Raw genomic sequence first — 72089 nt, 5'->3', positions numbered from 1 at the left:
AATAGTAAGAAAATGGAAGACATACAAAATGACTGTCAATCGATATCGATCTGGGGCTCCATGCAAAATCTCATCTCGAGGGGTATCCTTGATCCTGAGGAAGGTGAGAGCTCAGCCGAAAACTACACGGGGGGAACTTGTTAATGATCTCAAGGCAGCTGGGACCACAGTCACCAAGAAAACCATTGGTAACACATTACGCCGTAATGGATTAAAATCCTGCAGTGCCCGCAAGGTCCCCCTGCTCAAGAAGGCACATGTACAGGCCCGTCTGAAGTTTGCAAATGAACATCTGGATGATTCTGAGAGTGATTGGGAGAAGGTGCTGTGGTTAGATGAGACTAAAATTGAGCTCTTTGGCATTAACTCAACTCGCCGTGTTTGGAGGAAGAGAAATGCTGCCTATGACCCAAAGAACACCGTCCCCACTGTCAAGCATGGAGGTGGAAACATTATGTTTTGGGGGTGTTTCTCCGCTAAGGGCACAGGACTACTTCACCGCATCAATGGGAGAATGGATGGAGCCATGTACCGTCAAATCCTGAGTGACAACCTCCTTTCCTCCACCAGGACATTCAAAATGGCTCGTGGCTGGGTCTTCCAGCACGACAATGACCCGAAACATACAGCCAAGGCAACAAAGGAGTGGCTCAAAAAGAAGCACATTAAGGTCATGGAGTGGCGTAGCCAGTCTCCAGACCTTAATCCCATCGAAAACTTATGGAGGGAGCTGAAGATCCGAGTTGCCAAGCGACAGCCTCGAAATCTTAATGATTTACAGATGATCTGCAAAGAGGAGTGGGCCAAAATTCCATCTAACATATGTGCAAACCTCATCATCAACTACAAAAAATGTCTGACTGCTGTGCTTGCCAACAAGGGTTTTGCCACCAAGTATTAAGTCTTGTTTGCCAAAGGGATCAAATACTTATTTCTCTGTGCACAATGCAAATAAATATATATAATTTTGACTATGTGATTTTCAGTTTTTTTTTTATATAATCTATCTCTCACTGGTAAAATTAACCTAGCCTAAAAATTCTAGACTGTTCATGTATTTGACAGTGGGCAAACTTACAAAATCAGCAAGGGATCAAATAATTATTTCCTACACTGTATGCTGTGCAGAGTACATCCGGGTATATGTAATCTGTGCGGAGTACATCAGGGTATATGTAATATGTGCGGAGTACATCAGGGTATACGTACGCTGTGCAGAGTACATTAGGATATATGTAAGTTGTGCGGAGTACATCAGGGTATATGTAAGCTGGGCGGAGTACATCAGGGCAGGGGCGTAGCTAGGGGGGGCAGGCGGGGCACTTGCCCCGGGCGCAGTTCAGAGGGGGGCGCTAGCGCCCCCTCCTCCTGCACTATAATTGTACCTGTGTCGCAAGGACACAGGTACAATTATAAGCAATGAATGACCGGGCACGTTCCGTGCCCGGCCATTCAGCGCCTCTCCACGAATGAAGCGACTTGTACCTTTTGTACCAGTGACGCTTCCGTCGATGAAAGGCGCTGACTGACTGGCAGGGAAAGTCATCCTGCCCAGCCAATCAGCGCCTTTCATAGACGCCGCGTTCAACCCCCTGGAGACCTGCGCAGAAGAGAGCAGGTCTCCATGGCTGCCGGACGGCGTGGGAGCGGGAATAAGGTGAGTTTGAAATGGGTTTTTTTTTTTTTTTAAATTGTAATAGAAGTGTGCGGCTGTATCTGCGGGGGGGGGGTGGGCGACGACTTTGTCTACCTACGGGGGGTGTCTATCTACAGGGCTGGGCTATATACAGGGGGACTATATCTGCTGGGCTATATACAGGGGGCTATATCTACAGGGGGACTATATACAGGGGGACTATATCTGCTGGGCTATATACAGGGGGGCTATATCTACAGGGGGACTATATACAGGGGGACTATATCTGCTGGGCTATATACAGGGGGGCTATATCTACAGGGGAGCTATATACAGGGGGACTATATCTGCTGGGCTATATACAGGGGGGCTATATCTACAGGGGAGCTATATACAGGGGGACTATATCTGCTGGGCTATATACAGGGGGACTATATCTACAGGGGAGCTATATACAGGGGGACTATATCTGCTGGGCTATATACAGGGGGGCTATATCTACAGGGGAGCTATATACAGGGGGACTATATCTGCTGGGCTATATACAGGGGGACTATATCTACAGGGGAGCTATATACAGGGGGACTATATCTACAGGGGAGCTATATACTGGAGTGGGCCGTCTATAGAGCACCATATACAGGGGTGGGCTATGTACAGGGGGACTATATCTACAGGGGGGGCTATATACTGGAGTGGGCTGTCTATAGAGCACCATATACAGGGGTGGGCTATATAGTATATAGCCCCCTGTAGATATAGCCCACCCCTGTATATGGTGCTCCATAGATAGCCCACCCCAGTATATAGCCCCCCCTGTAGATATAGTCGCCCTGTATATAGCCCAGCCCTGTAGATATAGCCCCCTGTAGATATATTCCCCCTGTAGATATATTTCCCCTGTATATAGCCCCCCTATGTATAGCCCACCAGTGTAGATATAGCCCCTCTGTAGATATAGCCCCCCTGTTTATAGCCCACCCCTGTATATAGCCCCCCTATGTATAGCCCACAACTGTAGATATAGCCCACCCCTGTATATAGCCCCCCTCTGTAGATATAGCCCCCCTCTGTAGATATAGCCCCCCTGTGTATAGCCCACCCCTGTATATAGCCCCCTGTGTATATCCCAGCCCTGTGTATAGCTCAACCCTGTATATAGTATCCCACAAATAGCTCACCCTATAGTGCTCCACAGAAAGCCCACACCTGTATATAGCCCCCCCCCCTTGTACATATAGTCCACCCCTGTATATAGCCCCCTTGTACATATAGTCCACCCCTGTATATAGTGCTCCACAGATAGCCCACCCTTGTATATAGTATATACAGGGGTGGGCTATCTGTGGAGCACTATATACAGGGATGGACTATCTAGTGGAGCATTATATACAGGGGTGGACTATATGTACAAGAGGGGGGGCTATATACAGGGGTGGGCTATCTGTGAAACACTATATACAGGGGTGGACTATATGTGGAGCACTATATACAGAGGTGGGCTATATCTACAGGGGGGCTACATACATGGTTGGGCTATCTGTAGAGCTCTATATACAGGGGTGGGCTATATCTACAGGGGGCTATATACAGGGGTGGGCTATCTGTAGAGCACTATAGGGGGAGTTATTTGTGGGGCACTATCTACAGGGGGCTCTATGGCAGGCACTATCTACAGGGGGCACAGTGTGTGTGTGTGGGACACGGTGTATGGTGCTATTATAATTAGAGGTGCAGTGTATGGCGCTATTATATTTAGGGGCGTAGTGTGTGGTATAATGATAACTTTATATTTATTTATAGGTGGAGAAATGTTGGAAAAGTGAGAAGCTGAAGACATGTGAGCGGCAAACTGCAGAAATGGCCTGTGACCGGGAGAATTCATCATAGAGGTCTGGACCAAATGGAGAAAAAGGACTAGAATCTGAGACGTCACCGGTGAGTCACTTAATGTAAATGTTTATTCTGCCTCTAATCAGCACTGTAGTCACTGTATGATCTGCAGCGAGATGATTATGATAGGATTTATTTTTTGCGAAACAGCATCTCCCAGCATATCCTTATCATTGTTCGGGCCATGCTGGGAGCTGTAGTTTTACGCCGTACAAACCTATACGGCAGGGGTTGCACAGCTGTATTTGTTCTGGGGCTGTATATATGTATCGAGCTTGGTTCTGGTGTTGTGTATAGGACCATATTGCTTGTGAAATGTACAAATAATTTTATGCTCGCGTTACATAAAAGGAAATGACACGTCGATTGGTAGAGAAAACAAACACGGCGAGGGGGAAGAAGAGGTGGGGGGGGCGCCAAACTGAATCTTTGCCCCGGGTGCTGGAGAACCTAGCTACGCCTCTGCATCAGGGTATATGTAATATGTGCGGAGTACATCAGGGTATACGTACGCTGTGCAGAGTACATTAGGATATATGTAAGCTGTGCGGAGTACATCAGGGTGTATGTAAGCTGGGCGGAGTACATCAGGGTATATGTAAGCTGCGCGGAGTACATCAGGGTATATGTAATATGTGTGGAGTACATCAGAGTATATGTAATCTGTGCGGAGTACATCAGGGTATATGTAAGCTGTGCGGAGTACATCAGGGTATATGTAAGCTGTGCTGAGTACATCAGGGTATATGTAATATGTGCGGAGTACATCAGGGTATATGTAAGCAGTGCGGAGTACATCAGGGTATATGTAAGCTGTGCGGAGTACATCAGGGTATATGTAATCTGTGCGGAGTACATCAGGGTATATGTAATATGTGAGGAGTACATCAGGGTATATGTAAGCTGTGTGGAGTACATCAGAGTATATGTAAGCTGTGCGGAGTACATCAGGGTATATGTAAGCTGTGCGGAGTACATCAGGGTATATGTAAGCTGTGCGGAGTACATCAGGGTATATGTAAGCTGGGCAGAGTACATCATGGTATATGTAAGCTGGGTGGAGTACATCAGGGTATATCTAATCTGTGCGGAGTACATCAGGGTATATGTAAGCAGTGAGGAGTACATCAGGGTATATGTAATCTGTGCGGAGTACATCAGGGTATATATGAGCTGTGAGGAGTACATCAGGGTATATGTAAGCTGTGCGGAGTACATCAGGGTATATGTAAGCTGGGCGGAGTACATCAGGGTATATATGAGCTGTGAGGAGTACATCAGGGTATATATGTAATATGTGCGGAGTACATCAGAGTATATGTAATATGTGAGGAGTACATCAGGGTATATGTAAGCTGTGCGGAGTACATCAGGGTATATGTAAGCTGTGCGGAGTACATCAGGGTATATGTAAACTGTGCGGAGTACATCAGGGTATATGTAAGCTGTGCGGAGTACATCAGGGTATATGTAATATGTGAGGAGTACATCAGGGTATATGTAAGCTGTGCGGAGTACATCAGGGTATATGTGAGCTGTGCGGAGTACATCAGAGTATATGTAAGCTGTGCGGAGTACATCAGAGTATATGTAATCTGGGCAGAGTACATCAGGGTATATGTGAGGAGTACATCAGGGTATATGTAATATGTGCGGAGTACATCAGGGTATATGTAAGCTGTGAGGAGTACATCAGGGTATATGTAAGCTGTGAGGAGTACATCAGGGTATATGTAAGCTGTGAGGAGTACATCAGGGTATATGTAAGCTGTGCGGAGAATATCAGGGCATAATAAGAGGGTATAATAATGGGGTAAATAAATAATAATTCATAGATATGTGGCCGGTGTCGCACTGATGGTACCAAATCTTATCCGCTTTTGGAACAGTCTGCACGTTTTGCATCGCCATATTTTGAAAGACAGAACTTTTTTACTTTTTCTCTACCGGATCTGTGTGAGGGCTTATTTGTTGCGGGACAATCTGTAGGTTTTATTGGTATCATTTTCGGGTACATGCGATTGTTTTGATCACTCTTTATTCCATGTTTTGGCAAGCAAGGTCACCAAAAAAAGCAATTCTGATAATTATTATTTTTATTTTTTTACAGTGTTCACCGTGCGCTATTAGAGACAATTTTACTTTATAGTGAGGGTTGATACGATTATGGCGATACCAAATGTACATAGTTTTTTTTATGTGTTGCATCGTTTGCTAAATATAATCACTTTTTTTTAAAATAATAAATTTTTTATTTTACCATATTGTGAGAGCCATAACTTTTTTTATTTTTGCGTTGACAATGCTGTGGGAGGGGTGGTGATGAGAAAATAGCGATTCTGGCATTGTTTTTTGTTTTTGCGGTGTTCACAGTGCGGGAAAAATATCATCATAGTTTTATAGTTTGGGTCATTACGAATGTGGTGATACCAAATATGTGTACTTTTTTTAAACATTTTCATTTTTTTCCTATAATAATAGACGTATTATAGGATAAATGGCAGTTTTTTATTTTTTTACTTATAATTTTATTTTAAACTTTTATAAAGCACTGGGACACCAGCAGCACTTACACTACCTATGTAGGGTAATGTTTTACAGCTGTCAGTGTGACGATGACAGAAAGTCTTATCAGGACCTGCCGGAGGCTTCCGTACATGGCAGACCCGGAGGCCATTGTCAGACCTCCGGTTACCATGCCAACCATTGGCACCCCATCGCTATCGATCGCTGCATTTAAGGGTATGTGCACACACACTAATTACGTCCGTAATTGACAGACGTATTTCGGCAGCAAGTAGTGGACCGAACACACTGCAGGGAGCCGGGCTCCTAGCATCATAGTTATGTACGATGCTAGGAGTCACTGCCTCTCTGCAGGATAACTGTCCCGTACTGAAAACATGTTTTCAGTACGGGACAGCAGTTCCACGGAGAGGCAGGGACTCCTAGCATCGTACATAACTATGATGCTAGGAGCCCGGCTCCCTGCACTGTGTTCGGTCCACTACTTGCGGCCGAAATACGTCCGTCAATTACGGACGTAATTAGTGTGTGTGCACATACCCTAAGGGTTTAATTGCCGAAATCACTGGCGTTTCACTGCTGGCTGGCAACAAGGGAGTGTCAGCTGTTGGGAAAAAAAAAGCACCTCCACCTCCCATTGAAATCAAGGCGATTGGGAGGCGGTTCTGCCAGCTTTTTGGCGCTGATTCTGATGCGGTTTCCGCATCAAAATCAGCACAAAAAAAACTCAGTGTGAACTGGGCCTGAGGGTTTAACAACAGGGTGTGCCTCCTCAGAGCTTCGGATACAAGGATGCTCCTATAGGAATATAATTTTGGCTGAAAAAAACTATGAAACATGTTTTAGGATTAGCAGATATTCAAATAATGTTGAACGTTTACAGGTGGCTGTAAATCCCCAAGCCAGAATGTAAAAAAAAAACAACAATTCGGTATTTAACCCCTTAAAGAGGCTCTGTCACCAGATTTTGCAACCCCTATCTGCTATTGCAGCAGATCGGCGCTACAATGTAGATAAGAGTAACATTTTTATTTTTAAAAAACGAGCATTTTTGGCCAAGTTATGACCATTTTTGTATTTATGCAAATGAGGCTTGCAAAAGTCCAACTGGGCGTGTTTAAAGTAAAAGTCCAAATGGGCGTGTATTATGTGCGTACATCGGGGCGTTTTTACTACTTTTACTAGCTGGGCGTTCTGACGAGAAGTATCATCCACTTCTCTTCAGAACGCCCAGCTTCTGGCAGTGCAGACACAGCGTGTTCTCGAGAGATCACGCTGTGTCGTCACTCACAAGTCCTGCATCGTTTCAGACGAGCGAGGACACCGGCACCAGAGGCTACAGTTGATTCTGCAGCAGCATCAGCGTTTGCAGGTAAGTCGATGTAGCTACTTACCTGCAAACGCTGATGCTGCTGCAGAATCAACTGTAGCCTCTGGTGCCGGTGTGGCCGTCACGATGCAGGACCTGTGAGTGACGTCACAGATCTGCACTGCCAGAAGCTGGGCGTTCTGAAGAGAAGTGGATGATACTTCTCGTCAGAACGCCCAGCTAGTAAAAGTAGTAAACACGCCCCGATGTACGCACATAATACACGCCCAGTTGGACTTTTACTTTAAACACGCCCACTTGGACTTTTGCAAGCCTCATTTGCATAAATACAAAAATGGTCATAACTTGGCCAAAAATGCTCGTTTTTAAAAAATAAAAACGTTACTGTAATCTACATTGCAGCGCCTATCTGCTGCAATAGCAGATAGGGGTTGCAAAATCTGGTGACAGAGCCTCTTTAATGACCAGCCTATTTTGGACCTTAATGACCAGGCCATTTTTTAAGTTTTTCCATCGTCGCATTCCAAGAGCTACAACGTTTTTATTTTTGCGTCGACATAGCTGTATAAGGTCTTGTTTTTTGCGGGACAAGTTGTACTTTTCAATAGCACCATTTTGGGGGACATATTATTTATTGATTAACTTTTATTAACTTTTATTTGGGTGGAAATAGAATAAAACCTGAAATGTCGCTACTCTTTTTCGCGTCTTAAATCTACGCCGTTTACCGTGTGATATAAATAACACAATAACTTTATTCAGCGGGTTGTTACGATTGCAATGATACCAAATTTGTATAGATTTTGTATGTTTTACTACTTTTACACAGTAAAAACGCTTTTTTTTCAAAATTATTTGTTTTTGTGTCTCCATATTTGAAGAGCCGTAACGTTTTTATTTTTTCGCCGATGCGGTTGTATAAGGGCTTTTTTTTTGCGGGAAGACTTGTAGTTTTTATTGGTACAATTTTGGAGTAGATGCGACTTTTTGATCACTTTTTATCACATTTTTTTAAAGTCAGTATTCACAGAAAACAGCAATTTTCAAACCATAGTTTTTTATTAAATTTTTTACGGCGTTCACCGTGCGGGTTAAATAATGTAATAGATTTATAGTCGGGGTCGTTGCGGACGCGGCGATACCAAATATGTGTAACTTTTTAACTTTATTTTGTTTTTTTAATAGTAAAGCATTTTGTGAGGGGAAAAGCTGGGTTTTTCATTTTTTTTCACAGTTTTTTTAAAATTAACTTTATTAAACTTTTTTTTCACTTTTTTACTAGTCCCACTAGGGGACTTTAATATGCGATTCTGCGATCGCATTTATAATACACTGCAATACTTTTGTATTGCAGTGTATTACTGCCTGTCCGTTTAACACGGACAGGCATCTGCTAGGTCATGCCTGCGGCATGATCTAGCAGGCATTCACTCCAGGCAGACCTGGGGGCCTTTATTAGACCCCTGGCTGCCATTGGAGACACAGACACTCGGCGATCGTATCGCCGGGTGTCGGTGGGGGAGAGAGGGAGCTCCCTCCCTCTCTCCAAAACCACTAAGATGCGGTGCTCGCTATTGAGCACCGCATCTGAGGGGTTAAACATGTGAGATCGATACTTATATCGATCTCACACGGCAGAGCAGGGACGCTCCCAGCCCTCAGCTACCTCTGGCAGCTGAGAGCAGGGAGATTTGACAGCTCCCTGCTCTGTAAACTTATTCCGATGCCGCGACGTAAAAAGTCTATGGCATCGGAATAAGGCCCGTTATTGACCGACGTAGAAACACGATGGGCCGGTCACTAACGGGTTAACCCCTTAACGACCGCCCACCGTCTTTTGACGTCAGGCGGTGCATGTACTCAGTCTACAACGACGCCTTTTGGCGTCGCTGTAGTAGAGGGGGTTTAGCGGCCCCCTGGTGAAGTCTGCACTAAAAACCGGCTGTAAGTAACAGGTCCGGTTCTTAGTGCAGCCATCAGGACCTGCCGATTTCGTCGTAACAGCATGTGACCGCTGTGACAGCCAATCACAGCGGTCACATGCTGTTACTGCGTACAGAGCCGCCGGGAGTGTCTAAATGACAGCTCCTGCTCTAAGAACAAGCTGTTGCTACCAGCTCTGTTCTTAGAGCAGTGATCAGGTGCCAATAGTATTGGTTCCTGATCTTTTGTGTTCACTATGAGATCCAATCATAGTGATCACTACAGTAAAATAAACGTAAAAACATGTATCTGTTTCTCCTCTCTGTTCTAGCTGTGGAGAGAAACAGATACAAGTGAGTCAGTGTCCCCACACAAAATCACTTGTTCCTCACATAGTTTAAAAAAAAAACAACAATTTTTTCAGTATTTTATAGTATATAGTATATACATATATATATATATATAAATATAAGTATATTTACTGTATATACTAAGAATCGTACTATAAACTACTTCCTTTTTAGGGTACGCTGTTAGACGGCGTGTACGCTGTTAGATGGCGTAGGGTGCTGTTCTGGGCTTGGGTTTACGGTTTGTGTTAGGCGTAGGGTTTAGGTTTAGGTTTGAAAAAAAAAAATACATAAAAAAAAAAGAAAAAAAAAAGAAGACGTTTAATTCCTTTAGTGTGATTAGTTGATAAAAAAAAATTAAACCGCTAGTTCCATTTATTATTTGCGGTTTAGACTGTATTATCATCATGGCTGCCAGAAGATACAGCGTTGAGGAAACCTATCAGATGCTATGCTCCGATACGGATTTGCATCTGAAGTTGAGCTTTTACTTGAAAGCGACAGCGAAAGTGTCGCTTCAAGGGATTCTATGGATATGAGACCCAGCACCAGTGATATGGGAGACGGTGCAGTTGCCACAACGTCCGTTCAAAGTGCAGCCCCTGAAATTGCACAACCCCACCAAACCGATTTAGTGTGGGAACCCACAAGTTTATTTTCTCCCACCATAAATGACTTTATTGCTACTCCTGGCATAAGTCCCAATGTCAGTAATTTTTTACCACTAAATTATTTTAATATTTTTATTACGGACCAAGTTTTGGAACATTTTGTGCAGGAAACAAATTTGTATGCCAGGCAGTACATTGCCAATAAGCCTTCGTCACCTAATGCCAGGTTGTGGAATCCCACAAATGCAACGGAAATAAAAAAAATTCTGGGCCTCACCCTTAACATGGGAATTATAAAAAAACCCTCTATTAGGTCATATTGGGCATCAAGCCCTATACATGCCACCCCCATTTTTTCTGGCATTATGTCACGCAGCAGGTACGAAATACTTATGCGATTTCTCCACTTTAGTGACAATCTACAGGCACCCCCTTCCAGCAACAGAAGTCGTGACCGGCTGTATAAATTAAGGCCTTTGCTAAATTTTCTTAATTCCTCCTTTTTAGGAGCATATACCCCTGATCAAAATTTAGCAGTGGATGAATCGCTAATGAATTTCAAAGGGCGTCTCTCATTCCGCCAATTCATACCCTCAAAAAGTTCAAAATACGGGGTAAAGATCTACAAGTTATGTGAAAGCACTACTGGCTACACATGTGCATTTAAGATCTACGAGGGTAAAGACAGTGAATTCAATCCACCAGCGTGCCCTCCAAATATTGGTACCACTGGTAAGATTGTGTAGGATTTAATTGGCCCTTTCCTACACAAGGGGTATCATGTATACACGGACAGTTTTTATACCAGTGTGCCATTGTTTAGCGCCCTTCATTGTGCCAACACCAGAGCCTGTGGCACAATATGCAAGAATCGCAAAGGTTTCCCACGTCAACTTGTGGATAAAAAACTACCAAAGGGGGAGTCATGCACTTTTCAAATTGAGAAGATGCTGGCTTTAAAATTTCGTGACCGCAAGGACGTCTACATGATCAGCACTGTCCATTCAAGTGCAACAGAAACTGTTAGAGAACGTGGGGCCTCTGCAGATAGACAAAAGCCTGTGTGTGTCATCGGCTATAACAAATTCATGGGTGGGGTAGATTTGTGCGACCAGATGTTACAACCTTATCTGGTTAAAAGGAAAACCAGAACGTGGTATAAGAAAGTGGCAATATACCTCATTCAGGTTGCGATGCACAATGCATTTGTCCTGTACAAAAAATCAGCGGGCAGGGCGACAGTCTTTGAATTTCAGGAGAAAGTGATTGAAGATCTCCTATTTCAATCTGCAGACCAGAGAGTAGTCCATGAGTCAGAGGATGTACAACGACTTGTTGAAAAACATTTTTTACACCCCATCCCTTCAACACCTAACCAAAAATACCCCAAAAAACGGTGTCGGGTCTGCAGCAAACGAGGACAGCGAAGTGAGTCACGATATTATTGTTCCGCTTGTCCTTCCAACCCTGGTCTATGGATAAGTCCCTGTTTTGAAATCTATCATACCGTCGCACATTACTAATTTTCTTTTGTGAGCTATAAAAGTTAAAATGCAGGATTTATTTCGGATTTTATTTTTCTGTACACCTCTTTTTTTTTTTTTTAGGGAAGCAGCTTCGCTTTATATTTAGGAGATGGCAAAATGTAGGGTTCTTTTAGAGATTTCTTTTTTTTATCACTTTTTTTGGGAGGGAGGGAAATATACTTTTCTAGATTGAGTCATTTTGGGATATAACCCAGTTATATAAAGTGGAATAAGGCCCTGAAATTCATTCAAGATAAAATTGTGCCCTGAAAGCTTTTTATTTCCTTTTCTGTTATGACTATGTCCTGCCATAAATAGCTGTTACTGACTGGGGATACGGCATAATTTTTTCTTTTTATTCTGAGGATTTCTAATAAGCGAGCTGTTCCTTATCAATACACTATGGGCTTTATTACAGTTTTGCTCGGGTTTTTGGTGGACCTCTTACACCCGACAATAGTTCTAGAGATAGCGACATTAATTTGGGGAGTAGTGGTCCTTTACTGTATCTATACATACGGTGTGGGACACTGCCCCTTTATATATTCTACAGGTGATTGGTTGTTTTGTGCACATGGCGGTTCCTACCTTGCCGGGCAGGGGCTTGTTATGGTGTACCGCGTCACTTAGCACATTCGTCCCTTATATAGGGATTGATGGAGCTAAAGAGACGTTGTATGACCAGTCACTTTGAATAATAAAGTCATTACAGCCCTACAAATTTTCTTTCATCCTATGAACATGCTCTAGTTTTCCACATAGCTGGATACATTCTTCCTCCTTTTTTTGGGATATATTGCCTTTTTCCGCCAACAGTTTAATACATTTTCCCACTCTAACTTACTATATATCAGATATACATAATGTCTATGGACTGACATGATTTCAGGACAGCTGCTTTCTTAGCATGACATAGTCATAGGGTGTAGAAACTGTTAGGGACATATATTTCTCAATCTAGAAAAGTAGAATCCTCCCATTTTCAAGCACAATGTGTGTCCTGAAAGCCTCCGGGTGCTCCGTTCCTTTTGGGTCCTGCCGTGTGTCCAGGAAACACATTAGGGCCACAATGGGGATATTTTTGAACACAGGAGAAACAGGGTGATACGTTTTCTGGTGCATTTCCTTATTATCATGTCCTCTGTACAAGAAATCTGACCTTAAAATGACACATTTGTGAAAAAAAGTGAAATAAAATTTTCTTTCCACCTGCTTTGCATTACTTCTTGCGAAAACTGTGGGGTCAAAATACTTAGTACACACCTAGATGAATACCTTAAGGGGTCTAGTTTTCAAAATGGGGTTTTATGGGGAGTTTCTATCTTTTTGGCAGCTCAGTGCCTCTATAAATGTGTAATGGGACCTGAAACATTTTCAAGCAAAATGTGTGTCCTGAAAGCCTCCGGGTGCTCCCTCCCTTTCGGGCCCTGCCGTGTGTCCAGGCAACGCATTAGGGTCACAATGGGGGCATTTTTGAAAACAGGAGAAACAGGGTGATATATTTTGGGGTGTGTTTCTTCATTCTCATGGTCGCTTTACAAAGAAATCGGTCTTCAAAGTGATACTTTTATGAAAAAAGTGAAATTATATTTTTTTACGCCTGCTTTGCATGAATTCTTACAAAAAAACTGTGGGGTCAAAATACTTACAACACCCCTTAATAAATACCTTAAGGGGTGTAGTTTTCAAAATGGGGTCACTTGTGGGGGTTTCCACCATTCTGACACCTATGAGCCTCTGAAAACCTGGCTTGGTGCAGGAAAACAAAATGTACTTCAAAATTTATACAATTATTACTAAACTTGTAAGTCTTCTAAATTGCTCCCCAAAATTTTTTTTTTCAAAAGTGCTGCCAAAATAGAGTAAAGAGATGGAAATATATATTTAATTAAAAAAAATTGTACAGTATGTATGTACACATGTGGCATATTGCAGTTAAAAATAGGGAAAAATTATAATTTTTACAAAATTTCTTCAATCTTTCTATTTTTTAATTAATTTCCGCAAATCGTATCAGTCTACTTTTACCACTAAAATAAAGTACAACATGTGACGAAAAAACAATGTCAGAATTACTTGGATATTCAAAACTTTCGCAGAGTTATTCTCTGATAAAGTCAGACATACCAGATTTAACAAATCTGGCTTGGTCATTAAGGTCTTTTCAGGCCCGGTCATTAAGGGGTTAAAATACAAATATGTACTATTCCTACATTTCTAGCAAGCCATGGCTCCTGTAGTATACAATACATTTCATACCCCCATAAATACTAATAATGTAGTAAACACATAAGCATTAGGCTCTCTCACAGATTCCGTCAGATTTCATGGACAAAATGGTGCTGCATCCAATGCTCTTCTTCCCGTTAAAGCGATGGACACCACAACTGAACCCGACGAACTCCATTGTAAGTCAAAAGAGTCCATCGGGGGCGGGTGGTTTCAGCCATAGAATGGATCCGGCACTGTGTCTTGATTTTACACTACGAACAGAAACCATGGCGCAGATGTGATCCTAAGTCTACATGATAATTGATTACTCATCATGACCTTATTACCTACAGCAAATCCATCCTCCCCTTTCCTCTAGAGGTAGAACACAGGTCACCTTTACTCCACTGCCTTGCGCAATCTTCCCTCCTCCTCCACGTGCAGACACCACAATGTCATCGACCTTTCACTTACCTGATGTCTGACAGGACAAACAATGCAGAGTAGTGTCCTATTATAACATAATCAGTAATTCATGACATTTTCTTTGATGGTGTCGGAATCCACAGCTTAATTACCCTAAAATTCTTTATGGATTATGCACATGGCAGATTCCTGCGTACAGAGCCTGTATGGCAGTGCACAGGGCCCGTATGGCAGTGCATGGAGTCTGTATGGCAGGGAACGCAGCCTGCATGGCAGGTCACAGAGCCTGTTTGGCAGTGACTGGAACCAGTATGGTAGTGCGTATGTAGCCTGTATGGCAGTTCACGGAGCCTGCATTGCAGTTCACGGAACCTGTATGGTAGTGAACTGAGCCTGTATGGTAGTGCACAGAGTCTGCTTGGCAGCACACAAAGCCTGTATGACAGTACACGGAGCCTGCATAGTTGCCAACAGTCCAGAATTTGCTGAGTGTCCCGAATTTACATAGACAGTCCCGGCAAATTACTGTCCCGGACGTGTCCTGGCAACCTTTCCTGTCCCGCTCCTAGAGGTAGCCCCTTACGTCACTGTCCATATACGGACAGTGCGGGGCTCCTCCTGGAACAGAATCCCCTGTAGATAGTGCCACCCCCACTGTAGATAGCGCCCCACACAGCCCACAAGGGGCACAGAGTGTAGCACTATCTACGCTGGTTTTTACACTAACAGTAGTGGTCAGCACTTATTACCTAGCCCTAGTGAAAAAGTGAGACATCACCTGCCTGTAAACAACTGGATAACCAGAGAGATACCGGCCACCATGGTAGTGGTCAGCTACACAAGTTTATTTGTATGCAGAAATTCTGTGAAGAACGCCACGCACCATTAGCCACTCCCACCAGAAAATTCACGGCCGCATAAGACACACCCACTACAAAAGCCACAGCCTAAATGTCCCTGGAAAAAATGCAAACTTTGGCAACTATGAGCCCGTATTGCAGCGCATGGAGCCTGTCTGGCAGTGAATAGTCTGCACATTCATTAGAATTAAGCCATACAGCCTCTGTGCAGTACTATACAAGCTCCCTCAGACTGAATGTGTACTAGATATTCACCCCTACAGGAATTGCTTCCTCATACTTCCACACATACAGAGTCGATGGAGAATGCCCCAGTTTCTTTTCTGTCAATTAGTATGAAATTGGAGGTGCAGAAGAAGGATCATGTACCTCTATGGGTGCCCTATTTCAGCTCTGTATAACATGGAGACCTTCGACTAATAGCGTAATAACAAGTAATAACAATAACCACTGTACAATTTCGATGGGAAAAATATTTTCTTTATGTTCCATGTCTTTGTTACTCTCTTTTGACAGGTATATTATAATGGCAGGTCCGTTGTGTTAGGCCCTATTCACACGACAGGGATTCTCGGCCACGTCACATGTCCGGAATAGGACCAATAGACCCCAAATGGGGCTATTCACATGGCCGTTTTTTGGACCGTGCCCTATTTTGGGCCGTTTTCCTGGCCGCACGCATCCCATAGAAGTCTATGGGGCCGAGTAAAGCACGTCTGCCACTTTTATGTGATCCGAGTGACGGACATGCTTTCTGCAGCTTGCTCGCTCTCTTCTCCTCCTCCTCACAGTGCGAAGTGCATTAGAGGAGCAGGAGATTTTTTTGCTCCCCATCGGAGCGGAATTCCTAATCCCCGACCACAGCATTGCCGAAGCTGTGGCCGGGGATTCCGCTTCAGGAGGAGTCCCTGATGTCACCGTTCATATATGGACAGGGACGTCTCCTGAAGCAGAATCCCCGGCCACAGCGGAGAAGTCCCTGATGTCACTGTCTATATACTAAATGATATAAAAAATATTGTCCTGTTTATTTAATAGCAGCTAAGAATAAATACAGCGGACAAATTATTTCTTCACGCCTCTCCCTGCCCCATCACAAGTGATAGACGTCCCAAATTTATCTGCCTGTATGCACAGCAGTCAGACGTCAAGGTTTGGTCATGGAGGCAGGAAATGGTGGGTAGGGGCGGGAGTGCTCTCCTCATGAACATAACAGACTCATAATTCTTAGGCCGCTGCATTGCTTCTTAGCAGCTATTAAACAAACGTTAGAAATACCTAATTGTAAGTAGGTTCTCTTGACAATAAGCAGATCACAGATTATCTGGCTGCTGGGATCACCCGCGATCACCTGCAATCTGTGGGAAATCTGGCAGTAAAAGTTTAATTTCTCTGCAGCGCCACCACAGGGTAATTTAAGAATTACATAGTCTCCATTCACATAAATGGGTTGTCTGTCTAATGCAAGACAGGACAGGTCTGCCTTAGCTGGGGCATTATTCTTGGTTCCTAGATGAAGGAAAGCCTAGCTACGACTGAAAAAAGGGCTATAGAAGACCTTAGTTATAAGTAAAGCTTGTCCAAAGCTTTGGACAAAAACATCTAAAAAGAGAATACTATAGATAGGATATAGTATGTTCCATATAAGCCGTGCGCTCCAGAAAGGAATAAGTTAAAACAAGATTTAAATGAGGCCAACAAGACCAATAGCCGCTCTACCTGAGTGTGTAGAGAAAGTCGAAGAGAAGAGTAATGTGATAATAACTTTACAACAATACCCTTTCTGCCCCTGCACTTCTAAACTCTGTGCCCTATATTTACAGTGCTGCGATCTTTTGCAACCAACCGTGGGAAGGGGAGACAACATCATTAGCGATTGACAGCTGCTACCCGTAACAAAAACCGGGATCTGAGAAAAACCCGTTCGACTGTTCTTTAATGCTGGTGAACACAATTTTTTATGTACTGAAAAAAAATAAAAAATATATATATATATATATATGTACACTCCTAAATGCAAAAAAAATAAGACCTCTCACAGCAAAGTCAGTGAAAAAAAAAACTGTTCTGGATCTTGGAATGCAGTGAGGTAACATCCGAAAATACTGTTGTGTCCTGAAGTCCAACATTAGCGGTGTCCATAAGGGGCTAATGGCCACAACTTTAGCAAAAATGTATTCTGTCTATTCGGAATTACCTTGTAAAAGAAAATGAAACAGGGATTTAGTTTGAAATGGTGAAAGAATTTCTGTATTCCGCCCTCTAAACAGGCCCCACCCACAAAGAGACAACTAAGAGGCCTAATATATCCATTACTTCTTGGAAGGGCAGTTCTTTTTTTGAGAAAAGGAATAAACCTTTAAGAAGTCAGTGTTGGTTTCAAGAAAGGAAGGGGATCACAGCACCGGGGAGAAAATTTGATGTAATATGATGGGTGCAAGTTTTTAGAGGAACCTGATCCAAGGTTCCACAAATGGAAACAACAATTTTCAAGGAACAAGGCAGCACATCCAAAAATAGGAATTGTATTTACCCACAAAATGTGACGTTTCAGTCCAGCAGGACCGACCTTGCTTGAGAAAGGTCTTGCTGGACTGAAACTACACGTTTGTGAGTAAATAAAATTCCTATTTTTGGATGTGCTGCCCTGTTCCTTGAAAATTAGTGTTGGTTTCAAGTCTTCTGCCCACTTTAGTTCAGCCTTGATATAACATTGTATTGAAAAGATAATTTGAAAGGGTGTCTGCTTTTACGACAGGTTTCCCTTTAAGAATCAAGCTGACTCACTGTTACATAACATCAGCTCTGGATGTCACATTACCCCTGTCCTACTGTTTGTCTGAAACTCAGAAAGTTAATGTTTTGCTGACACTTCCGGATTTAGAGGGAGGAAAAAAAAAATGCTTTATTTATCTGAACCGGTTATTAGGGATGAGGCTAATCACGACACGAACCAATTACAGATAATACATTCTCTTTATTACTACTACCTGCAACCAATGTATTTATTGCCATTACCATATGGCTAGTTGTTAGCGGCTGTCACTGTTGACTTTGATTAACTTATAAAACATGTTTTTGACTATCCAGGGATAAGCGTTTAATTCTAGGCAACAAAAATATTTACTGTATTTGTTGTAAAATAATATATAATTGATCGGGTAGTCCATTTTGGTCTATGGGCTGGGTCTGGTATCGCATCTCATCCCCATTCAAGTGAATAGAAGGGAGTTGCCGTAGCAAACAAAACCCATGGGCAAGAGAGGCGCCGTTTCTTGACAAAAAAAATGGACCCTTTTTTCTAATGCTGGATAACTGTTTCTATATGCCCTAATAGGACAAAGAGACAACCTTCTATTAGCTGGAGCGGCGAGGTTTGATGGGCCTCCTGAGATGATGATGTATTGACCTGTTGCAGCCAATGCACATCTGATAAAACGACGTCATCTGAGAAGGTTGCCAGGGACGCGTCACAACAGCGGTCACATGGGACAAAACACCATCATCTCTGGAGACCGGCAGGGACGCGTCGCTTTAGGAGACCAAGGGAGATAGTATGGTATTTTTTTTATTTTAGGGGTGGAACCAAAAGTGCCCCGATTTGCCCTTTTTGACTGTCTGATCTTCTAGGACTGTATCCAACTTGTATTCAGTCCTAGAAGACATCAGAGAGACAGGCAGGACAATCTGGAACTTGCGACTTGTAACTAATTTATTTGGATCAAATCAAATTGGACAGCTGATTCGATAGAATCAGCCCAGAAATAATTTTAGGAATATTATCTTTAATTATAACAATGTATTGAAAAATCAATGTCCGTGAAACATATTAGAAATATTCTTCAACCACTTAAAGGGTAGGTCTAGCATAGCGACTAATTTTTAGAGCACTTACGCAAAATAAAACATTAAATCTATGGTTGTGTATGCAGCTCCTATGCGGACTTATGAGTCTCAATGGCTACAGAGTACAAACAAACCCCCAAATCATGAAAACAGTTTTCTTATACAAACATTTGCAAAAATGTTTTTATGTATTATGCATTAATACAACGAAAAAAACGTAGGTTGCAAAATGGGACAATTTTTAAAGTGTTGTATTTCCCAGAAAAGTACAAAGTATTCTTAATAGTTATTTCAGCCTTTTCAGAAATTGCAGTTTTATTTTGTTTTTAATTAATTTTACATTTTTTCACAATAGTGCAAAGTGGTTTACAATCATATAGAAGATACCAACAAAGGTCAATATGGCCAGATAGAAACGAATGTGAATAACTGAAATCCCCATATGCACAATGACAGCATGGGAAGGTTGATGATGTCATATATTATTTGTAATACTTTTATTCACACTTGCATGTGTTATCAAGGAACCGGCTCATATGTTTTTTTTTGCCTTCCTCTGGATCCACACTGTAGGATTATAGGTTACACTTGATGGAGCTGTGTCTTTTGTTAACCTCATCAATTATGTCAATATGTTGATGAAATAGACTAAGATGTTAGTGGCATGCCAAGCTCTGCCAATAGGGGGCAGTGACCCAGGGATATTTTAGTGCTGACACCCATGGGTGCCATGCAACAGCAATTGGAGTTCTGCTACTTTTACAAAGTAAGGATAGATATCTTATGGAGATCTCTCTATCGTACATTAAACTTAGATGCAGCTACGAATTGCCCAAAACTCGCTGGAGGTAAATAGCTGTTGTGTGTGTGTATGTGGGGAGAGAGGGGGGGGGGGGTTCATTTAACTTGGTGGTGATTATGTCTTATCTGCGAGGGATTGCACACATTTCATAAGGTGATGGGGCATTAATGAACCCTGCGGTAGGATTGAGGTCCAGCTCTGCACCAGGTGGGGCTTGGAACGTGAAGTTCTGTAGTAGGGTTGTGAAGAACAGGAACATTTCCATTTTTGCCAAGTTTTCTCCGGCACAACTTCTTTTACCTGGATAAAATATAAAAAGGCAATGATAAAATTAGCAGATACATAAAATCATTCCTACCACTCTGTAATCTTGCCCAAGTGTTCTTCTAGGCACGGGGATTTAAAGTATAAAGAGAAAACTACTGTGTCGTGCACCACCCCCGAAAGCTCGGCACCAGGCAAAAACATAGTGCTTCAGTCCTATCCCGGGATATTCATTTTTCATTATATAATTTTTTGTTCTTACCCTTCGGCCATTTAAACTGTATAACAACTCGCTGCTGGCAAATGCAAACAAAAATTATAGATAAAACCCCCCCAAAAAAACAAACGGTGTCAGCTGGAAAACTGGCGCTTGCTATTTCTGCTATATTTATTATGACCTATCATAAAGATGACAACTGGGAAACTGGCGCCAGCTATATCTGAAATATCAATCATGATATAGTATAAAAATATCAACTGTAAACCTGGAGCCAAATGTATCTGCCTGATCTATCATGATATGATCATGACGACATGAGCTAGAAAACTGGCGCCAGCTGTTACTGCTATATCATAATGTATTATGAAGAAATCAGCTGAAAAACTGGCGCCATTTGTATCTGTACATTGATAATGTATAAACATACATATATTTAGGGAGCAGTTTCATAGAGTAGCATTTTAGCATGTTAATTGAAAACAAATTCTTCAGATACAGTATATACTAGTATATATGATTTCCCCTATTGTTTAATGGACATAATTGTTACCTAATGAGAATGGTATAAAGGCTTCATTCTTCTTAAACTTTCCATCTGAGTCAAGAAAGTGTTCTGGATAAAACTCTTCAGGCTTCAAAAAGTAAGCTTTATCTTTCAGTACAGAGTGCAGTAATGGGATGACAGTTGTACCCTAAGGAAAGAATATAGGTTAGATAGATGAAGAAACATCACAAATTCCACCAGCCATGCTTTTTCAGAAGGCCCACATGATATCCTCTACATCAGCGGTCCCCAACCTTTTTAGTACCAAAGTCCAGATTCAAGCAAGAAATATTTTCCAGGGACCAGTGGCGGTGAGGGGAGTGGAGGTTGAGAGGAGTTAGGGTCAGTTCACACGTTGCGCAACTACCGCAGAAAATTTGCAGCATAATACAGTAGCAGCAAAGTCGATGAGATAAAACAAAAAACAGTCCTTCGGTGCAGAATTTTATTCCGCAGCATGTCAATTGTATTTGCTTAAAGGCTGCTTATTGGTTGCGGGTTTTCCCCATTGGTTTCAATGGGGAGGTAAAACCCACAACAAATAGCAGTTGTTGCGTATATTGCGACGGAATCGCAGCTATTCCACCACAAAAACGTATACTTACACACAAGTTTGTGTTCTTCCTCCAGGCCAGCCTCCTGGTATGACATTTCAGCTCATGTGACCCCAACAGCAGCGGTCACATGGGATGAAACATCATCCCAGGAGGCCGGCCTGGATGACGTCAGAGGGCCGGCCTCCTGGGATGATGTTTCATCCCATGTGAACGTAGCAGCAGCCAATCACAGGATGCAGCAGTCTCCTGGGATGAAACGTCATCCCAGGAGGCCGGCCTGCTAGCAGGCTGGCTAAAATGCTCAGCAGTGTTCCACACCAGACATTCTAGGTGAAAAACTGCACCACAGTTTGGAGCAGTTTTTCACCTGGAATTTCCTGCGGCCACCGGGATGGATACCAGATACTGCGGTCCGGTACCAAATGTTCCGCGGCCCGGTGGTTGGTCCGCGGCCCGGTGGTTGGTGATCACTGCTCTACATGCCACGGAGTGGGAGTTTAGTTCTGTTAGTCCTTGCCAAGACAAGTTACGATATTCATTGGAAAAACTATTAGGCTTCATGCACACAAGTGCAAATAATTTGGTGGGGGCCCCGTCCTCCCTTTAGAACCCGGACCACCTGACACCCCATCATAGCCACATATAGGAGAGGTAGCCACACATGTGTGGCCCTCTCCACTGAATTCTATTGGAGGTATGGAGACAGATGTGCCAGCGACTCTCTTAGACTTCAAAGATTGCCACACGCATACATCCCCTCCTCTTTTGGATGGATGAAATCACTGTACAACCATCAAGGGATCCCTGTTTTTTTGATAGTTGGGAACCCAGAGGTGCATACACTACCCATATAAATAGTGACTATCAAGGATGGAAATATAAAATAATATATAGACAGAGGACGTTGTCACGGATAATTGTTGTGCTTTCAGCTTTATGTGATTACTTTCTCAGGATACCTAACTTTTTCTTTGCGCTGACTCTTTTATTTAAATTTGAGATTACTATATCATGATTTAAATAAAGATAGTATTTTATCTCCTTACTCATTGGTCTGGCCCACTTTATATGCTTATAAGAGTTCTGTACCATAGAGCCATACACACACTCCATGTGCTGCCGTACACTGCTTCAGTTCAGCACACTACCTTGGCGTTATCCTGCAATTATTCTAGGAGAAAATACCTTGATAATATGGCATCTGATAGAGCTTGTAGCAATTTTTGTTTTTATCTGTGGTATTCATACAGAAAAGCCAAGTCTTTGATCAGAATGGAAAAATAACCTGGATGATTAAATTTAGGGTTATATCTTCCGCTGGGAAATATAGAATTGCTAGATCTAATTAGAATTTATGATATATTTCCAAAGAAGTGTACTCTAAGAATAATACTAATTTCAACATTTATATTTCCTTATATGATAATCTGATTTTGGTTGATATTAAAATAGATTAAGGCTATAAAAGATTAAATGCTTTCGCCATTGGAGCTCCGCGGAGTTAGGTCTTTCAACGCCTCCTCAACTTGTTTTGAGGTTTTTTTTCTCCGTAAACTTCAGAGGAACTGCCTTTGGGCATACAGTGTTTTTTGGTTTTTGTATTTTCTTTGCGGTTCTTTTGTTTTGTGTTTTTTATTTTTTTTCTCTCTAAATAGGTTAATCCTTGGGAATCCAGTCTTCAACCATGCAGACAGACCTAATGGTAGGATTACTTAATGTAGAGGGTCTTCATAGCCCGGAGAAACGGTCAATCCTAATGAATATGCTGAAGGAAAAAAGATTAAAAATTACAGGTGGTTTTTCTACAAGAAACCCACTGGTGTGAGCAAAAACAATTTAACCTAACAAACCGATGGTTCCCCAAGGCCTACCACAGTTATACACCAGATACAAAATCCAGAGGAACTAGTATTCTGATATCTCACTCCCTACAATGGGTATTTCTTGACTCACGGATTGATGGTGATTGTAGAATGCTTCTTCTAAAGGGTGCCATTGCTTCCCAGCTCTTTACCTTTGCCACTATCTATTTACCAAACGTTGGACAGGGGAAGGTAGTGGCATCTTGTTTGGAGACACTGGAGGAGTTTGGAGAGGGAACTATAGTTATGGGTGGGGATTTTAATGTAGAACTAGAACCAAATTTGGATGTGTCGACAAGTTTGTCAGCTATGTCATTCTTCCAACGTCAGCATATTAGACAATTATAGCATGATCACCAATTGGTGGACACATGGCGTCTATTACATCCTGCAGAACGGGATTACTCATTTTATTCCACAGCACATAATTTATATTCCAAACTGGATCTATTCCTTATCAAAACACCAAAATTTGCCATCCCTGCCAGATACTACAATAGACACAATAACTTTTTCAGATCATGCTCTAATTACAATGACCATCTTACTAAAATTGCCGATATCTTTCCAGTGGCAATGGAAGCTTAACCTCTTATTACTAGAGGATGAGTTGCAAACTTGGAAGAAAAAATTGCTCTTCTGAATGGGCGCTCAGTTGTGAATTGAACTAGTATTTTCACAAAATCGTCGGAGTTTGATGCAACAATTTTATTCAATATGCTATTAAAACAAATAAAAATTCAGTTGTTGCAACGCGTTTCAACCACGCACTGTGGTCTTCATCAGGCATATAAATGTTACTAAAATACATCATCTTATATACTCTTATCATGTCATTCACTTCCAGGTTAAACTGTCAAGGTGAAGGTTCATTATGGGCGTTTCAACACAGGTGCGTGTGTTTTTTTAACTCTCCTCACTCCAATTTGCTCTTAATTGCCGTTTCTATAATTTTCTATTTTGAACGATCTACCTTCTATCAGATCATAGATATTTTTTAGGTTTATTGTGAGAAAAGATTGATTTTTTATATGTATATATGTTTATTTACAGAGAACTGTATGCTTCAAGAGTCAACGTCCATGCCCTCTCGCCGCTCACAGACAATGTGAGTAATATTTGTCTATTCAATAGTTCATATTTATTCTAATTATTTTAATGCTGTTCTTTTTTTAAAAAAAAGAGATAACCATATTCCTATAAAACTATAAAAAATGCTTCTAAATTTATTGCTGTTCATATGAATCTTTTAATTTTTCAAATGTCTGGAGCCGGCCACTCTTGTTTTTTGTATTTAATTCAAAAGGAGATATTCCCATTGTGAAACAGTGGTTATTATTTGTTCTTTGTAGATATATTAGATTCAGTTCAATCCTATTATTTTGGATACAAATTTAATCGTTTTGTAATAGGTCGTTCTTCCAGCTATATTATTATGCATTCTTGTTCGCTAATTCTTTATCATTATTATTCCAGCTATATTATCACAAATAAAGAATTGGCGAACAAGAATGCATAATAATATAGCTGGAAGAACGACCTATTACAAAACGATTAAATTTGTATCCAAAATAATAGGATTGAACTGAATCTAATATATCTACAAAGAACAAATAATAACCACTGTTTCACAATGGGAATATCTCCTTTTGAATTAAATACAAAAAACAAGAGTGGTCGGCTCCAGACAATTGAAAAATTAAAAGATTCATATGAACAGCAATAAATTTAGAAGCATTTTTTATAGTTTTATAGGAATATGGTTATCTCTTTTTTTTAAAAAAGGACAGCATTAAAATAATTAGAAAGAATAAATATGAACTATTGAATAGACAAATATTACTCACATTGTCTGTGAGCGGCGAGAGCGCATGGACGTGGACTCTTGAAGCATACAGTTCTCTGCACATAAACATATATACATATAAAAAATCAATCTTTTCTCACAATAAACCTAAAAAATATCTATGATCTGATAGAAGGTAGATCGTTCAAAATAGAAAATTATAGAAACGGCAATTAAGAGCAAATTGGAGTGAGGAGAGTTAAAAAAACACACGCACCTGTGTTGAAATGCCCATAATGAACCTTCACCTTGACAGTTTAACCTGGAAGTGAATGACATGATAAGAGTATATAAGATGATGTATTTTAGTAACATTTATATGCCTGATGAAGACCACAGTGCGTGGTTGAAACGCGTTGCAGCAACTGAATTTTTATTTGTTTTAATAGCATATTGAATAAAATCGTTGTATCAAACTCCGACGATTTTGTGAAAATACTAGTTCAATTCACACCTGAGCGCCCATTCAGAAGAGCAATTTTTTCTTCCAAGTTTGCATTACTTCAGAACCACGAGGAAACGAATTCCTGATACAAATTTATCCCATGCGGTTATGGCTCCAGAGGCAAGCACAGTGTGACCGAGTGTATACAAGCTACAAAATCAAGTTGTGCTGGCGACACTGCACAACTAACCAAGAGGAGCGCCGTTTTCTCTTCTTTTTTATCTTTTTCTCAAGAATACTAGAGGATGAGATAATAGCTGAAGATATTGACCAATCATGGAATTCTTCCTGCTCAACGATAAAGGGGTGTAGATCCAGGTATACTTTGGGAAATTCATAAATGTTTGATCAGAGGGCTCTTTATTAAACAAAGTACAAAGTTAAAAAAAAGAACGCTCTTTAGCTACTAATACTCTACTGGCACAAATCAAAGAATTAGAACTTTCTCATAGACAGTCATATGATAATGAGATTACGATATCATTACTTAGGAAACGCGAGGAATTAAGTACTTTGCTTTTGTCCAAAGGAAGACCTACCCTCTCCAAATGTAGAAGAAATGTTTACAAATATAGTAACAAAAACAGTAAGTCAATGGCCAAAGCATTGCACCTACAACAAGCAAGTACATATGTATCACAAATAGCTACCCCAAATAAGCCTAGATCCAACCTCCCATCAGAGATAGCATCTGATTTCCGAGATTTTTATTTAGCTCTATACTCAAACGAAAAAAATTCTGCTACAGAATCAATAGAATTTCAATCTTGGGTCCGGAAATACATCCTGGAGTCGGGCCTCCCATGTCTAAAATCTGAAGTAACAGATGCGTTGGAAAACTTAATTACGGAGCAGGAATTACTATGCGCAATAGAAGATACCCACAAGACAAAGGCGCCAGGTCCCGACGGATTTACTGTCCCTTACTATAGAAAATTTCTATCTTCCCTAAGCCCATACCTAATCAGAGCTTTTAATTCCATACTACTAACAGATACATTCCCAAACGACTCGCTCAGGGCGTATATTACGGTAATCCCAAAGTCAGGGAAGGACCTTACCCAATGTGGTAATTATCTTCCAATTTCGTTATTAAACGTTGATATTAAATTATTTGCCCAAATTCTATCTAATAGACTGATACCACTATTAAAGAGGCTCTGTCACCAGATTTTGCAGCCCCTATCTGCTATTGCAGCAGATCGGCGCTGCAATGTACATTACAGTAACGTTTTTATTTTTAAAAAACGAGCATTTTTGGCCAAGTTATGACCATTTTCGTATTTATGCAAATGAGGCTTGCAAAAGTACAACTGGGCGTGTAGAAAAGTAAAAGTACAACTGGGCGTGTATTATGTGCGTACATCGGGGCGTGTTTACTACTTTTACTAGCTGGCTGTTCTGATGAGAAGTATCATCCACTTCTCTTCACAACGCCCAGCTTCTGGCAGTGCAGATCTGTGACGTCACTCACAGGTCCTGCATCGTGTCGGCACCAGAGGCTACAGTTGATTCTGCAGCAGCATCAGCATTTGCAGGTAAGTAGCTATATCGACTTACCTGCAAACGCTGATGCTGCTGCAGAATCATCTGTAGCCTCTGGTGCCGACACGATGCAGGACCTGTGAGCGACGTCACAGCGTGATCTCTGGAGAACACGGCTGTGTCTGCACTGCCAGAAGCTGGGCGTTCTGAAGAGAAGTGGATGATACTTCTATACACAACGCCCAGCTAGTAAAAGTAGTAAACACGCCCCGATGTACGCACATAATACACGCCCAGTTGTACTTTTACTTTTCAACACGCCCAGTTGTACTTTTGCAAGCCTCATTTGCATAAATACAAAAATGGTCATAACTTGGCCAAAAATGCTCGTTTTTTAAAAATAAAAACATTACTGTAATCTACATTGCAGCGCCGATCTGCTGCAATAGCAGATAGGGGTTGCAAAATCTGGTGACAGAGCCTCTTTAAATGGATAATGTCCTTATATAGTGGCCCGTCAGCGAGAGTCCGGGATATTTGTCGTTGGAACCTTTCCTGAGACAAATACGGGCACACCCTGACATAACAGGGATACGTACAGGATCACGAGAAGATAAGGTAGCTGCATATGCTGATGATCTTCTATTTTTTGTGACCAATCCAATTATTTCAATTCCGAATCTTATTCAAGAATTTAAATCGGTTTTCCCAATTATCTAACTTTAAGATTAACTTTACCAAATCGGAGGTCATGAATGTTAATCTCCCATCTACAACGGTGAAGAGTATTACATTTACTTTTAAATGGAATAATAAGGCCATGAAATATCTGGGGGTGCTTCTTCCACTAAACACTAAAGACCTTTACAGACTGAATCTTCTTCCCCTCTTGTCTAATATTCAATTGGATAGTAATAGATGGACAAAGGGAGCGTTTACTTGGTTGGGACGTTATATTAATTTTAAAATGTGTACATTACCACATATTTTATATCTATTTCAGACACTCCAAATTAATTCATTTTTTTAAAACAATCAAAGCTATACAGACTACCTTTGTTTGCCAGTGAAGGTTCCACGGATAGGAGATCCACTATTGTGTAGATCAAGGGAGAGAGGAGGACTTACCCTCCCTAAAATAAAATCATACTATTTAGCTACCTATCTATTTCGGGTATTGGATTGGTGTAGACATATGAAAGTAAAACCTTGCATTGGCTTAGAGCAATCTTTTACAAAAATCCCACTTATGGCTTCCCCATGGATTGAACCTAAATACCTAAAAGATTTGCAATCCCATCCAACTATAGGGGCAACACTGGCTTGTTGCTCGAATATGGTGGTGAGGAAATAATTTTTGCCAACATACTCTTCTCTGTATCCTATTTTGGGGAATCCTCGCTTTGTACCTGGTTTAGAAGATCCAATCTGTCGACTATGGATCTCTAATATCAAATTCCGTGCATCTGCAGCCAGGTAAAAAGTGCTGCTGAAGGAAAGTGCTCAGGTGTGTTAAATAATAATAGCCACTCCCACTAGTCTTGAGGGGAGTGGCGTGTGGTGCATGGGATGTGTAATAAAAAGTAAATGAATAGTGTATAATCGTGTATTTTTGACCTGGCTGCGTCCTGTTGGGATTATACCTGCCCAATTTGTGAGTATGGCCATTTTTTGTGTTTTTAATCTTATTATATGTCCGACTTTTTTTCTCTATTGAAGATCATAGTCCAATAGGTCCTTGGAGAGTACACCAACTTCGCTACTTTTATACCTCTCTAACTCAAAGCTTATTATTTAGAGGTACAGAAACACCATTTGAGGCCCTTTGTGTAGGTTCAGGATTATTAAGACAGACTATCCATGATTTACTCGTTGCTTCAAAATCCTCCTGATCAATCGCCTCCACCATATCTTCTTAAATGGGAAACAGATTTGGAACTATCCTTATCTCCGGCACAGCGGACTCTTATTCTTACATAAATAGTCTATTAGTTCTCGATATCAAGAGACGAGTTAGAGAATACTGACCAGATCGTATAGAGTCACATCTCGATTACATACAATCTTTCTATGCGTTACAGATGTAATGAGGCGGAGGGTACTCGTCTACATATTTTTGGGTCGTGTCCAAAGTGATCTTTTTGGGTGAAAATAAGGTGGGTGATAGGGGAAGTAACAGAGGAGACCGTTCCAGCAGACACTGCACTATTTTTGCTTCATCACTGCAATGTACCAATCAAAACATACAAGCATTCATTGCTCTGCATTTTAGTTTTGGCAGCAAGACAATGTATTCCAATTTTGTGGGGAAAAAAACCCAAAACACAGCTCCCACTATAGGTCAGTGTATTACTAAGGTTAATGAAGTAATGCTAATGGAAAATCTGACCTCTTCGATAAAAGGTGGTTATGACAAATATTACAAAACATGGTAGAAATGGATCGAGTTTCAAGATACGGAAATATATGGAGTTCTTTTGTTAGAGATTTGAAATAATTCATTAACTGCGGTTTATACTCCTGACGGTCTTATTTACATTCTGGTTTTTTTGGGTTTTTTTTATGTTTAAAAAAAAATAATGTTTGTGGTTTTTTTTGTTTTGTTTTTTTTAGGGGGGGGGAGGGGTTGGCAAGAATCATTATTCTTTTTTTATTAGATTGTGATATGTAATATATGTGTATTGCTTTTGCATTTCATTACTGGTTTTTGTATGCTTAGAAACGTAATAAAAACCTTAATGTAAAAAAACAAAAAAAAACAAGAAAAGCAAAGTCTCTGTATGCCTTTGTATGAAATCCATGGGAGAATGTCAAGAATCAATGGGAGCATTCTACACGGAGTAATTACATCACTTTACATTGATGAAGCCCCTCATACTAGAGCATTTTACAGTTTCCTGCCATGGGAAGAGCTTAGCTGGACCATAACCGTGTGCATCACTAAATGTTATAATATAGAAACCATTCTATAACAGTGAATTAGGGCACATCAATATCATTACAATGTAAAGCAATATGTAATTGCCAATTCTTATTTTTAAATAGTGTCCAGAATCTTAAAGCACAGTATTTGACTAAAAAACAAGCAAACAATCTCACCTTTGGAAGAAAATAACCCCTAAATGTGATATCTTTAGTTGTTGCATGTGGGAGGCTTCCAGGTACAATGTCACCAAATCTTTGAATTTCATGAATGACAGCATCTGTATATGGCATCTCTTTCCTATGTTCTATTTGTGGTTGAGCTGATCCAACAACATTTTCAATTTCACATTGTACTTTTTCTGTTATGTAAAATGAGACATATTGGGAGTTATAATTCAGTATTATAGCAATAATAATAGTAGTAAAGTAGTAGTAGCAGTAGCCATAATACCTTAAGCCAGAACATTACCAAACATGAATTCAGAAAATAGAGTGTACTTTATTATGGGGTGCTTATAGTGCCCATTACTGTGTCTCAAAAATTAGAAAATCCTTTTAGCTACTTATGTAAACATGCCTAAACTATAATAGATAGAATGTATATACTATAGAAAGTAAAAAAATATATATACTTACTATCTGTACATTACTATTAATGTAATATACTATATACATATATTCAAATATGCATATTTCAATAAAGATCTCTATGCCAAATTGTAGAAGTAAAAATTAGTTGCATGCAAATATCGTCAACAAGACAAAATAGTGTTTAGAAGACCAAGGTCTTCTATTTGTTACTTACTTTGGATTTCAGGATATTTCATCATTAACATTAGGCCCCAGCGCAGAGTGGTTGAAGTGGTCTCCATTCCAGCAGCAAACAGGTTGCTGACCAGCATGCCTAGGTTTTTATTGTGGTAATATAAAGTAGATTCTGGTTTTGCCTTTATGAGATAAATTTAAAAAATATTATAAAGAATTAGATTTATTTGCATCACCCAGCCCAGAGCTTTAGCCGGTCAATATGATACCCAGAGTTTCAGTAATTATTGTGAGAATGCCCACAAACTGTTAATTAACAATTACTTTTTACAATGGGAAATATTTACAGAAAAATTAAATACATTTTGTCGCCCATAAACAGCAATTATGGCATGGCATCAGTTTGATATATCATAAATATGTGATTGTTGGAGGTAGAAACCACTGTAACATCCTCCCCACCCCTTTTATTGTCTATCGGAGATAAAGAATTTGTGAGGGGGTATAATCAATATGAATGTCTTTCATGGGAAAACCCATTTAAAAAGGATAGATAGTTGATTGTATGTTTGTTTTTTTCGATAGATAGGAGAAATTTGAAGTTCCAGAGCCCAATGCAAAATCTGTAACGGGTCCCCCGACCTGCCAGGTGCTACATATGTAGCATACGCTAAAGTAGACTTTGTTCCCCCTCAGGCACCAGTAGCGGCTGCTACCACGGCAGGCAGGCAGGCAGGCAGGCAGGCAGAGGATAGATAGATAGATATAGATAGGCATACACAAGAGGAGTTACTGGGTTAAAATCACCCCCTTGTGCCCTCGAACTCCTGAATACTTTCCTGGCTCATCCCTGTCAGCTCTTCTCCTGCCATCAGCTGGTGAAAACTAAACATTATATGGGACAATTACATACAGTAGTGGAATTGGGATAGTCTCAGTGCTCAGTATGGCACCACATTTCTTCTCTGTGCCCAACAGGTCTCCCCTTTGCTTAGTCCCCAGCATGGTTGCCCTCGCCTCAATCCCCAGCATGTATTCCCACCCCTCAGACTCCAGCATGGCTCCCTTTGCAGCAGTCCCCAGCATTGCTGCCCTCTCAATCTCCAGCATGGCTCCCCATCTCCTCATTACGCCCTTCTCTTTCTATTCAGCATGGCTAACATGTTTTGCTCCAAATTATGGCTTTTTTATCAACAGTTAGTGGCAGACTGTGCTCCAGCTTATCGTGTGCGCTGAACTCTGTGCATGTTCAGTATGACATCAGCTGCACACAAAGCTTGGCAACTCCCATACTTCAGTAAGAAGCGCCTCAATCCCCTGCTCTTCATGCAGTCAGGGGCTGCAGAAGTGCAGGAAAGGAGAAGCCAAGAGAAGAAATTCAAGGCCTGGCCGCTCCCTCCTCACCCCTCTTTAGGCAACCTCCTGTCTCCCTCTGCTAGCAAAGAACCTGTTAAAAAAAATGTGGTTACAGGTCAGAATAAAGGGTGGTCGTGTAGTGTTTTAAGAGGACAACTGTATATAGTCTATAATGTAATAACAAATACATCAGTGACAAATCTGGTCTTTATAGGAAGTGGTCTTAGTAAAGCGGTTGTCTCACTGTATATAACCTGGAAATACTGTACCTCTTGTTGTTTAGCAAGAAAAGAATCAACGAGATTCCTCTGATTGTTCACATCCAGTTCTTTTTTTTTCCTTGTGAATGTGTCTTTTACAAAGTTCTGCATCTCTTTGTGGTTTTCAAAAATCCTTCTATGGCTTCCAGGTAACCAGCCGATCAGCGAAGGAAAACTGTTGTACAGCTTTAAATAAGAGCAGAATTTGTTGACATGGTTTGTTCAAACACAGGTATATGTAAGAAATCTGTGGTTCTACATATATGAGACAAATATATCCAGTGGGCCCCATAAAAAAAAACTATTCCGATGCATCTTTTCTTAGAACTTTGTGTCCTCTCTTATTCCTCCTGGAAATATAGGTATAAATTAACAACTGGGCGTTACTATTCCCCTTATCATTGGGTGTCACTTCACACTCTGGCAATATCAGCACTGATTGGACAATGTCAGACTGTGTAAAGACACACCCTGCTGACAAGGAGAATAGAAACACCTAGTTGTCAATTTATTTATACATTTCCAGGAGGAATAACAGATGAATGACATGACAAAGTTCCAAGAAAAGATGCTCCATTATCAGTGTCTTCCCCTCTTTCTGCACAGGAAACACGACAGATACGCTTTAATATTGACTGAACAAAAGGGAACCTGGCTCTTCCCCCATCCGTGTATGGGCATTTTCTTCAAGATCATCTGCCAGCGATAGGAGAATACTTACCCTGATCATAACACTTCCGACAACCCTGATATTTTCATTGATTAATCTCATGAGCTTCAGTATTGTAGGATCATCATAGTCAAATCTATGATCCAGCAATATGGACACGATTATGTTGGCGACAGCCGTGTTTATGATGTTTTGGTTATCAAAGGGTTTTCCTGCAAATAGAACAAAATATATAGAATATTACGGATATGATTAAATTACAAAACGTATTTATCCACATGTACTAAGACTGTCCTTTCTTACACCATAGTAGAGCGCCAAGTTTCATAACAGGCTCCCGTTTCTTAATAAATTAGGTGCATTTCAAGTGTCTAAGAACCAGAAAATGAAAATCTATGCCAAGTAACTAGAAAAGTTTAAATTATGCCCAAATTTGATCCAGGTTACCATTTGCTAAATTTTTGGGTGCAATTTACACCAAAACCTGGCTTAAATAGCTTACTAAACGTGGACCATTGGTTTTTGTTGCGAAGTTAAAGGTGTCGGATCACCGTAGACGATTGGTGACATATCACTAAGGGTATGTTCACACGCTTAACCAAAAACGTCTGAAAATATGGAGCTGTTTTCAAGGGAAAACAGCTCCTGATTTTCAGCTGTTTTTTTACTAACTAGCGTTTTTCACGGCTGTTTTTCTATTGAGTCAATGAAAAACGGCTCCAAAAACGGTTCAAGAAGTGACATGCACTTCTTTTTCTCGGGCCCGCAAAATGGCCGAAAATAAGCCGTGTGAACATACAGCTGGATTCACACGAGCATGTTCGGTCCGTAAAGGACTGAACGTATTTCGGCCGCAATTCCCAGACCGAACACACTGCAGGGAGCCGGGCTCCTAGCATCATAGTTATGTACAACGCTAGGAGTCCCTGCCTCGCCGTGGAACTACTGTCCCGTACTGAAAACAGGTTTTCAGTACGGGACAGTTGCCCCGCGGCGAGGCAGGGACTCCTAGCATCATACATAACTATGATGCTAGGAGCCCGGCTCCCTGCAGTGTGTTCGCTCCGGGAATGGCGGCCGAAATACTTTCCGTCCTTTACGGATCGAACATGCTCGTGTAAATCCAGTCTAAGACACGATGTGTGGAGGTTTAACCATTGTAACCACCGCTGTTCACTAGAAAAATCAACTAAAGTTTGTGACATTTCATCTCCTGTAGGATCAGTTTTGCTTTTTTCTGGGAGGCCACATGGACGACCATAGACAGACCCCACAGATCAGACATTAGTGGAATATCCTAGTGATATGGCACCAATGTCTGTGGTGTGTCAAGGTCTTTAAATTGGATAGTCACCTAAAAATGCTGAAATAAAAGTGAGGAGGGGGGTGGCATAAAACAATAATAGACCCATAAAATACCTTACAGATCTCCCGGCATTCTAGCGCAGTCGCTCCGGTGCTCCTGCCGCTCTTTAATGACAGTACTGCAGCGATTACGTGACCGTATACCCACGTTATACCTGCAACCAATCACTGGCCTTAGTGGTATACGGCATGCAACAACTAAGGCCAGTGATGACTTAGGTTGGGTATACAATCATGTGTTTGCTGCAACAATGACAGCAAAAAATGGTGGGGAGCACCGGAGCGGCTGCGGGTTTGTCAGGTGAATAATGGGTCTTTTATTGTTTTATGGCATTTCCCCCCTATTTTGTGATCTTTAACTTTTAAACAGCAGAGTTCAGCTTATTCAAGTACATTGTGTGCAGAATACGGGCAACTGGGCATTAAATGGTGGCATCTTGGACAACTTGAAGTGGTTGAAGTGGCAATGTAGGTGCATATGTGACAACAATGTCAAAAATATTTGTGATCTTTATCTATATAGAGCCAACATATTCATAGCATAAAGACAAACATATTAAATGGTAAATATTCAAAAACATCGGACAATGAGACTCTTACATTTCCCACTGTTTCCTTTAGAATTCTGCCACTGACCTACATTTTTCTCGTAACTTCCTATATGGATTGGTCAGCGCCCCTTTACAAAATAGGCAGACAGGAGTCATGGGAGCATTGGAGTTCTGGTCTACTTGTTTTTAGCCAATCACAAGACAACTAGAGCAGTGGCGGAAACTTCAAGACCTTCACATTGAAAAATGTATCAGAAAAAAAGTAGAGCCACAGAAATCCAAAGTGATGCTGTCCATTCCCCAATCTTTATGCTATTCTATATATTTGTATTATTACCTTGACAACATTTTTATTAAAGCTGGATACAGTATATAATATATAAATAAAGTGTCTACTTGACCTCATAACCTGCGCCACTCTTGTCCATGAGATCTGTCTGGTATTCACTCAAATGAGGATAAGCTGCAGTACCAGATACAGCCATGGACATGAGTGGCGCTGTTTTTGCAAAAAAATAAAAAAAAAAAAGCAAAAAGCAGTAGCCTTTTTTTATTTTATAAAGCTCTTTAATATCATAGAATATGAAGATATTTACCTCCATAAGATCTAAAATTCTGCATTAAGCATTCACATTCCTCAGTAATCTTGTCTTCTATACCCCTCTTCCCCATTCCATAATCTCGTAATGTTGAGAGTGTAAATCTTCTCATCACTTTCCAGTTCTCTCCATTTGAAAAAAGTATACCTGAATAAAATGAGAACAGGTTACTGCACCAAAATTATGTTTTTATTATATAATTCTGGTATAATATCAAAGATTTTATTGGAAATGTAGATTTTCTCATGTCCCCACCATACTACCATCTAGCCTGGATTACCATCTTCTCACGTGAAATTAATATTCACCCTTGAATATTATTTTTATAATTTTAATTGAAATAACTTAACAATTCTGTGCTGATAAATTACTTAATATATTTTTATAGGAGGTCAGAGCTTAGTTTTTCTGATGAAAAAAAAAAAAAAAAAGCTCCTAACACCATTTATAGACAGAGGTAAATATTATCTGTCCACCTGCAGCCACCACTAGAGGGAGCTGAGGAGCTTACTGCATACCGTTTATACATTGCACTCTATAATAACACTGTATGCAGTAAAAAAAAAATAAAAAAAAAAAAAAAAGGACTTCAGACTGCTATAAAGACATAATTAAAAATTAATCAGCACAAAATGTTAGACCTAAAAATGACAGTGGTAAAAGACAGACATTCAGTGACAGTTCAAGAAAACATTGTGTGGATTTGCAATAAATAAAATCAGTTCCATTAGAGTCCCCAATATTCTGAAATGAGAACAACCTCCCCAGCCATATAGGACAGGTATACACCTTTTTCAGGGTCCTCATAACAATACGAGTCATAGTGCCCCATAACACTGTCAATCACATAGCTGTAAGAGCGATGCTGCCTTCATATCAGTGACAGCTACAGCTTCTCCATAAGTGACCGCAAAGTATCCCCATAAATATTAGACACCTAGTCCCCAAAAGGCCACATTCTCCACAATACTACTGCCTGCATAAATGCCAACCACATTGCCCCACAACTGCTAGTTATTGACCCTTAAGTTCCAGCCAATGACCCCCCAAAGTGCCAGCCACATTACCACTATAGGAGCCAAACAGTTAACTAACCTTTTCCATTTTCCCGTGCACAAAATTCCCCAAAATTCAGGTGCTCTGATGCTGCACGTGAGCACATGAAGCTTCTGCGCTCGGATGCAAAATATTTAAGAGGGTCTCACAAACTATTACGTGTCTTTTGGGGCAGCTGGGGTTCCAGTGTCGGGTAAAACTCCAGCCTCTGCTTTCCCTATGGATACTCCTTACCATATCCCTGTGATGTTCTAGAACTGATTGCGCTCACTGGCCTTCCAGCAAATTCTTCGGCGTGGTTGATGAGAGCATCTTTCACCGTGTCATAACCACACAGTACAACAAACTTTTCCGTACCCAACTGGATGCTGAATATCGTGCCGTACGTCTTGGATATCTAAAAGCAGAATAAGCACGAGGCCCAACATAAAAATACACTTAAAATGAATCTCTCCTTTATATCACCATGTCGTGCAACTTAATCTTATAAAATATCTTAATATATTTATCTAATAAAGAGCAGCAAATCCCCTGCATACAGTGGCGTAACAATCGTGGTCGCAGGAATGCGACTAGGCCCAGAGTGGAAGGACACCAACAGAGGGCCTGCCTTGGAGTTCCTAAGTCTCCCATTTCAGGCTCCGGCAAAGGTCTACATCGAAAGGCGTACAAGGTCCTGAAGCCTGGCAAGATATAATGTCCTAACGCTGCCCGGCATCAGGACGTTGTAGGTGTGGCGGTGCAGACCTTTCCAGGCCTGATGGGGATCTATGCACAAGAAAAGGCGATAATTTTAATTTTGCGTCCGGACAGGGAGTCTGGCCGGGGGTAGGTGCCCGTCTCTTGCACACCTGCCTGCGTAGGTATAGAGTTACAAAAAACAACATTCCGGCTGCCTTTAGCAGGGTTATACCATCCTTTTCTTCTACAAGGAATGGAAAGATAGGGAAGGGGTGTAGCTGGGCAGGGGTGTAGCACTAATATGCCACACTGCCTTGGCCAGGGTGTTTAGATACAGGGCTAGGGCAGCAAACGCAATCTTTGCCCAATGTGAAGGAAAGCCTAGCTAGGATTTCCCAGTGATGGGGAGGTGTAGAATTGTAAACCATAATCATAAGTAGGGCAGTATTTTGATATCTGCTAAGGGGTACACTGTCTATGTATGCCATAGAGTTACATACAATCTAATCCATTAGCCTGAGAGCTAAAATCTCAAAAGTCTTAAAATGATAATTTCACACAAAACCATAAAGGAAGGGTGGGCACCACTCAATAGGTCTCAGTAGGAATGCGAACACATCCAAGAAGAAACATGTCGTAACATATAATAAGGGGACATGCATAGAATCAGATTTTCTAACGTAAATACATAAATTATTTAATTCAGAATCATAAAAGACAGTTACACACGAACATTTAAAAATGCAAAAAGTGCAAGTAACTGGGCAACGACACAGAATTTAGAGTCGTACCACCAATTTAAGTCATTTCATTAAGTCTTAATTCACCTTTCTATACAAGTTATATTTGTACCTCCATAAAGGATTTTTGTGGTTTTAATGTGTTGATTATGTGCATGTTTCCAATAATCAGTAAAGGTTTAGGTCCAGGAGGAAAGTTGGCGTACTTTTTTTGATTCTTGAAAACATTGGCGAAAAACAGGATGACAATAACAGACAAAAGAATTAAGATGGGTTCCATTGTGAATCTAGAAAAGAGAAGCAAAATATAAGTATGAGCAAACAAACCAGCAATGAATAACAAGCTATCATCTATAATGGTTATTCCTTTGGATCTGTCCATCTGAAAGAAAAACTGAGCTCTTCGACTAAGCTATAAACCCAGCGTCGGACTGACCTTCCAGAGGACTGGAGGATGGCGCAAACACCAAACTGCATCTGTCGAGCCATGGAGCAGAGAGCCATTGGCTCCCTGCTCCGCCACTAATTCTTGTAGGCCACAGGCTATTTGACGCCTGTGGCCTACTAGATTTGATAAAGACACATTCATGGGTTGAAACGTTGCAAGTGTTTTTATGCTTGGTGAATAAATCAAATACACTTCAGTGGATTATCTTGAGTACTGCAGTTCCTTTCTTCTATTGCATATTGATTGTCTCCCTTGGACCTGGGATTCTTTGCTGCGTGCACCACCCATGTTTGGGGAGCTGTCCTTTCACACTGAATAATTTTTTGTGGCAGTGCTGCTGTTCTCCTGACTATCTACTAGATATCGGGAGGATGTCTGCGTTCTAGTGCAAGTGACACAATCGCATCACTGCACCGGTGATGTGGGCCACGAACGGTAGAAACAGGCAGAGAATCTATCCGATCATCGTGGGAACGGAGTTAGGTAAAAAGAAAATTGGCTCAAAAAAGGACCTTAACTACAATATGGAGAGCACAAGGGAGCCTAACTACTATATAGGGGCACAAAGAGGGGACTAACTATTATATATGGGCACAAAGGGGGAATAAACTACTATATAGGGGCACTAAGGGGACCTATCTACTATATAACGGTACAAAGGGGTCCTTACTACATTATGGGGGCACCAAAGGGATCTTACTACTATATAATGGCACAAATGGGTCCTAACTACTATATGGGGGCACCAAAGGGATCTTACTACTATATGATGGCACAAAGGGGTCCCAACTACTCAGTAGCGTAGCTAGCGGGGGGCAGGGGGAGCAGTGGCCCCGGGTCCACTGAGATGGTGGGGCCCGCGCCATGACCCCTACTCCTGTCTGAGGGGGCGGCAGCGCAACTGAAACCAGCCGCCGCCACCCCCTCCTTCACTAATTGTACCTGCGTCTATATGACACGGATACAATTGCATGCAAAAGCACTGAATGGCCGGGAACAGAAAGGGGCTTAACTACTATATGGGAAAACCAAGGATGACCTGACTACTATAGGCCGGCATTCCTGTGTAGGGAGGGCACTATTACTGTGTGGAACACTATTACTGTGTGGAGCATCAAGAGGGGGCCTTCTTTCAATCTGGGGCACTCTAAATAACGAGTTTTTGTAGAGGATGGGGAAGCGGTGGTTAGGTGTTGGAAAAGTGAGAAGCCAAAGATGGTTGCATTGCAAATTTTGCAGAGACGAGTCGTGGTTTGAAAAAATAGTCATGGCATTTTGGGCTGGATGAAGGAGAAAAGGGAAAGTGAATGACTCCAATCTGAGAAGACGTCACCTGTGAGTTGCTTTATGTAACTGTACTGTAATTACTTAGAAGGTCTTCTCTTCAGAGTGCCTGAGTATAACTGGCATCTACCACTGTACGGTCACTGTGTAGTAGTAATATTGGTCTTTCTTTTAGTACACGTGTTTTACCACACAATTAAGAGTGATCGCATTATTTCTATATAGCTTAAGGGTGGGCCCCTAGAATTATTTCCTCTGGTGGGCCCAAGGTACGCCAGTATACTGTAGCTTCATGTCTAGCCGTACAAAAATTGGATGTTCCTCAAGAATCGTTTTACACAAATCAGATTTTTCAATCTCCATTGACTTCTATGGGGAAAATCTGTGTCCACATGGAATATGATAAGTATGTCACCTTTTTTTTTTTCTTCATATAATTTCACATGGAAACCTCCATAGAACAACATTAGTGTTGTATTACAGCTCCGTACAACTTAGCATAGGGCCCTAATCCATATAGAAAGGTGTGTCAGATTTAAATTTTTACTAAGCAAATGCGTTCTATTCTTTTAAATGAAGTCATAACCCCACACTTGCCAACTTTTGAGAAGGACATCAGAGAGGTTCTGAAAGCATGAAGCGTGTAAGTTGTTTTCTTATGTGCTCCGCCCATTTATAAAGGACACGCCCCCAAATTACAGCATTTAATCACAATGACCCCATTCGGTACACTTCAAAATGAAAACAGACCCCAAAACAATTACAGACCCCAGACCAGACTTTCTAAATAAATACAATACCCAAACTCCCTAAATACAGACCCAAGACCAGACCTCCTAAATAAATACAGACCCCAGACCAGCTCCCTATACACAGACTGTCCTATATACAGAGACAAGACCCAAGCCCTCTAAATACAGTCCTGAGACTAGACACCCTAAATAAATACAGACCCCAGACCAGACCCCCTAAATACAGACCCCTATAAACAGACACAAGACACTAGACCATACCCCCTAAATATAGACCGGAGAATAGACACCCTAAATAAATACGGACCCCAGACCAAAGCCCCTAAATAAATAGACACCAGTCCCTCTAAACTAATACAGACGCAGAACACACAAACCCCAGACCAGATCTTCTAAATAAAAACCCCAGATTAGATCCCCTAAATACAGACTCCAGAACCCCTTAAAAAAAAAAAAAAAAAAAAAAAGGGAAGAAGAATAGACTCCAGACCAGACCCCAAAAATACAGACTCCAGACCTCTGACCAGACACATAGATACTTGCCTCTCCCCGTTTTTGCAGTTCACTCCTGGCCATCAGGACGTTGTCTGCAGCAGGTCCCCGGGAGTGTAGAAGACTGCAGGAGCGAGGAGAGAGGAGTATTTTCTCAGGACGTGGGGCACCCCTAAGATTTGCTTGCTCTTCCAGGGAGATCTCCCCTTTTTCTAGGAGTCTCCCGTACATTCCTGGAGAGTCGGCACGTATGAGAACCAGATCTATGAAACTCTATAGGCTTATACTGTATATCTCAGCAATCAGTATTTCTCTCTCTCTGGCTCTTACTTGCTCGTCTTTCTTCTGCGAGATTGATCTATAAGACAACTCCCATATATCCTCAGAGCCGGGTATATAATCACTCACCTGCTGTATGTTTCTCCTCAGGGAAGTTCATCGACCTGTCTCCTGAGTATTTCTATCATTGCAGGATGTTATTTGTTCCTCTCGCTCACTCTGCAGTCTCTTTCCTCAGATCGGACAGTCACGCCATTTCCTTAGTAACCCCACAAAGCGTTCTCCTTTAGTTTGCTCTGGATCTGACATTTGGCAGTCATCTCCGGAGCACACTGAGCCTTTGTTTCTTTTTTTTTTTATTACCACACGTTCTCCCATCTCTAAGGCTTCGTTCACATCTGTATCAGGGCTCCTTTCATGGGTTCCGTCTGAGCCAGTGGCGTAACTACTGCCATAGCAGCTGCTACGGGGCCCGCGGCATGAGGGGGCCCGTGTCGCCCGCACGGGCCCCCACCATGGCCGGAGGCTCCGCTAGCAGCCGCTATGGCTGCTACAGCGGGACGCCACTAAACACTACGGCAGAGCAGGGAGGTATCTCCCCGCTCTGCCATTAACTGGTTCCCGACCGCTGGCTGTATTTTTACGGCCAGCGGTCAGGGTCCTTAAAACCCGAGCCATAGACTTTCTACGGCTCGGGTTTTAACTTGCTGCCCGCGCGATCGGGCAGCTGAATGTCGGGTCTCCGGCTGTCATTGACTGCCGGGGACCCTGAGGAGAGGATAGAAGCAGCTTTAGCTGCTTCTGTCTTCTCTGATCACTTGTACACAGCGCTGAATGCGCGCTGTGTACAGGAATAGAGACGGCAGCAGCGGCGCTGTCTCTATTCCTCCCGGTGATCATGTGACTGGTCACATGATCGCCGGGTGCCGTTAGTGGCAGACTGCTGCTGGGTCTTACTAGACCCTGCACAGCCCTATTAGTGACAATCGTCACTATGAGAGGGCTGATTTCCCCTGTATCTGGGGCTGCTGTGCAGCTCCAGTTACAGGGGAAAAACAGTGTAAAAGAAAGAAAAAAATATATATAAAGTTCCCCAAAGGTCTTCTTTGACCTTTGAGGGACAGACCATAGTAATAAAAAATAATAAAGTAAAGTGCAAAAAAAAATGTCAATAAATCTTTATATATATACACATAAAATACCCACCCCCAAAAAAAAAACGTTCCCCCCCGCCAATCATTGTTGTAACGCTAACGCTGACCCAATTACCCTAATATAGACATGTAATATATAAAGATTTACGGTAAACAATGGCGATCACAATGGCGATCACAAATAAAAGGTCTATTTTAGGGTAAAACTATTACCCAAAAAAAAAAAATAGCTGAAATGTAAAAAAGCTAATTTTTTTACTATTATTTTCAAACTTTATGAATAAAAATTCTAAAATAGCAAAAAAGGTGTGTATAAAAACCATAAAAAATGAAACCTGCATAGTCTACGGAAAAAAACGTCGCAAAAATCAAGTCGTTAGCCCAACAAATAAAAAAGTTAACCATTTAAGTAACAGGTGCTAAAAATGGCTAAACGGTGTCTGGTCCTGAAGGCGCAAAATAGAGCAAAAGACATGTATGCCCTCTCCGCAGGACATGTATCCCCTCGCCACAGGACATGTATCCCCTCGCCACAGGACAGGGGATACATGTGTAATCGCTGGCAGCGATAGGGAGAACGGGGGACTGAAAGTCCCCTGAAGTTCTCCATCACAAACCTCGGACTTCTGGGGTCTGTGTCGGCAGCTCCGTAGAAATGAATGGAGCGCCGGTCGTGCTTGTGCGAATGCGTGACCAGCTCTCCTTTCATTTTTATTGAGCTGCGCAGACGCCGGAAGTCAGAGGTTAGTCATGGAGAACTTCAGGGGACTTTCGGTCCCCCGTTCTCCCTATCGCTGCCAGCGATCACTCATGTATCCCGTCCTGTGGAGAGGGGATACATGTATTTTGTAGGACACACTGTAGGTCGCATTTTTTTGGGAGGGGGGACGCTGTATGGCGTTCCCTACGGGGGGGGGGGGGGACGCTGTATGGCGTTCCCTACGGGGGGGGGGGAGCTGTATGGCGTTCCCTACGGGGGGGGGGGGAGCTGTATGGCGTTCCCTACGGGGGGGGGGGAGCTGTATGGCGTTCCCTACGGGGGGGGGGGAGCTGTATGGCGTTCCCTACGGGGGGGGGGGGGGAGCTGTATGGCGTTCCCTACGGGGGGGGGGGGGGAGCTGTATGGCGTTCCCTACGGGGGGGGGGAGCTGTATGGCGTTCCCTACGGGGGGGGGGAGCTGTATGGCGTTCCCTACAGGGGGGAGCTGTATGGCGTTCCCTACAGGGGGGAGCTGTATGGCGCTCCCTACAGGGGGGAGCTGTATGGCGCTCCCTACAGGGGGGAGCTGTACGGCGCTCCCTACAGGGGGGAGCTGTATGGCGCTCCCTACAGGGGGGAGCTGTACGGCGCTCCCTACAGGGGGGAGCTGTACGGCGCTCCCTACAGGGGGGAGCTGTACGGCGCTCCCTACAGGGGGGAGCTGTACGGCGCTCCCTACAGGGGGGAGCTGTACGGCGTTCCCTACAGGGGGGCTGTATGGCGTTCTCTACAGGGGGGCTATATGGCGTTCTCTACAGGGGGGCTATATGGCGTTCTCTACAGGGGGATGTATGGCGCTATATACAGAGGGGGGCTGTATGGCGTTATCTACAGGGGGGGCTGTAAGAAAGGCACTATCTACAAGGGGGGGGGGGGGTTGTGTGACACACAGGGGAGGGGGGGCCCCAGTCAAAAGTTTGCTATGGGGCCCAGTCTTTCCTAGTTACGCCCCTGGTCTGAGCTCTCTGTTAGGGGAACCCATGAACGGGACCCTGACAAACAAACGGAAAACATAGTTTTCCATTTGCATCACAATTGAATTCAATGGTGACAGATCCGGTGCAAATAGTTTCCGTTTGTCACTTTTGTTTAAGAGTCCCGTCGTTTTGACATAGTCGACTATGATTTATATTTGTTTCAGTCAGGGTTCCGTTCATGGGTTCCCCTGACGGAAAGCTCAGACGGAAACCATGAACAGAGCCCTGATGCAGATGTAAACGAAGCCTAAGACTACCGCTACAGCTGCTACGAAGGGGGCCCATTCCGCCCTTCGACATGCCCGAAGGTGCCAATAGCAGCCGTTATGGCTGCAACAGAGGTAGCGATGCTACTACAGGGCACGCGTCGCCGAGCCTCTAACATTTATGGGCCGGGCAGCACGGGCCCTCTTATGCCCGGTGGCATGTTTGACTGACATCAGACAGGGGGATGTCTATCAAACATGGAAAGGTGGGTTTGGAGGCAGGACTATGTGACTCTTCAGGATAGCAGCACCGCCCCATGACCCTTTAATGAGTAATTAGCATATAGTGTGTGCCGTTTTAAAAGTTTACTTTATATATAGATTTTGCTGCATCTGAAAAAAAAAAACATACATTTGGAAATATTGTCAGGTCATTTATTACCGCATGGTGGCGGTTCAAGGGGTCAAAACTGCCAGACAGGTTCCCATTAAATATATAATGAATCTGCCCTGCAATTCTGTTATTATAAATATAACCTATATAATTACAGCTCCAAAACCAAGCTCTGACTTATATACAGTACCAGAACAAAGCTCAGTACATAAATACAGCACCAGAACCAAGCTCAGTACATAAATACAAGACCAGCACAAACTCAGTACATATATACAGCCCCAGAATCAAGCTCTGTACATAAATGCAGCACGAGAACAAATACAGCTCAATTTAGTGCAACCCCTGCCGTATAAGTTTGTACGCGTAAAACTACAGCTCCCAGCATGGCCCGAACAATGGTGAGGATATGCTGGGAGATGCGGTTTCACAAAAAAAAAAATATCATAATCAAACCACCCATCATCTCGCTGCAGATCAAACAACGACTACAATACTGATTAGACTAAATAAAGAGATAAAAAGAGACACGGCGCCACATAGTGCAATAAACGAGGTGGAGTAAACGTGAGCAATAATAGACCAAGAAAATTGCTCACCTTGGGTAGTGGATACCATATAGGTATCACAAAAGCAATAAGCTGCAGCCAGGTCCGTGCACAAGCAAAATTTTGCGTTCAAGGTATAATAAATGTGGTAGATCAGAAAAAAGGACCACCGGCGCTGCTATAAATGATGTAAGAGCAAAAGAGAGATGAATTGACTGTATTTATTTCCAATGAGACAGGGCTACGCGTTTCGACGCCGGACTGGCGTCTTCATCAGGCCAATACACATTGTGCGATACACGCACGTTTAAATACACAAGTGAAATGAGGACTGATTAGCATTCAACACAAAAAGTATTTTTGCGTTACCTAGTTATTTAGGGACGCGATGCATTTCTTTTTGTTATTACGGTATTCCCTTTTTTAGAACATATCTCGTGTAATCCTTTTTTCCTTGCATCAACTGTTTATTTTCAGTGTGCGCAATGTGAGTAATAATACAAATAATTTTATACGTCCTTTTGCAGCATATATTTTCTAAACTTGCCCTTTTAGTGGTTTTAGAATTGTCTTTTATCTTAATTATTCATGTGTAATTTTATGTATATGTTTTATTGTTTTAAATAGGTTGTGTGGTGTTTGTGTCTTTGCAAAAGACGCTTATTTAATCTGTATTGTCTGACCCCTGACCCGCCCGTATTGGCGTTTTTTTTCTCCCTCCTTTTTGTGTTGAATACTAATCAGTCCTCATTTCACTTGTGTATTTAAACGTGCGTGTATCGCACAATGTGTATTGCCCTGATGAAGACGCCAGTCCGGCGTCGAAACGTGTAGCCCTGTCTCATTGGAAATAAATACAGTCAATTCATCTCTCTTTTGCTCTTACATCATTTATAGCAGCGCCGGTGGTCCTTTTTTCTGATCTACCACATTTATTATACCTTGACAGCAAAATTTTGCTTGTGCACGGACCTGGCTGCAGCTTCTTGCTTTTGTTATACCTATATGGTATCCACTACCCAAGGTGAGCAATTTTCTTGGTCTATAGTGAGCTCCCCTGTATATAGTGTCCCACATATAGCCCACCCCTGTAGACAGTACCCTACATATAGCCCCCCTGCAGATAGTGCCCCACAGGTAACCCACCCCTGTATATAGTGTCCCACATATAGCTCACCCCTGTAGATAGTGCCCTACAAATAGCATCCCCTGTATATAGCGCTCCACATCCACACATATAGACACCCTCCTGTAGATAGAGCCCCCCTATAGATAATGACATTTACAATTTTATTAGTAAAGAAACAAAAACTTTACATGCTCACATGATCCCGTTCCTGCGCCATCAGGTGGCAACGCAGACCTGCTCTCTTCTGAGCTGGTCTGCTGGGCTGAACGACGCAAGCGGCGCGATGATGTCATGGCAGGGCTTAACAGGAGCCTGTAAAAATGACAATATATTGCAATTCACCTTCAAACCTGCGGGTGAATTGCTGACACATTCATTTCTATGAGCCCATGCACACGACCATGGTTTCCACAGTCTGTGCATCGGCTGTGAGCCCAGACCGCAAAAAGATATGACATGTCATTATACGGACCGCATTATCTGTCCGGGCTCATTGAAATCAATGTGTGCACGGTCCGCAGATGACACTCCGCGGTCGGCCGTGCGGCATTCATGGTTCATGCATACGGCTACGGTCGTGTGCATGAGGCCTTAGGGTAGTGGAAGGGTTAATTCTAGCTTCTCTGGATAGTGTGGTCTAGGATAGTTCTAGATTCGCAAGGAGTAGTGGAGGACACACATTGGGGGGGGATTTACTAACCTTTCTACGCTAGTTTTCCGGTGTAAAAAAGTCCCTAAAAAGGTCCAAATGTCCAATTAGTGTTGAAAATTTCAACCTTCAGGAATTTTACGGGGCACTTGCCACTTTTGGGGAAAGGTTTGTGGCTTAAAAATGGGGTTGGGGCCACCACAACAACAAAATGTATTATAATTAATGCCAGTGCAGTTTTCAGCGTGTGGCAAAACCACACTGTGTGAATACACCCTTACGCCAACGAATTATTTTTTTACGAACGATGTATAAATTGCGAGTCTTCATAAATCTCCCCCCTGGTGTCCAGTGGTTTACTCACCTTCCCAGGCTCTTACACCTCAGTGGCGGGCAGGGACAAGACTGTGCGCAGGGTCGGCCTTAGTGATGTGCGGAGGTACTGGGCGCATTACTTTCACACAATCGAGGGCCTGATGCCAAAATCTCCTCCTGCTGGGGAACAAGTTGCAGGAAACTGTCTTTTCCCTCTTCCTCTCCTGGGTGTGGATTCCTTATACCCCTCCCCTACTCTGCACATCACCACAGGGATCATCCAGCCGATCACTCCTGACTAAGGCCCCATGCACACGAGCGTAGATTTCATCCGTAAGTACGGACCCATTCATTTCTTTGGCCGACGGACACCTTCCCTTATATTTATGGGAAGGTGTCTGGGCCGTAGAAAGCTTACGTAAAAAATAGAACATATCCTATTTTTTTTATTTTACAGACCGTGCTCCCATACTTTATAATGAGAGCACGGCCAGTAAATGCGGACAACTGTCCGTAGCCGTAATGACAGACCGGGCTTAAGGCTACTACTGCATGCAGGGGGCTCAAGTCCAGGAAACCTCATTGTACTGACGTCCACTGAGTAGGGGGGCATGATATATTTTTTGACTACTGTAGGGTTGCATCATTTAGACACTGGTATTGTATGGTGGCATTAGTTAAAAAAGACTGGTTCCCCTCCTTACAGAAGTGCACATGTTGCATCTTACTGCAGAAAAATTCATGTAAACCCCACTAAAGCAAAAAATGCACCTGAGATGTTTCTCTGTGCTGCTTCACCGCTCAAATTGTCTGGGCTCTTTCACACAGGGTTTTCGTTTATGGCGTTTTAAACCCATGTAAGAACGCCTGCAGTATAAAGTTTTTCTTTTTTTTTTTTTCTTTTTATGTCTGGATCACACCTGCTGTTTTTATCCAGATTTGGAGCCGTTTTGCATCAGTCTTTTTCTTTAGGGTGCATTCAGATGAGAGGCTTTTGGGCGTGCAGGAAAAAAGATGCATCAAAAATCGTAGCAAAAACGCACACTGTTTTAATGCGAATTGCCGCGGTTTGCGATTCCTGTTTGGTTTTTACAGGTGAAACATCTTATGTAGATGCACCCTAGGCCTTGTTCACACAGTACAGTACAGATTTTGCATGCAGTCAAAAAATGAAATGGATCCAGGAGAGCAGATTTGTAAGGTTTTTCTTTGTATATTTCTTCTGTTTAGGTTCCACTCCTGGTTTTGGGTTAAAAAAAATGCACCCAAAATCTGCACTGTGTGAACAAGGCCTTATACCTTTCCTTTTTGGATTCACTTCAAGGCTTTGGCTAAAAAAAAACTCTGCTAAAAACTGCATCAAAACTGCATGTGTGACCCTGGCCTTATGGTATTTTTTCATGTGTTCATATTTTGGTTTAGTTACATCTTGTACATGTGCCTTTCCAGCAATTTTTAACATTCTCTTGAGAAGTCTATCGGGAAAATGGCTGAAAAACTAACAAAAACTTTCAACATGCTGTGTTTTGATAAAAACTCCACTAACTCCCAAAACAGCAATTTAATGCCACAAATTAAAACACCATGTTTGCACATATCTCCAAACCGTCCCGGATTCAGCAGGACATTCACGGATTCCGGGTGATGTTCCGCTGTCCTGGGCGGCCGGGGGTATATCTCGTCCTCAGTACGCAGATACAGTTTAACCCAATGCTGAACCAGGGAACCGTCAACTCCCTGCTTCAGCATTAGTTCAGAGCGGAGGAGCAGAGGGAGAATCTCCACTCACGAGGACGCCCCGGGCAAATCACTACTTTTAGCGCTGTGCCCGGGGAAGCCGTTAACGTCCCTGTCCATATATGGACAGTGACGTCAGGGGCTCTTTCTGGAGCAGAATCCCTGTTGCCGAAGCTCTGGCCGGGGATTCCTTTCCTAGGGGGAACACCTGAGATTACTGTTCAAATATGGGCAGTGACATCAGGGGCTACTCCTGTAGCGGAATCCCCTGCCAGAGCATAGCCGAGGCTCTGGCCGGGGATTCCGCTCTTAGAAGGGATACTTGACGTCACTTTCTATATATGGACAGTGACATCAGGGGCTCCTCCTGGAGCAGAATCCCCACCCAGAGTATTATATGCATTATACTGTATGGGGGCAGCTAAGGCGACATTATACTGTATTGGGGAAGCTATAGAAGCACTATACGATATGGCGCAGCTGTGGGGGCATTATACTGTATGGTGGCAGCTAAGGGCACATTATACTGTATGGGGCAGCAGTGGGGGCATTATACGGTATGGTGGCAGCTAAGAAGACATTATACTGTATGGGGAAGCTATGGGGGCATTATACGGTTTCTGAGCATTATACTGTATGGGGCAGCTAAGGGGGGATTATACTGTATGGGGGCATCTGTGTGGGCATTATGCTGTTTCGGAGCATTATACTATATGGGCACAGCTATGGGGGTATTATACTGCATATTGCAGCTATGGGGCATTATGCTGTATGAGGGAATGTGTTTGGGCATTATGCTGCATGGGGCATCTGTGTGTGCATTATACTGAATGGGGGTATCTGTGTGGGCATTATACTGTATGGGGGCTTCTGTGTTGGCTTTATACTCTATGGGTGTGTCTATGGGGGCATTAAACTATATGGTGGCAGCTATTGGGGCATTATTCTGTATGGTGGCAGCTAGAGGGCATTATACTGTGTGGGGCAGCTATTTGACATTACACTGTGTATGAGGCACTATGGGAGCATAATACTCTGTGGGCTGGTGTATGGGCGGGGGTTGGGTGGCACTAGAGGTGTGGCTTAAAAGAAAAAAATTGCTGTGATTCTCAAAAGTTGGGAAGTATGTGTATGCCGACATTTTGATATAAACCTTTAACCAATATCTGGTTGCATCATTTTAGCTCCTAAGCAAAATGCTGTAAAAAAATGCTGCTTTATATAAAATTCTTATGATTTTGTGGAAGAAAGCAACCCCACAATTTTTCTGTCGGCACTAAAATACGTTTCTGCACAGGGAGCCATTTAAGATAAGGCCGACCCTGGCTGTGCAACACGAACAGCCATAATATTCTCTTTATAATCGGGCACACCGGTCGGCCCGATCACTTAGAGGAGCTTGGGAAGTTTGTGCTCCCCTCGGTTGCATTCCTCACCCACCCCTAGAAGTGCCCTGCCTAATATAGGTGGAAATTTGACATTAAGATTATTGTGTGTCTTTCTTTTCATAAACTCCTTTTCATAAAGAACTATTCTTCTCAGTATTATTTAGCTGTTATGGGGTAATTTTTTTATCTCACTGATGGTTGCTTGTAGCTTATTATTATTCTATCCCTGTTGCAATAGAAATCAGTTCTCTATGCATTGTTCATGTGGCGGGCTAGTGTTTATTAACAGTGGCTAATCAGAACAAGCAGAGCTGCAGTGGAAAGCATGGGAGAGGGACACAGTAGCCTCTGAGACAGAAGGTGAATTTTAGACTATCCCCAACGTTCATGCATCGTGATGCATATATCCATCACTCGGATCTCGTGGGTACTGCCACTGTACCCATGATATCAGCGTCAGGAGCCCGGCTGTTATACACAGCCTGGCCCCTACCACAACTGCCGGTATTGAAGAAAACTCAGATTTCGTCAGTTTAACCCTTTAGATGCCGAGGTCGATAGTGACCGCAGCGTCTAATGTGTTCTCTCTGTCACCTCATTGGCACACCCGTGGCACTATCGCTGGGTGCCAATGTGTTACTATAACAGCCCGGGTGCCTAATAAAGACCCCCAGGTCTTCCATCAGTAACAGTCTACTAGGCCATGCCAGAGCCATGGCCTAATAGGTTGCCTGTCAGTTTTAGGGCTTATACACACGAACGTGGAAAAATTAGGACGTGAAAAAGGGACGTTTTTAACGTCTGAGTTTCACAAGAGCGGGTCCCGTTTTCATGGATCCCCATAGACTTGAGTTTATGGAGGGATCGCGAAAATGGAAGAAAATTGGACATGTTCTATTTTTCAGCAAACCCTTCACACGGTCTGTTGAAACAACGTCGGTGTGAACGGCCCCATTGAAATACATGCATCTGTTTGACAGCCGTTGTTTTAACTGCCGTCGCACTGTCGTATTCAACATTCATGTGAATAAGCTCTTACACTGACAGGCAGTAATGCATGAAGTACATTTTCCTAAGCATTATACATACTTCAAGTCCCATAGTGGGATGAAAAGATTGCCTAAAAACTAGGTCAGTGTAAAAAAACAAACAAAAAAAACCTACACATTAGGAACCGACTCAATCGTAAAAACCCATAGAACAAACATAGCTTATTAGTTCTACTGCATGGCGTAAACCAAGAAAAAAACTTTTGCGTAATTGCTGTTTCTTTTGGTTTCACCGTCAAAATTTTTTATAAAAGCTAATCAATAAATTATATGTACCCCAAAATGGTACCCATAAAACTACAACTCAAAAAACAATGTCAAAATTGCTATTTTTTTTTGCATTCTCTTCCAAAAACAAAACTGAATGATCGCTAAATGAATAAATGATACGAACCTTAAAATGATTCCATTGTAAAATACAACTCATCCCGCAATGAACAACCCCATTAAAAGCCCATATTTATAAACCTATTTATGATATATTAGAATCAAAGCTGAAAGCACCTGGGCGCAGGTTCACATGAGCCTTTCACCTAATAGCAGATGACATCACGTCATCAGTGATGACATCTGTACATGAATATAAAAAATATGTATTATTTAATATTTGTAAAATTATCTACACCATTGTACAAATGGCTGATATTCTATAACTGTATGTAGCACTAACCCCCCCCCCCCCAAGAGTAATGGCCCAATGGTGACCCCAATCTTGGTACCCTCCATAGCTCTAGTGCAGTCTTATGCAAATCCCTCAAACATCTATTTAAAAAAAAAATAATAATTTTTGTCTGAATATTTTTGAATCAATTAATGTCATTTTTGAAAATGAATTTGATTACTATAGCAAGTAGAAGCGCTCCGTTGCTTACCATGCAGTGTGGAGGATACAGGCGGAGCACGCTTCTCTCTGCTTTTCCTCTGTTGTGAACTGTCTGCTGTCAAACACTGAGAGAATATTTAAACCTTGCACTGACCTGGTGAAATATGACTCTAGTAGGTCCATAAACAAGCTGCTCCTTTCAACCACCCGTCCAACAATAAATATAAAGTTACCCGCACAACTACTCGACTATTATTGAGTAATTTCTTCCAAGCCAGCAGTTATAAAGTGGTTAAATAGGTGATGTACAAACTTATTAGTTTCATGGAGAATGAAAGTTAAAGAGTAATTCTACTTAGTTTTTTTGTTTAACATTAACTTTTACAATATAAAATACAGAAAAAGTTGAGTATCTTTATAAATACTTTGCTTTACTTATCTTGTACTAATCTTGAGTTACAGCCTTTTACGAATGTCACCGGAGAAGTGGATCCTTGAACCGCCATCGGTTTGGTACTGGTCCTTATGTCCCGCAAGGAGGTGTGGACTTTTCTTGGTCGTAGTGCCCAGATAAGTCACTGCTTGGTGGCGGGCACGCTGCTAGGAACAATATATAAAAAACAATATAAAAACACGATCAGAACAGAGTAAAAGAAATGTGTCTACATCAAGACCAGACGAGTTTCTGACAATTAGGAGAAATACTACACAGTCACTAATAACATATTAGTTCTCGTAGTTCTGTAGACAAGTAGAACCTCTAATCGAAGTCCCACCAGTTTTTGGGTATTCCGCAAATATAAATATTCAAGATGTAATGCTACAGAGCAAACTCTAGTTCAGTTTATGCAAAGTTCCTGCAGTTGCTCAACTCCGGTTTGGCATCTGTACCGTTGCCGCTCGCTCTACTCCACTTCTCTGCTACAGATGCTTGAATTGGCCAGAAATCCACAGAAGCCACAGCTCTCCCTGGGCATCCGATCTTCAGGTAAAATCCACACTATACATGGAGAAGCATGAAAAAATTAAGAAACAATCCATGGGACCAGATTTATTTTTCTTACAAGATCTCAGCTTGCATAACAGGACATCAAAGTGAAAGTTGCTCACAGCCCGACCGGTTTCGTCTTTCAGCTTTGTCAATGGTCCCACTGCTAGGAACGTCTGGCGCAGAAACAGAGGTGAAGTAAGCCAGGGGAGAGCGCTCAACATGCGACAAGCCAAAGGATGATACTAAGACAGAGGGATAGCTAAGTTCTCCAGCACCCAGGGCAAAGATTCAGTTTGACATCCGCCCCTCCAACTTCTTTCCTGACATCTCCTTCCCCCTTACCATGTTTGCTTTCTCTACCAATCAAAGAGGTGTAATTTTTTTTTCCACATTCTTTTTTATGTGACTCGTGTATAAAACCATTTGTAGATTTTACAAGCAATATATTTATATAAAGTAGTTAACATAACAATAAATTAAAGGGGTTAGTGTGCCGACTAAAACAAATTGTATAACTGGGGCTAATGAGACTGTATGTTGACATAATGAACAGCCTCCTCTTGTAGATAGTGCCACACAGCCCCACTGTAGATAATGCCACACCCCCTTGTGGATGGTAAGATAGTACCATACAGCCCCCTCCTGTAGATAGTGCCACAAACCCCCTTGTAGATATTGCCACGCAGCTCCCTATAGTTATTGCCACACAGCCCCCTGTAGATGTTGCTACAGAACCCCCTTGTAGATAAAGCCTCACATCCCCCTTTGTAGATAGTGCCACTCACACCCCCTGTAGATAGTGCCACACCCCCTTGTAGATAAAGACACACAGCCCCCCCTTTGTAGATCGTGCCACACATAGCCCCTGTAGATAATGCCACACACTCCCCCTTGTAGATATTACCACGCAGCCCCCCTATAGTTATTGCCACACAGCCCCCTGTAGATGTTGCTACAGAACCCCCTTGTAGATAAAGCCTCACATCCCCCTTTGTAGCTAGTGCCACTCACACCCCCTGTAGATAGTGCCACACCCCCTTGTAGATAAAGACACACAGCCCCCTTTGTAGATCATGCCACACATAGCCCCTGTAGATAATGCCACCCACTCCCCCTTGTAGATAGTGCCACACACTCCCCCTTGTAGATAGTGCCACACAAACGCCTTGTAGATAAATCCACTCAGCCCCCCTTTGTAGATAGTGCCACACACCCCTTGTAGATAGTGCCACACATACATCCCTTGTAGATAAAGCCACTCAGCCCCCTTTGTAGATAATGCCACTCACACCCCCTGTAGATTGTGCCATATACCCCCTTTTTTATATAGCCACACAGCCCCCCTTTGTAGATAGTGCCACACACACACCACCCTATAGATAGTGCCACACACTCCCCCTTGTAGATAGTGCCACGCACTTCCCCCTGTAGATATTGCCACACTCCCCCGCCTAGTAGATATTGACACCCACACCCCCCTGTAGATACTGTCACACTCCCTCTCTAGGAGATAGTGCCACACAGCCCGCCTTTGTGAATAGTGCCATGCCCCCCTTTGTAGATAATGCCACACTCCCGCTGTAGATAGTGCCACACAGATCCCTTGTAGATAGTGCTACACCCCCTTCCCTGTACATAGCGCCATTGGGGCTCCCTGGATGAGCCCCTGACGTCTCTGTCCATATATGGACAGGGATGTCAGGGGCTGCCTCTGGGAGCGGAATACCCGGCCAGAGCGTCGGCAACTCTCTAGCAGGGGATTCCGCTCCAGGAGGAATGAATGACAGAGCAGGGAACGGATAGTTTTCTGCTCTGCCATAATATTCAATTGTATCTCTGTCCTGAGGACGCAGATAGAAATTGAATATGGCAGTCGCCGGGACACGTACAGGACAGAAACATGCCAGGACAGCACCGGAAAATTCGGGACGGTTGGCAACTATACCCGTGCTGCCTGGCCTGGATCCCCCTCCTATGTTCCCTCCTAGTTGTGCCCTGGGGCACATGCCCCTCCTAGTTTCACCCCTGGAATAAGACATAATCAGAAGATGAGCCAGGGGTCAAAACCTGGAGGTCATTGACTCCAAAGTCAGCTCCAAATGGGGTTGCCTTCTGCTGCATCCTTGAAGCCCATTATTGTTGTGGGCCAGTCCCACGCTGTCTGTCTGTGACCTAATGGGAGTTGGCCATCAGATGATTTTTACCACTAATTAGTTTATAATTCTCTCATATCTCATACCATGTTGCCTAAAGTCTAAATAGGGCCTATGCAAATTATCCTAAATTAGGGCCAGTTTCACACAAATGTAATAGGGGCGCATTTATGCGCCATTATTAGAGCCACAAATTTCGGCCCAACCCGGGTCTAATGATCCAAAAGCAGCATTATAGGAAACTATGATGCTTGGGTCATTAGTCCCACGATCGCGCCAGGACTTGCGGCTGTAAAAACCTTCCTTAGTCTCATGGCTTCAGCTTGCAGACATGTGAGCTGTACGGTCTCTTTTACCTGTTTACATTCTTTGTAGATACGACCTGCATACCTCACCTTTACTCTACCAGAACTAATCTGGAGGGAAATCCTACTATAAATACTGTCTCACCCTTCCCCCACAAGAGAAATTATCTCACCTTTTACCTGTTTGTATGCATTATGCAACACACCCAACCCCCGTCTACTCGTCACAAGATCTCTATGTGGAATCATTCTCCTGCACACTCTCTCCATACACTGCATATAGAAAGATGGGGATTAACAACCTGCAAAATTGTCAATGATGAATTAGCATTAAGCTCTTAAAGGGGGATGTGCATGACTATATTTTTGAGCATATACCCTAAAATAAAAAATAACAAAAATCACCTCTATATACGAGTCTATGAATGGTTGTTGGTTATGTCATGTTATTACGTTTTATCAGACATTATTAAGTTGCACCAACTTCTGGGAAAAGCTGGGTGACCACCAATATTCCTGTGATTACAAGTCCATCAGTGGTAGTCACTCATCTTTCTTGCAGTACTCAATAGCAAATCTGAATGTGGACAATGTCTGAAAGACCCTGTTAGAGCTATAGTGATGGCCATATTGGTTGTCTCCTAGCTTTCTAAGATTAGAATACACTTAGGGCATACCTCCCAACTTTTGCATTCAGAAATGAGGGACATTTTAAGCCACGCCCTTAGCCACGCCCAATATCCCGCATAAACACATCAAATTACGGGCAGATCCTTCTGCAAATAACAAGTCACTGCGGATCTCTAGACTGTCTGGATATCACAGATATTATGGATCCGATTATATCTTCTTTATGTTACTTTTCCTAACTTGGGTATTACATTTGCTTATCGCAGCTGCAGGACAAACCAAAAGGCTGAGAACAATGAAAGTCAAGAGGGAGACCCTGTGGTGGATGACATTTCAATTGACAGGTAGCAGAGTTACATGATGGGGATTTTTCTTTCCAGTTGTGTAACTCTGCTACCGGTCAATGGAAAAATCATCACAAGTGAGCCCCCCCTGTAGATAGCTCCAGATACAGCCCCCCCTGTACATAGCTCCACACACAGCCCCCTGTAGATAGCTCCACACACAGTCCCCTGTAGATAGCTCCAGATACAGCCCCCCTGTAGATGGCTGCAGACACAGCCCCCTGTACAAGGCGCCACACACAGCCCCCCTGTCCATAGAGCCAGATACAGCCCCCAGTAGATAGTGCCAGATACAGCCCCCTGTAGATAGCTCCACATAGAGCCCCCTTTAAATAGCTCCACACACAGTCCCCCTGTAGATAGCTCCAGACACAGCCCCCTGTAGATAGCTCCAGACAAAGCCACCCTGTAGATAGCTCCAGACACAGCCCCCCTGTAGATAGCGCTAGACACAGCCCCCCTGTAGATAGTGCTACACACAGCCCCCCTGTAGATAGCGCCACACACAGCCCCCTGTAGATAGCTCCAGACACAGCCCCCCCTTTAGATGGCTCCACACACAGTCCCCTGTAGATAGCTCCACACACAGTCCCCTGTAGATAGCTCCACACACAGTCCCCTGTAGATAGCTCCACACACAGTCCCCTGTAGATAGCTCCAGACACAGCCCCCATGTAGATAGCGCCAGACACAGCCCCCCTGTAGATAGCGCCAGACACAGCCCCCCTGTAGATAGCGCCAGACACAGCCCCCCTGTAGATAGCGCCAGACACAGCCCCCCTGTAGATAGCGCCAGACACAGCCCCCCTGTAGATAGCGCCAGACACAGCCCCCTGTAGATAGCGCCAGACACAGCCCCCCTGTAGATAGCGCCAGACACAGCCCCCCGTAGATAGCGCCAGACACAGCCCCCCTGTAGATAGCGCCAGACACAGCCCCCCTGTAGATAGCGCCAAACACAGCCCCCCTATTGATAGCGCCAGACACAGCCCCCCTGTAGATAGCGACACACACAGCCCCCCTGTAGATAGCGACACACACAGCCCCCCTGTAGATAGCGCCACACACAGCCGCCCTGTAGATAGCGCCGCACACAGCCCCCTGTAGATAGCGCCGCACACAGCCCCCCCTGTAGATAGCGCTGCACACAGTCCCCACTGTAGTTAGCGCTGCACACAGTCCCCACTGTAGTTAGCTCCACACACATTCCCCTGTAGATAGCTCACACACAGCCCCCTGTATATAGCTCCACACACAGACCCCTGTAGATAGCGCCACACACAGCCCCCCTGTAGATAGCGCCACACACAGCCCCCCTGTAGATAGCGCCACACACAGCCACCACTGTAGATAGCTCCACACACAGCCCCCCTGTAGATAGCGCCACACACAGCCCCCCTGTAGATAGCGCCACACACAGCCCCCTGTAGATAGCGCCACACACAGCCCCCCTGTAGATAGCGCCACACACAGCCCCCTGTAAATAGCTCCACACACAGTCCCCTGTAGATGGCTCAACACACAGTCCCCTGTATATAGCTCCACACACAGTCCCCTGTAAATAGCTCCACACACAGTCCACTGTAGATAGCTCCACACACAGTCCCCTGTAGATAGCTCCACACACAGTCCCCTGTAGATAGCTCCACACACAGTCCCCTGTAGATAGCTCCACACACAGTCCCCTGTAGATAGCTCCACACACAGCCCCCTGTAGATAGCTCCACACACAGCCCCCCTGTAGATAGCTCCACACACAGCCCCCCCTGTAGATAGCTCCACACACAGCCCCCCTGTAGATAGCTCCACACATAGCCCCCCCTGTAGATAGCTCCACACACAGCCCCCCCTGTAGATAGCTCCACACACAGCCCCCCTGTAGATAGCTCCACACACAGCCCCCCTGTAGATAGCTCCACACACAGTCCCCTGCAGATAGCGCCAGATACAGCCCCTGTACATAGCGCCAGACACAGTCCCCCTGTAGATAGCTCCACACACAGCCCCCCCTGTAGATAGCTCCACACACAGCCCCCTGCAGATAGCGACAGATACAGACCCCTGTACATAGTGCCAGACACAGTCCCCCTGTAGATAGCTCCACACACAGCACCCATGTACGTAGCTCCACACACAGCCCCCCTGTAGGTAGCGCAACACACAGCCCCCCTGTAGATAGCGCAACACAACCCCCTTATAGTTGGTGCCACAATGCCGCCAGAGCGGAGAGTGGTAGAGGTAGACTACTGCTGCCACTCTCCGCTCTGCTTTGACGTCACTCACCGTCAGAAGAAGGCAGGAGTCTTGCAGCGGCGTTCTCACTGGTGTCGATGCCGGCCCGAGAGTGGACCATTCCAGCCACCTGACCGGTGAGGTCAGATGACAGGTCAGGTGACTGACTGGACTGGTCCACTCCTGGGCCGGCATCGATCCTAGAGAGAACACCGCCGCAAGACTCCTACCTTATTCTGATCGCCGCTGCAGTCAGCAGCGATCAGCTGTTTTGATGCAGCGCCCAGCGGGACATTTTGCAGACCGCCCGGGACAGCGGTGAGAAACCGGTACTGTCCCGCCGGATCTGGGATGGTTGGGAGGTATGACTTAGGGTATGTGCACACACAAACTCAAAAACGTCTGAAAATACAGAGCTGTTTTCAAGGGAAAACAGCTCCTGATTTTCAGACGTTTTTTTAAGCCACTCGCGATTTTACTGCGTTTCTTACGGCCGTTTTTGGAGCTGTTTTTCTAAAGAGTCAATGAAAAACGGTTAAAAAAAATGTCCCAAGAAGTGACATGCACTTCTTTTTCGCAGGCGTTTTTTAACGCGGCCGTTTTTCAAAACGGGCGCGGAAAAAAACGGCTCGTCGGAACAGAACGCCGTTTTTCCCATTGAAATCAATGGGCAGATGTTTGGAGGCGTTTTGCTTCCGATTTTTTTGACCATTTACGGCCGAAAATAAGCCGTGTGAACATACCCTTAAAGCTACAATCCTTGCAGAATTATCTGAAAGTCCTGCATTAGTAGGTGGTGAGACCTTGGCAGCGGGTCCTCAGTGGCTGGTGGTGATTATAACGGTTATGTGTACATAATGTAAGTTATAAGGCACTGGCTGGAATATCCGGATCTTCTGGGCCTCATTATGTTTCTGTAAGGTACTTGACCAGGAGGGAAGGTGACACCCTGATTGCTGCGGGCTGTAGTTATAACCATAACTCAGTTGGGGACATCTGAGAGCTTTTTATTAAGTACTATCCAAACCCCTCTGCTATTTTGGTCTGCACCCCCATGTTTTAGACAAAGACCATGGACATAACTAGACCTGTAGCAGCCATAGCAGCTGCTAAGGGGCCCAGAGGTTGAGTGGGCCTACGCAGGTGCAAGAACAGTGCTCCTTTTTGTGGAGGAATAGCAATTGGTGGCTTTCTGCTATGTGGATTCTCTAATATGACGCAATTATTCTTACCTTTATTTATTGCTATGAATGTTGTTATTTCAGTTTCCTGTCACTAGGTTGTTGGGCCCTAACTCATTTTACTATGGGTCCCTATGAATTATAGCTATGCCCCTGGGTTAATATTTCAGTCTGATGCTGTAAATACCATAACTCTTAGGCCAAGTTCACATGTAGCGTAAATACTAACGGAATTTCTGCAACATATTTAGTTGCAGAAAATCCGTAGCATATATTGTAGCATCAAAATGGATAAGATAGAACAAATCTGATCCATATGATGCGTAAATGATGTGCCGAAAAAACGCACAGAAATTGACCTGTGGTGCAGGTTTTTTTAATTTGCAGCATGTGCTCACATTTTCATCAAAGAATTAAGTAGGACAGTTTTCAGGACTAAGGCCAGAAAAGTACAAACCGCCCATGGGAAACAGGGTTCTGTTTTTTGTGGCCCACTATATATATATATATATATATATATGTAACACTAACACAGTGTGTGTGTGTGTGTATATATATATATATATATATATATATATATATATATATATATATATATACATATACATATACATATACAGTGGCGGATCATCATTAGGGCGGTTCGGGCGGCCGCCCGGGGCCCAAGGCTCCCAGGGGGCCCATGGCTGCCCGAACCCCCTCATGCCCAGTGGCGTCGTCGCTAGCACCGGAGGGAGCCCCGGTGCCAGGACCGCACCTGTCCTGAGGCCAGGGGAGCTTCTGTCCTTCTTAGCAGCCGTGGTCTGTGCTGCTTTAGAAGTTCCCCCTCCAGCCCCCCTTCCCTGCTCTACACATCTCTCCTCCTGCTGCTAGCAGTCGGGACATAGGGGAGGGGAGACTGTCGGCGGGCTCTGTGTCGGGCTGTGAGCAGGAGAAACGCTGTGTGAAGACTCACAAATATCCTACATAAAAGGTAAGTGCATGTGTGTTTACAATGTGTACTTTATATGTGTATAATGTGCATACTCATGTGTGTTTACAATGTGTACTTTATATGTGTATAATGTGCATATTCATGTGTGTCTGTGATGTGTACATATGTATGTATGTATGTATGTATATAGTGTGTGTTTACAATGTGTATTTTATATTTGTAGAATGTCCATATTCATGTGTGTTTACAATGTGTACTTTATATGTGTATAATGTGCATATTCATGTGTGTCTGTGATGTGTACATGTGTATGTATGTATATAGTGTGTGTGTATATATATAGTGTATGTATGTGTGTGTGTATATATATATATATATATATATATATATATATTTCCGCAGAAACTAGCAGAAATTCTGCTGCAGAAAAAAAGCACCATTTCCTGCATTTTTGCTGCAGAAAATGGTGCGCATTTTGCTGCGTTTTTCTCAATGTTGGGGGATGGTGACGTCTCCTCTGAAAAAACGCAGCAATTCTGTCCACTTTCCGCAGCAGGCATTGACATGCTGCAGTACAAGAAATACGCACCGCAGGACAAAATGTCTGGTCGGAAATTTTACGCAGCGTCTGGATGAGATTTGGTAAATCTCACTCACTTTACCGCTACTGTATTCTGCGTATTTTCCGGGCGGAAAATACGCAGCAATTCCGTTAAGTGTGGACAAGCCCTAATGCAGTAGCAGCAGAGTAGATTAGATGTGAACAATTCTCATCACACGCTCCGTAAATGATAAGTGGGGAAAAAAAGCTCAGAAATTGACCTGCGGTGCGGTTTTTTATTCTGCAGCATGTCAATTGTATTTGCGTAATAACTGCTCATTTGTTTCGGGTTTTCCCCATTTAATTCAATGGGGAGGTAAAACGCTCAACAAATAACAGATGTTATGTAAAAACGCAATTTAGAAAAAGTAAAAATCTTATACTTGCCCAGAATTCTGTTTCTTGGTCCGGGCCGGCCTCCTGGGATGACGTTTCACCCCATGTGATCGCTGCAGCCAATCACAGACTGCAGCAGTCATATGGGATAAAATGTCATCCCAGGGCTGCACTGTAGCGACGCTGTGTAGCACTATATACAAGGGGGGAGCGCTGTGTGGCACTATATATAAGGAAGGGAGCACTGTGTGGCACTATATACAAGGGGGAGTGCTGTGTGGCTCTATCTATAGGGGGCTGTGTGGCTCTATCTATAGTGGGCTGTGTGGCTCTATCTATAGGGGGCTGTGTGGCGCTATCTACAGGGGGTTGTGTGTGTGGCGCTATCTACAGGGGGTTGTGTGTGTGGCGCTATCTACAGGGGGTTGTGTGTGTGTGGCGCTATCTACAGGGGGTTGTGTGTGTGGCGCTATCTACAGGGGGTTGTGTGTGTGACGCTCTCTACAGGGGGTTGTGTGTGTGGAGCTCCCTACAGGGTGTTGTGTGTGTGTGTGTGTGTGGCGATATCTACAGGGGGGTGTGTGGGGCGCTATCTACAGGGGGTGTGTGTGTGGCGCTGTCTACAGGGGGTTGATGCTATCTACAGGGGGCACTGTGTATGTGGTGCTTTACTTTACAGTGTGTGACACAATTATATTCAGGTGCGCAGCGCATGGTGATATTATATTTAAGGGATGCAGAAATGAGTCATGGCCAGGAGAAGTCGTCATGAGCTCTGGACCGGATGGAGAAGAAAAGAGGAAAAAAAACTACTAGAATCTGAGACGTCGTCACCTGTGAGTCACTGGATTTGTAGAGAATTTGTCCCCTCTCCTGACATGTTTATTATAGGAAATCCTTGTATTCCACATAACGTCTTTGTGCAGTCCAGGACTGATAGAAAAATTGGTGTTACCAATCCCCTTGTCAGGAGGACATGTCCCTGCACAGTGTGATACTGTCAGTATGTAGGGACACCGCTCTGTGAAAGGGGAATCGTAACACCCATTTGTTAATGCTTGAGCAAAAAGGTAGTGTTAGCAATAGTTACGGCGCGGCAGGGTGGCGGTGGAGAAGGGGGGCCAAAGTTTGGGTAACAGCCCAGGGCCCATAGTCTTCTTAATCCGCCACTGTATATATATATATATATATATATATATATATATATATATATTATGACAATAATGGTCCTTATTTATGAAAACTAGTGCAAACAAAAACTAAGGTGTTACCCAGAGCGACCAATCAGAGTTCGGATTCTTTTGTTTCCAGCAGGTCTGAAAATGAAAACCGTGACTATTTTGGTTGCTCCACGTACAGTTCTTGTCTGAATGAAGTTCCAATATTTGGCCCAATATTTGTTGATAGGAGTTTCTTAAGAGCCCATCTGATAAACCGTGTTCGAGAAATATTTACTTGTAATTTTATACTTTATATCAGATCTGTTACTTCAAGAGGTTGTTAAGGATTAAAAAAACATGGCATCTTTCTTTAAGAAGCAGCGCCACACCTGTCCAATCAGTTGTGTCTGGTATTGCAGCTCATCTCTATTGAAGTGAAAAGGGCTCTTGTGTGTACTTTATAAATATAAAAAACGTTTTTTTGTTTTTTTTTTAAATCTTACTTTGTAATACAGTATAGCTTTTAAATAACCTGAAGTATTGCTGAGATAACAAGACGAGTCTTCAAGATTTCTTATAAAATATGAATTTTTTGCAAAATCTTGTAATCTCCAAAAGGAAAGGGTATAGAATATCCCACAATTTAAAACTTAACTATTTAGTCTTTACGAACTCTTTACCTAATTCACTGATAAATCATTTACACACTCCTAGGCCTCATTACTCATGGGCCACATTACTCTATAGCCCCACAGACTGGCATACTACTTCACAAGCTATGCCCACTATATTTTTAGATTTTTAACTACATCATCCAACAATTTACATCATCCTCACCATCCAGCAGCCGTGCAGTTCTCTTTTCCCTCTGTAAATGTTCAGAAACCTCTTCAGAGACTAAAAATCTGCCTAGCGCAAAACAGTAAATGGAAAAGTGGGTGGAGGGGTAGGAGGGGTATGCAGCTGCAAGTTCTTACTGAGTGTTTCAGTGGAAGAGAATGACAGGGAAAGAGAAAGAAGCAGCAGAGGGGGGACATCTCATCGGGTAAGGATGCTGGGCACAGCAGAAATTCAGCCGGCCCACTACAATACATTTACTTGTATATTCCATACCTTACAGAAAACAGTAGACCGGAGGGAATAAACCCAATTGCCTCTACTGTTTTGTAAATGCCGTATAAGCGTAATGACAGGGGTGGGGAGACAGACAAGTGAGCCCTAATCTACCCGCCACTCAGTCCCTGCCTACTTGCAACGACCCGCCCTAGGCGACGGGGTACAACTGGGCGACGGTCCCTACGCTCAATAAGTGCACGACAGACAAACAGACAAGGGTACACAGAGCTAGGGGGAGAAAGGGGCAGTTGCCCACGGCAACACCGTGAGCAACAAGAGAAGTGAACAAGCCGAGTCAAACCAGGAGAGTACGAGGTGCCAAACGCAGAGCAGGAGAGTAGTGAACAAGCCGAGTCAAACCAGGAGAGTACAAGGTACCAAACGCAGAGCAGGAGAGTAGTCCGCAAGCCGGGGTCAATATGAAGCAAGGACAATAGAACAAGAAGCTGCAGCAGGGCCAGGAAACCAAACGAGAAGAAATCACAAGCAAGGAGGAACAGGAAAGGCAGGTATAAATAGACAGAGGGCGGGAGCTAGCTCCGTCTGGCCAGGCTGTGATAGGTTCTCCCACTCCTAAGCCTGCCACCCTGGGTGGTGGAAGATGGAGTCAGTCTCACAGACATAGAAGCAGGTGCAGACTGATTATCTATGGGCGTTAACCCCGAAGCTGTGCCTGGCAGATCCTTTACATAAGCCGTATACATGGACTTCTTCAAGCAATTCTGTAAATGACAGTTTACAGCGTAATCTTGCGAGATTACGCTTGCTGTGCTGTAAATCCCACACAAGCGTTACCGAAGTGTCGGGATTGTGAATAGATATCCCATCCTGGCTGGAAGCGATGTCTATTAACTCTCAAGACACTTCAGTAACGTTAATGTGTGAGTAAGTGACTGCACATAGTGAATAACGCAGGATCACTATGTTCTGAGTAAATGAATGAAGAGAAGTGTATGACGCTAATTGGTCACTGATTGGTCAGCGTCATACACTCCTCTCCACAACGCCCACTTGGTCAAAAGTAAAACACGCCCAGTTATTCATTAAGAAAGTCATTAGCATAAAGCTAATATAGGTTATAACTTGGTGAAAATAGATTGTTTTTCTAAATAAAAAACACTGCTGTAATCTACATTACAACGCCGATCACATTATGTAGGAGATAGGGCACTTATAATCTGGTGACAGAGCCTCTTTAACTGATCACGAGCGGAGTATTGTTTTTTTCAACTAGACGGGAGCACTTGCTATACGTCGCACGCCAAGTTATTATGGCATTAACAGAATAATGTACGGTGACCAATTGGTTGGGGCCTCCATGGTCCCCAGACCTAATGGGTCCGACTTTTATCTGTGGGCAGGGGCGCATCTAGGAAAGACTAGGCCCCATAGCAAACTTTTGAGTGGGCCTCCCCCTCCCCTGGGTGCCACTCACAGTCCCTGTATATTGCGCCTTAAAACCCTCCCCGTAGATTGTGCCCTAGAGACCCCCTGTAGATAGTGCTATACAGCCTCCGTGTAGACAGTGTCACACGCCCCTTGTAGATAGTGCCGCTCCTCCCGCCTGTAGATAGTGCCCCCTTCCCCCTTGTAGACAGTGCCATACAGCCCCCCTTGTAAATAGTGCCCCCCACCTCTCCCTTGTAGATAGTGCCATACAGTCTCCCTTTCTAGATAGTGCCACACCTCCCTCTTGTAGATAGTGCCATACAGCCCCCACGGTAGATAGTGCCATACAACCCCCCCTCTCGTAGGTACTGCCACTCTACCCCCTGCAGATAGTTCCTCCTCCCCCCTTGTAGGCGTGCCCCCCACCACTCCTTTGTAGATAGTGCCATACAGTCCCCCCTGTAGATTGTGCCCCTCACCTTCCCCTTGTAAATAGTGCCATAGAGCCCTCCTGTGGATAGTGCCCCCCCCTCCCACTTGTAGATAGTGTCATAGAGCCGCCACTGTGGATAGTAAGTCCCCAACGCCACCTTGTAGATAGTGGCATACAGCCCCCCCCCCCTGTAGATAGCTCCCCCAACCCCCCTTGTAGATAGTGCCATATAGCCCCCTGTAGATAGCGCCATAAAGCCTCCCACTTCCTGTAGATAGCGCCATACAGCCGCCCACCCCTCTCTGTAGATAGGGCCCCCAAAGATTTTTTTTTAAAAAACGTTATACACCCCTAGGCCCCGTTCCGGCGATGAACTGAGCTGCTCGAAAGCATCAACGCCGACAGGACCCTTGAGTAGGGTGGCGTGCTCCAGTGCCGTCATCACGCCGGCCTGTGCAGGGATCCTATCCCTGCACCTGATGGGCTGCAGGCCGTACGGGAGATACCTGCTTTGTCTGCCATAGCGTTCAATAGTATCTGCATCCTAAGGACGCAGATACTATTGAATATGGCGTCCCTACCGCTGTAGCAGCAACAGCGGCTGCTAGCGGCGCCACTGGGCATGGGAGGGCCATGTCAGTGGGCGGCATGGGCCCCCTCATGCCGCGGGCCCCGTAACAGATGCTATGGCTACAACAGCAGTAGTTACGCCACTGTCTGCAAGGCTACCTGAAAAATAGGGTTTATAAAACTGATCCCCAGACAGTCCCTGAACTTAAACCACAAATTAAAATTCATGTCCGGAATATCAAACATGTGGTGTTGCAGAAGGTTTTCCTGAGCATGATTAAATGGGCACAACTTTGCATAGCCGCTTGCGTAAACCACTTCCAGCATCTCCTGTAACGGATTAGTATGTCATTCGTCCATTATCCTGTGCAAACCACAGAAGGGAAACAGTGTTCTATTTTTTATGGCCCATCCTGTATATCATGTTTCCACTGCTCCAGAGTTCAGTGCCAGTGTGCTTCACATCACTCCAGCAGCCGCTTGGCAACGTCCATGGCGATCTTAGGCTTTTGTGCAGCGACCATGGAAGCCCATTTCATCAAGCTCCAGATGCAGAGTTCTTATTCTGATGTCACTTCCAGAGGCGGTGTGGATCTCTGTAGTGAGTGAAATAAAAGAAGATAGGCAATTTTTACACGCTACGCACTACTGCACTCGACGGCCCCACTTTGTGAGTTTGCATGGTCTACCGCTTCGTAGCTGAGCTGTTGTTATTTATAGACACTACAATTTCACAATAATAACACTTACAGATGACCGCAGCATAATTAGCAAATAACAATATAACTAGGAGAAAAATATAGCACTTACAGGTGAACGGGGCAGAACTAGTAGATAATAATAGCACTTACAGGTGACCGGGGCAGATGTAGCAGTTAATAATAACACTTACAGGTGACCGGGGCAGATCTATTAGATAATAATAGCACTTACACGTGACCGGAGCAGATCTAGCACATAATAATAACACTTAAAGGCGACCAGGACAGATCTATTAGATAATAATAGCACTTACACGTGACCGGGCTAGATCTAGCATATCAGAAATTTTATAAACTTACTCTTAAAAGAGGTGCCATCCTATGACAGTGTAAAGTCACTAAGCTCTTCAGTAGGACCCATACTAGCAATGTTTGTCTATGGAGATTGCATGACTTGAGTCTGTGCTTGAGTCTGTGCTTGAGTCTATGCACCTGTTTAAAATGGGTGTCTATTTCAATGCATTGTAGCTAACATGTAAAGGTACAGGCATCTATTTGGGCAGTCCTAGGGTTCTATGGCCGGTTGTGTGCTGTTATTATAAAACCACCACCACAAGACTGGGGCTGACGGGGAGGGAAACAAAGGAAGCCCCCCCCCCTTCGATTTACACTATTAGGCCCCATGCCCACGAACGTGCCCGTAATCACACTTCGTGATTACAGACACGGACGACCGCGGAGAGTCACCCGGGCTGTGCTCCTTTTGTAATTTATGGGAGCACGGTCCGTAAAAAAAAAAAATAGGACATGTCCTACGTTTTGCGGAAGCTTTCTACGGCCCGGACACCTTCCCGTAAATATACGGGAACGTGTCCATGGGCCTTAGAAGTGAATGAAACAATTTTTTGATCCACAATTACGGTCCGTAATTGCGGACATAAATTATGGTCGTGTTCATGGGGCCTTAGGCTCTATTACACGACAGGGTCCGAGTATCGGCTGATAAAAACGTCAATTTTGTTCAGTTTTTCTCGGCCGTCTTGCATCCGTTCAGTTTTCGTTCTGGGCCGTTTCCGTTTTTAACGGCCAATTTTTCCCTGTCCATTTTAAAAACGGATGAATTTAATATGTCAATTTTTTTCCACACACTTCCCTCTGTAGATACTGCCACAGCCCCCCTGTAGATAATGCCACACACTGCCCTCTATAGATAATGCCACACAGCCCGCTGTATGCACTGCCACAGCCCCCTGTATATAATGCTACACAGCCACCTGTAGATAAGGCCACACACTGTCCTCTGTGGATAATGCCACACAGCCCCCTGTAGATACTGCCACAGCCCTATGTAGATAATGCCACACACTGCCCTCTGTAGATAATGCCACACAGCCCCCAGTAGATACTGCCACAGTCCCCTTGTAGATAATGCCACGCAGCCCCCCTGTAGATAGTGCCACACTGCCCCCTTGTAGGTAGTTCCACAAAGCCCCCCTTTAGCTAGTGTAACACAGCCCCCTTGTACATAGCACCCCTGTAGATGGCACCCCCCTTTCTTGTAGATAGCACCACTGTAGGGGACTGCTCCAGGAGAAGTCCCTGACTTCACTGTCCATATATGGACAGTGAAGTCAGGGACTGCTGCTGGAGTGGAATCCCTGGCCACGGCATCGGCAACGCTGTGGCCGGGGATTAGGGATTCCGCACATACAGGGAGCAAAAAAAATCTCCTCCTCCTCACATGCACTTCGCACTGAAGCGGCAGAAAGCACGGCCGTCACTCAGATCACAACCAAGTGGCAGCCGTGCTTTACACTGCCCCATAGACTTCTATGGGAGCCGTGCGGCCGGACCAAAATAGGTCATGTTTAATTTTTTTGATGGCCCGGTTTACCGTGTGAATAGCCCCATTTGAGGTCTATTGTTCCTACTGCGGCTGTGTGAGAGTCCCTGCCGTGTGAATAAGGCCTTAGATACTGCAACTACTATTGATTGTGTCATTTAGCAGCCAGAATTAGACTTTTCTCCAATCCCGGCTGTTACCACAAGAGGGCAGCTGTCAATCATAATACTGTAAATGTAAGGACATCAAGGAACTTCTGTCTGCAGCAAAAAAATGTGCGTTGTGGTGCGCAAGGGGCTAATAACAGAACTCCCATGTACAATGATGTTGATTTCACACTAAATTAGCAATTTCATTCTATAAATGGTTCTGATTGAAGTTTGGGTCGTTAAAAGGTTAACCCCTCCCGCCTTATAAAATATACTTATGTGTACTTACAACGGACCGTATCAAAGTTACCTCCGATCTCGGCCGTTTAACCCCTTAGCTACCGTGCTAAATGATTTCACGGCATCTCAGTAGCTACAGAGTGAATGTCGCCCCAACGGTCCCCAGTGACACGATCGTGGGTTGCCAATGGGCAGGGCCAGCCTTAGCGGTGTGCGACTTGTGCCATTGCACAGGGAGCATCACTCCAGCAGGTGGAAGGGGGCGTTGCGTTGGCTCCCTTCCCCTGCTTGTTTTAGACGCGCCCGGGCCCGACGACTCAGCAGCCACCTTTCCGCCAGGGCGCTTCTTCACTCGCGTCGCTACCATTGTAGCAGCCATAGCGGCTGCTAGCAGTGACATCGGGCATGACATGGCCTGCAGCGCCGCGGCTGATACAGCAGTAGCGACGCCACTATAGCAGAGCAGGGAGGTATCTTCCTGTCATGCCCATGGCCGCGGGCCGTTAGGCTCACTCACCTCCAGTCTCCTACTCAGGAAATGCCAGCGCTCACTTCCACTCATCTTGGCCGGGTCCCGTAGGGTGCGCGCACACGCTCATGCCCGCTCTTAAAGGGGCAGCGCAAGCACCAGACTTTAATGTAAAATTAGCCCATGAGTACCCTGGACTATAAGAGGGGCCCAGCCCCTTCCTTTCTTGCCTGAGTGTTGTTTTTATACCCTATGTTTGTCTATGCAATTGGTCTCCTAGTGTTTTCCAGTTCACAGTGTTCCCCGTTCCTGTATCCCGTGTTATCCTGGTCAAGTGCCGTGCTAAGCTTAGTCGTGCTGTGCTGCATACCATGCCTGTCCTGCTACACCACGCCTGACGTCTGCCTGCTGCCTAGTCCCAGCCGAGCCTGCATTGCTACTGTCTGAGCTGCCACAGGTGCCCTATACGAACTATAGACTGTGACCTGCGCCCTGTTGGCCAGCTGCCATACCGTCTAGATGGTACGGCCCAGTGGATCCACAAACCCAACGTGACAGTACGCTCAGGCCATGGACCCCGCTGGTCGATCCAAGATGATGTCATAAGATATGCGGATGGATATGCTGGACCACCGGTCTCGACAGGACAAACTCCACCAGGCCTTGAACATTCTTGCACTTCGGCAGGAGGCACAAGCTGCCGTTCCCCCTACTACACCTCCTGGCAGTGTTGATCCTCAGACTACACCTCCTGGCAGTGTTGATCCTCGTTTTTCTTTGCCACTTCCTGATCGCTATGATGGAGACGCAAGTACCTGTCGTGGATTTTTGAACCAGTGCCAGATCTATTTCAGTCTGTATGCACGTGCATTTTCGTCTGATGGCGTAAGGGTCGCTTTCATCATCTCTCTCCTCACTGGCAATGCCCTTGCATGGGCGATTTTTATCTGGGAGAGGCAACGACCAGAGACCCGTGACTTCCAGGGGTTCCGCCGGACATTTCGCACGGTGTTTGAGGAGCCTGGACGAGTCTCATCTGCAGCAGCTTCCTTGCTAAATCTACGCCAATGAGACACCTCCGTGGGCGAGTACGCCATCCACTTCCGCACCCTGGCGGGAGAACTGTCGTGGCACAATGAGGCCCTGGTGGCTACATTCTGGCAAGGACTGTCTCCAAAGATTAAGGACAAACTTGCCGCTCGAGATCTACCGTCTACCCTGGATGACCTCCTCCTTCTGTCCGCCCGGATTGATATGAGGATCCGAGAACGGCTCCAAGAGGTTAGTCGGGAGCGAGGCCTTCCTAGTCCGGTCCCAACCTTGCAACAACCTCTGCTGTCCTCAGATGCCGATCCTCCTAAGGAGTCTGTGAGGATGGACCAGGGTAAGCTATCTACCCAGGAGAAACAACGCAGACGCACTTCGGGACTCTGTCTATATTGCGGCCTCTGAGGCCATCTTGTGCGTCTGTGTCCCCAAAAGCCCCAAAGCCTAGGGTTGGTAGGAGAGACAACCTTGGGTAAAAAAGGACTTCCGTCTAAATTGTCCATACCTGTGACCATAGTGTCTGGCGAGAAAACGCATCGGGTCTCTGCGTATCTGGACGCTGGAACCTGCTACTAATTTCATTCATAGAGACCTGGTGGATCTTCTTCAATTACCCACTACCCCTCTGGAGAGGCCATTGATGGTTGCATCGGTAAATGGACTACCTCTGCCAGACCCAGTTATAGCTGTGACCAAGCCGCTGAGGCTCCAAGTGGGAGCTCTTCACTCCGAGCTGCTATCGTTCTTTGT

The 72089-nt window shown here is 43.8% G+C and overlaps 1 protein-coding gene across 4 annotated transcripts; it reads right to left on the bottom strand.

Annotated features, from left to right (window-relative positions):
• Nucleotides 1–19424: 19424 nt before the first annotated feature.
• LOC142759081 (cytochrome P450 2C23-like) lies at nucleotides 19425–52757 on the bottom strand. Of its 4 annotated transcripts, none has more exons than XM_075860927.1 (10): nucleotides 52670–52757; nucleotides 38244–38418; nucleotides 36945–37107; nucleotides 35652–35801; nucleotides 33191–33351; nucleotides 32479–32655; nucleotides 30894–31035; nucleotides 30263–30447; nucleotides 20975–21116; nucleotides 19425–20240 (listed from the first exon to the last, which is right to left on the bottom strand). In XM_075860927.1, exons 1-10 carry the CDS (start codon nucleotides 52696–52698, stop codon nucleotides 20062–20064), a joined length of 1503 nt encoding a protein of 500 aa, XP_075717042.1. In that variant the 5' UTR covers nucleotides 52699–52757; the 3' UTR covers nucleotides 19425–20061. The 4 variants fall into 4 exon arrangements, with proteins under 4 accessions (XP_075717042.1, XP_075717043.1, XP_075717044.1 ...); XM_075860928.1 differs by lacking the exon at nucleotides 52670–52757 and adding an exon at nucleotides 52565–52663; XM_075860929.1 differs by lacking the exon at nucleotides 52670–52757 and adding an exon at nucleotides 41516–42038.
• Between the last annotated feature and the right edge of the window lie 19332 nt (nucleotides 52758–72089).

The sequence above is a fragment of the Rhinoderma darwinii genome, chromosome 4, assembly GCF_050947455.1.
Source record: "Rhinoderma darwinii isolate aRhiDar2 chromosome 4, aRhiDar2.hap1, whole genome shotgun sequence".
Lineage (NCBI taxonomy): Eukaryota > Metazoa > Chordata > Amphibia > Anura > Rhinodermatidae > Rhinoderma > Rhinoderma darwinii.
Note: the sequence above shows the minus strand (reverse complement) of the source record. Positions and strands in the feature narration are given on the sequence as shown.

Coding starts and splice junctions, on each gene's coding strand:
- LOC142759081 (XM_075860927.1), bottom strand. CDS start 52,698: ATGGACCTACTAGAGTCATATTTCACCAG. Junction 37,108..38,243: donor CACAAAAATCCTTTATGGAG/GTACAAATATAA, acceptor TTCTGCTTTTAG/ATATCCAAGACGTACGGCAC. Junction 35,802..36,944: donor TAGAACATCACAGGGATATG/GTAAGGAGTATC, acceptor CATTTTATTCAG/GTATACTTTTTTCAAATGGA.